Here is a 60,948-nt window from a genome sequence, read left to right as displayed (position 1 = left end):
GAGACAACCCCCCCTACTCCTTTTTACCTCTGCCTCTCTTTCCTCTCCCGCCAGGGCATTAGCTCCCAGACCCAGGCCCTTCCCGAAGACTTTCCCCTCTCCAGCCGAGGGGCCCCTTGGTCCGCTGACTCCCGCCCACCCATTTCCTGTGCTGCCCCAACTCCGCCCCCACCCTGGGTGGAAAATTTCTATCTTCAAGATGGGCGACGGTTTCTTCCTTCTCGGCCCGCTGGGAAAGCCCAAAGCTAGTTGGGAAGGGGGTTGGACTCCAAGGCCAACGGCCTGAGAGGGGAAGTGACTCGACCGCAGTCACCTAGCTGCGGAGCCAGGCTCGGCCAGCCTGGAACGCTCCCCAACCCCGCCCTAGGCAGGAAGATTTGCACCCCGAGCCGCTCTTCCACTTGGGGTTTCGGGTGCCATCTGCCGGCAGAGCGCGGTACCGCGCTTCCCCCAAACGCCGTTATACTCCCGCTCCAGAAGCCAGGCAGTCAGAACACACAACAACGCAGAGAGAGTATTTATTTATCTTTGCGTCCAGAAGGTTGGCCCCTAATTAAATATCCAGCATGGGGCCTTGACCCTCCTGGCGGTGGTTAAGTGCAAGGACGGGTCCTGGAACCCTTGTCCAGAGGGGAGTGGAACCCAGAGATCAGAGATGGGATGCCCCTGAGGCAGCAGCTGCCAAAAGCAAAAGGCGAGGAGATGGGAGCTAGGCACTCAACCCAATCCCAGAGACGCCAAGGGGAGAATGCTTTGGGGCCCGCCGCTGAAATGAGGGTTGGCCAAGCCAAGGGGCATACACATGTGGGAGAAGTGGAGGCCCAGTGCCATGGGCAGAGGCTGTAACGGAAGTACCCACCCCAGTGCCAGCTAACCCAAGGCAGGAGAGGGGAGTGGGCAGTTTTGCCTCTGAGGTGGCACACACCTTGCCCTCCTGTGAGGTGAGGTGGCATGGGGGAAAGAGCAGGCACTGCAGTCTGAGGACTTCCTGATGGATGAGTTTCTGAGCCTTTTGCATGAGTGCATGCCAGCCACCCTCTAGCCCTTCAGAGGCTGATGTGGAAGGCATCTTGCAGCCACTGGTCACGGGCATTGTGTGTCTGGGGCACTGTAAGGGGTGGTGGGTCGGGGGGCAAGCTGGCATCAGGAGGCTCCTCATCATCAGATAGGCCAGCATCAGGTGGGTAGGAGCTGTCCGAGTGCAGGGAGGATGACAGGTCCTGACATAAGCTCAAGTCTTGGCACAGGTGTTTGTAGTCCTGGATTGACTCGTATAAGCCCCACAGCTGGCACAGCAGGGACATGTCCAACTGCCGCAGCCCCACCTGCAGACAACTGAGAGTGGGCTGGAGTTGGGGTCCAGGCCACCCCCAGCCCCACCTCCTAGAATCCAAGGTCCCCAGCCCAAGCCACATCCTAGCTAGTCTTCTTGCACCTTCCTAAGTGAAAGTTTTTTAGCCGGGCTCAGTGGCTCACACCTGTAATCCTAGCACTCTGGGAGGCCAAGGCAGGTGGATTTCTTGAACTCATGGGGTTCGAGATCAGCCTGAGCAAAAGCAAGAGCCCCCCACCCCCAGTCTCTACTAAAAATAGAAAAATGAGGGAAGAGGTCGGATTGAGCCCAAGAGTTGGAGGTTGCTATGAGGTATGATAAACACTTTACCCAGGGCAAAAACTTTAGACTCTGTCTCTAAAAAAATAAATAAATATGAAACTAAGTGAAAGTTTTTTGTGGATATCAAACACCGCCTGCAAGCGGTGAAAATTTATTATTTTTTTTTTTCTGCAGTTTTTGGCCAGGGCTGCGTTTGAACCCACCACCTCCGGCATATGGGGCCAGCGCCCTACTCCTTTGAGCCACAGGCGTGCCTGAAACTTTAGGTAAGTCTCTGCCCCTCATCTGTAAAATAGAATAACATCCCCTAGCAGGATATGAAATGACATGAGTGAAACATTAATAAATATATGGTAGCTTATTGTTGTAAGGGGCAACTATTTTTTTTTTCCTTTGCCCTGATCCAATTATCTTGAAAATTTGCTTTTTGAGACGAGATCTCCTCATTGCCTGGGCTAGAGAGGTGTCATCACAGCTCACAGTAACCTCAAACTTCTGGGTTCAAGCAGTTCTCCTGCCTCAGCCTCCCAAGTAGCTGGGACTACAGCCACGTAGTATCACCCGGCTAATCTTTATATTTTCTGTAGAGACAAGAGTCTGTGTTGCTCAGGCTGGTCTCAAACTGTTGGCCTCAAGGGATTCTCCTGCCTCTGCCTCCCAAAGTGCTAAGATTACAGGCATGAGCCGCTCCCCTGGCCACTATTACTAATTATTGTTACCATAACGCCTGTGACCCAACGGGTTTCTAGAGATCCTCTGAGACCCAGGTTGCCTGTCCGGGTTTGATGCCTGTAAGCTCCGCCCCAAGACTCTCCTGCCCGGAGGCAGCCCCCAACCCACCTGGCACAACGCCCACCACTCACCATCTCCTTGCGCAGCGCAGCTAGCGCCGAGTCCAGGTTGACAGGACGACGCGGGCCGGCGGCGGGTCCCGTGCTGGCGGCGTGGCGGGTCCCGTCCGGGGCGCGGGCGGCGCGACTCAGCTCATCGTGGATGCGGCTGCGCTGGCTGTAGACTCGCTCCAGCTCCCGCCACGAGCCCCCACTAGCGTTAAGGAGGCCGCTGAGGCCGCGCGGCAGAGGCGGGAGCCCGGCCAGGGAGCAGCCCGTTCCGCCCGGAGCCTCGGCTGAGGGCAGACCATTCATGGCCGGGCCGGCGATGCCGCCCTCCTTCCCTCCGAGGCTCCGCCTGGGTAGCCCCCCGCAGACCCTTGAATCCCGGGAGTCCGGTCTGCCGAGCCCAGCCTCCACCCGCAGGCCGCGCTTTGTTCCTTCCCTTGCTCCGCAGACTCCGCCTCTTCCCCACCCCCTCCGCTGGGCCGGGCCTCTCTTAAAAAGGCAACGGCCGTGGGACCACCTTTCTCAAAGCGGAGAAAAGGTAATGAGACACGCATCGAAGGAAGACAGGGAAAAGAGGGCAGGCGTGATTCCTTCGCGGCTCTGTTTGCTACTTCCCCCCCCCCCACCCACACTTTATTCTGCCCAATTACCCTCTCAAGGAAAAGGATCTAAAAAATGGGGCAAGTCTATGCTTGGCTCCTAACTTGCAACCTGTCACTTAGGACACAACCTCCCGTCAATATCTTAGTACCCAGGGTGGGCATGAGATGGTAGAGGATGACAGAATCAGGATGCTCTGCGAAAGGAAAGGAAGCCACCCAAGGAGACTGGAACCCCAAAGGGTGCAGCCAAAGACAAGGCCAGTGGTCCACCCCTCCTACTCCTGGCTTTGAAAATGCCTAGTCCTTAGAAGAGGAGTATCATATAGCCCTCTACACATCCCCTTATCCTCTGACAGGGGAAATTGAGCAGAAACAAGCTCAACTCATCTCTTACAGCATCAAGGAAAGCAGACAGAAAAGGTAAAAGTAGGAAAAAGGTTAGTGGAGATAGGGCCAGCATGCACACTCACAACCAAGAAAAGAACAAACCACACACAGAGGAACAGCTGTTTTTCTAGAGGGTTTTTCTCAGGGGTATCTCTTAGTGCTGCAGCTGCTGCAGGCTGTGCAGGGCCTCTGCACATGCCCGGATGAGGCCACACAGCTGGATGCTAGTCTCCAGGGAGGTGCTAGAGCCCAGCTCGGCTGAGGCCCAGGTCAGCTTCTGCAAGAGGGCTGACTGTGTGCAGGCCACCACATCTGCATTTGGAGACACAGAAGGAGGGGGCGGACCCTGGGCTGCCTTGAGCCCTGCTGCAGCTCCCTCACAGTGCTCTGGTCGGGGAACCGGGGGCTGAGGGACAGGCCGAGAGGCTGAGGGGAGCTCTGCAGCATTGGCGAGCTGGTGCTCCCGAGCTTGGGATAGTGCAGCCTGGGCATTCAGAGCTAAAAGAGGAGAAAGTGGGTGGAATGGTCAGGATGTCTGGCCCACCTCAGCCATGAGTCACCTCGTTTCTCTCTACTGCTCTGCCCTTTCTGTAGTTGAGGTGTTTTCTCTGCCCTGCTATACAGTCCCTGTCACCTACTAGGCCTATTGTTCTCAAGCGGCTATCATCACTAAGATTCTTCTCCACTAAGCCCTCCCACCCCTGACCCTCACTCGGGATTATTTCTGCCCTCACCTGGATTATCTTTATCCACATCTGAGTCGAGCTCCTGACAAGCCACGCAGTAGATTTTCCGCTGTTTGTCTTGCAGGAGGATCGTCTAGGGATCAGAAAGCACACAGGGCAGGGGTGAGACAGCTGGGCGATAGAATCTCTAGGGGAGAGCTGAGGAAATGTCCTACGGCCTGACCCGCGGCCACATCCTGGGTCACTCGCCCGAGTGTCTCCTCACCCCGCAGTCCGCGCACGTCTCGCCCAGCATGCGGTAACCGCGCAGCAGATAGTCGCCCATGAGCCGGGAGATGCGATCCTGCCGCTCCCGCCGCGCCTGCAGCACCTTTGTCTCTGCCTCAGTTGGGGGCTCCCAGGAGAAATCGTCGACTTCTGGGGGAAGAGAAGCACAAGGAACCGAGGGTCTTGCCGGAGCTGATTGACGCCTGTACCCCGCAACCACAAGCCCCTGTAGCCCAAGCCCTCACCAACGCCGTTCAGGGCCATGTTGCCGTTGTCGCCGCTGGACTCACCGGAAGTGACGCACAAGCGAAGCGCCTTCGGCTGCGGCACCGCTCCTTCCGCATCAGGCCTAGTAGAGGATGTGACGCCTCGTAGTGGTCCTCAGACTTCTCTGTTCCCAGAGTTGGGTGTGTCTGCTGCGGGTTTGACTCAGTCCTGGAGGTGCATCTGGCAGCAGGAATCCAGTGGTCGGAAACTTTCTACTGGCCGGGCCTCATGAGGGGTGTCTCCGTGGTAACTGTGCTCCGATCGCAAGACCTGGAAGTGGCTTCGCAGGATCGCCCTTACGTCGCGGTTAGAAAGGACCACTTGGCTTGAGAAATCTCCCCTGGCCTCTGCCAACGCTGGGGTTTCCCTTTCTGCACTCACGGAGCTGGAGACAGGCGGGGTAGTGGCGTCATTACAATCACCACCACCGTAATCATTACAAACGGCCTTTTGCAGGCGCCAAGGGCCTTCTCAGACTTTAGTGCTTCTAACTTCGACTAGTTAGGCAGGCCAGCAGGAGTTATTCTGGTTTTTAGCCTATTTGAGGATGCCGGCTCTTTTGCAAGTTTGGTGTCCCCGCCTGTCTCTTCCCCCACCCTCAACCACCCCGCCTCCTGAGGCCTGGGACTGAAGCAAAGTCTGCCCCTAAGCAGAACATTTTTTAACGTCTAAGCTCTCTAAAAGCTTGCTGACTGGATAGCGCTGTGCTGGGTATGCACAGTCCCGTCCCAGGCGCAGCTGATGATGCACGCTGGAGAATGCGGATATGGGCTTATTACATATACAGTAGAACCTCCATAGTTGGACCTGCATTAACTACTCCTTAAAATAACCTAATTTTCATAGACCAGACATATACCACATGCTCATCAGTACAGTAGGCCTAGTTCCTTATGTTGACCACTCCATTTGTTGATCAGTTACAGTACCTTGGGTGATCACCTTCTATGTTTATGACCGTTAGGCTCTTCTTAGGTGAGCTGTAAGTTAAAATTACCAGTGCTCCCTGAACATTGACTTTGTTGAATTTTTTTTCTCTCTCTTCTTTTTCCATGTGCATCCTTTCCCTTATTACGTTCAGAGAAGCCAGATGTGGTAGGTAGGCTTCCCCAGACCCAGATGTGTGATCTGCTGGGCCTGGAGATTGTATACCAGGGCAGTGGGAAAGGAGGTAGGACTTAGACTTCCATGATCTCATCAGCAACATCCTTCTTTGGATAGTACATGTTCTTTCAATCTTACCTGAAGTACTCCCCTTCTGGTCCCATCTTCTATAGAACCCCTTGAACTGCCATTTCTGACTCTTGCTGCCTCCTGCTTATTTAAAGAGCCCTGTACCCCTCTTCACACTTTTTTTTTTGAGACAGTCTCACTTTGTCACCCTCTGTCACCCTCACTTTGTCACCCTCTGTAGAGTGCTATGGCGTCATAGCTCACAGCAACCTCCAATTCTTGGGCTCAAGTGATTCTCTTGTCTCAGCCTCCCAAGTAGCTGGGAGTACAAACGCCCACCACAATGCCTGGCTATTTTTAGAGATGGGGTCTGGCTCTTGCTCAGGCTGGTCTCGAACCTGTGAGCTCAGGACAATCTACCCACCTCGGCCTCCCAGAGTGCTAGGATTACAGGTGTCAGCCACCGAGCCCAGCCTCCTCTTCACACTCTTGATCTACCAGCAGGCTCTTGGTGGCAGTGTGCCTGACTCAGGGCCTGTACCCCAAGTCATTTCTTCTATGCTAACTAAAAGAATTGTCCCCGAACCTACTCTTATATCTTAAGAAACTAGAAGAAAGGAAACCAAACTCAAATCAAGCAAAAGGAAGGAGACAATAAAGAATAGAGTGAAAAAAAATGAAATAGGGAACAGAAAAAGTAATAGTGAAAATCAACCCACCCAAAAGTTTGTTATTAGACAAGATCAACAAAAATGACATACCATTAGCTAGACTGACCAACTGAAGAGTTTAAACCTTGCAGCCACAGTGAGAAGTTGTATGGCTGTGGTTGCTGAGTCAAGGAGTCCCCAAATATAAGATAATGTCAGTAATGATGACCTGCTGCCTAATATAGGGTGTTGAATGGCAAGGTTCTCAGCTAACTGTGGAAACAAATCACAGCTGATCCAAGTGTCTCGATCACTTATGTAGATGCCCATGCTGAGGTCCCTTCTCTGATGAGACTGGAATCAAGTGTTGATTGAGCCTGAACTTACCAGACTGTCTTCATTTCTGCCTGGATCCATCATCATAACAGACATGGTAACAATGTCCATCACAAAATGGGCACAAGGTAAAGGATTCTATGCTTCTGACACAGGCAGGGCCTACTACTCTATGCCAGACTTATTCTTGCCAGGTTTATCTGTTTGTCCCATGATGAGGGAGGCCACTCTTGAGAGACTGAACACTTTGGTCCCCCTTAGGGCTATCAGCGGTATCTCACATTTTTTCAGATTAGAGTGGTGCTGTTCCAGTCCAGTCAGCCAACTCTGGCAACTACCACTGTGGTTTTTGAGACTAATCTGTCCTATGTACAGTTTTCTGGAGCATTTGAAATCTAACAATGGTGCACCTTTTATGTCACAAGCCACTCAACAATGGAATGATAGTCAAGGTATTTGGTGGACTGTGCTCCCTACCCTCTACAGGCATGTGAAAGAGCCTTTTCAAAAATCAGGAAGGTTTCTGGCTCTCTCTACTGGTCCACATACCCCAGAGAGGCAAATCGATGACTAAATGTGACTGTTGCCAAAACGGGACCATCTCCTCTTGACTATATCTTCCTTAATGATCAGCATGAGATGGGTAGTGTGTAGAGCATTTTTGAAAATTCAGGGCGAGCGTAGAAATTCAGGGTGAGGTTCTACGCTCACCTCCTAGACATGATGCTGCTTTCTTACCTGTAATAGCAACCCCAGGCCAGCACTCCCAGGTAAACAGCCCAGTCAAAAGGAAAGGCCTAGGAAGATTCAAATTTAATTGTGGTTCAGCTGCCTGATGACATGATAGGGTCCTGTATCATGAGAATAACTGCAGTACTTGGTTGTGTACACCTCTCTTTTTGAGTCCCTCAACAGTAGCCCACATGCAGAGTGGGGACATAAAGGGCCCCTGTGAGTTTGATTAAAATGCCCTTGTCCTTCTTGTACCTGAGTCTTCTGGATGAAAAGTATGAGTAGGGATGACTGGGGAAAAAAGGTGTTCTAACTGCTGGACTAGAACATACTGATTTTGTGACAGAGGATGGGAAGCAACAATACTGGCCCCTGGGGAAGGAATACCTCAGACCCCGTAGGATATGGGAGAAAGAGAGATGTTAACAATCTTCAGCCTCCCACATAGATGGGACTACAGGTGCCTGCCTCAGTGCCTGGCTAATTTTTAGAGACGGGGTCTCACTCTTGCTCAGGTTGCTCTTGAACTTGTGAACTCAGACAATCCACCCACCTCGGCCTCTCAGAGTGGTAGGATTACAGGCGTGAGCCACCACACCTGGCCCTGAGAGCTGTAACATATCATTATGTTTCTACACTAAAAAGCACTGAAAGGGCATCAGTTTTTCTTTGTCTTGATTTTTCATGGCAATGTGAGTTAACCTGACATTTATGTGAAACAGGGAAGGGATGGATGATACACTGGTAAAAATAACTGTATTCTGGCAGCACCCATGGCTCAGTGGGTAGGGCGCCAGCCATATACACTGAGGCTGGTGGGTTCGAACCTGACCTGGGCCAGCTAAAGCAACAATGACAATTACAACAACAACAACAAAATAACCGGGCGTTGTGGCAGGCACCTGTAGTCCTAGATACTTGGGAGGCTGAGGCAAGAGAATCGCTTAAGCCCAAGAATTTGAAGTTGCTGTGAGCTGTGATACCACAGCACTCTACCCAGGGTGACAGTTTGAGACTCCATCTCAAAAAATAAAACTGCACTGTTTTGTGTGTGTTTTATTTCTTTCTTTTTTATTTTTTTTGTAGAGACAGAGTCTCACTTTATCGCCCTTGGTAGAGTGCCGTGGCATCACACAGTTCACAGCAACCTCCAACTCCTGGGCTTAGGCAATTCTCTTGCCTCAGCCTCCCGAGTAGCTGGGACTACAGGCGCCCACCATAACACGTGGCTATTTTTTTGTTGCAGTTTGGCCGGGCGGGGTTCAAACCCATCACCCTCAGTATATGGGTGCCCTACTCACTGAGCCACAGGCGCCACCCTGGTGTGTGTTTTCTATGGGCCAGGCACTGTGCTAAGAGATTTCTGTGAAGTATCTCATCTAATCCTTAGGACAGCACTGTCAATTAGGTCTTTTTTTTTTTTTTTTTTTTTTGTAGAGACAGAGTCTCACTTTATGGCCCTCGGTAGAGTGCCGTGGCCTCACACAGCTCACAGCAACCTCCAACTCCTGGGCTTAAGCGATTCTCTTGCCTCAGCCTCCCGAGTAGCTGGGATTACAGGCACCCGCCACAACGCCCGGCTATTTTTTTGGTTGCAGTTTGGCCAGGGGTCGGGTTTGAACCCGCCACCCTCGGTATATGGGGCCGGCGCCTTACCGACTGAGCCACAGGCGCCGCCCTCAATTAGGTCTTATCATCATTCCCAGCTCACAGATGTGGAAGCTGATGTCTGGAGCTGTCAAGAGATGTATCACAGGCCGGATGAGGTAGCTCACACCTATAATCCTAGCACTTTGGAGGGGGCAAAGGCAGGAGGATCCCGAGCTCAGGAGTTCAAGACCAGCCTGAGCAAGAGCCAGACCCCATCTCTACCAAAACCAGAAAAAATTAGCCAGGTGTGATGGTGTGTGCCTATAGTCCCAGCTACTTAGGAAGCTGAGGCAACAGGTTCAATTGAGCCCAGGATGTTGCTGTTGCTGTGAGCTTGGCTGAGGGAATGACACTGTAGTCCAAGCAATAAAGTAAGACTGTCTCGAATAAACAAAAAAGAGATGCAAACCTGGTCACACAGCTGGGACATGGCAGGGCTGGATTCTATTCTGACAGCCTATTCTATTCTGACGCTTCCAGAGCCTGAGCTCTCGCCTTCTCCTGTGTTTGAAAGGTGGGGAAGAGGGACGGGGCAGAAGAGCCTCTCTGATTTATCAAGCGTGAGATAGACTAATTTTATTTTCTACTCCCATCTCTCAGTGCTCATCATCTTGGCACTAAGTAGCACATCATAAGGACTCAATAACAGCCACTTTCAATAGTCTTTGCAGAGAGATGCTATAGGGCAGAATTGTCCCCTCCAGGCTTCCACAACCTCCATGCTTCATCTTTAGAACTGATGAGTGCCCCCTTCCCTTCTCCCCACCCACACCTCTTCAAGGGCTATTTCTTTCTTCAGAGTCTAGAAGTTTCCCAAAGACATTCAAAACTCAGGACAGCCAGGCACGGTGACTCACACCTGTAATCCTAGCACTCTGGGAGGTCAAGGCAGGTGGATTGCTTGAGCTTAGGAGTTTGAGACCAGCCAGAGCAAAAGCAAGCCCGTCTCTAGTAAAAATAGAAAAACTGAGGCAAGAGGATCGCTTGAGTCCAAGAGTTGGAGGTTACCGTGAGCTATGACACTACAGCACTCTACCCAGGGGGACAGCTTGAGACTGTCTCAAAAACAAAAAACTCACAGGGACAACACATGGAGACAGCACAGAGCCTGACACACAGTCACCCTCGTGGAATGGCAGTTCTCCCCACAAGCAACCCTCTTCCCACCACTCAGCCCATCTTGGCTCCTGGTCTAGAAGACAATGACAGATGCCTGTCAGACATACTCAGTACTGACAGGCATCTGCCAAAGGCTTCATAAATATCAGCTCACTGATTCTTTGTTTAAAATTGAGAAAAGCTGGCTCAGTGCCTGTGGCTCAAGCGGCTAAGGTGCCTGTCACATACACCAGAGCTGGTGGGTTCGAATCCAGCCCAGGCCTGCCAAACAACAATGACAACTGCAACCGAAAAATAGCCAGGCGTTGTGGCAGGGGCCTATGGTCCCAGCTTCTTGGGAGGCAAGAGAATCACTTAAGCCCAGGGGTTGAAGTTTTCTGTGAGCTGTGATGCCACAGAACTCTACCCAGGGCGACAGCTTGAGGCTCTATCTCAAAAAAACAAAATTTGAGAAAAGCTGGATGCACACCTGTAGCCCCAGCTGTTTGGGAGGTTGAGATGATAGGATCGCTTGAGCCCAGGAGTTTGAGGCCAGCCTGGACAACACAGTGAGAACCCATCTCTTAAAAAAAAAAAATAAGAAAACAGGAACAAATTGAAGAATTTCCCCAATTCACACAGCTGGTACATGATGCAGCTGGGATAATCTAATGCTGGAAAACAACCACTGTGCTATGCTGCCTCCTGAGCTATAAAGTCCATTATACAGGCTGCTGCTGCCCTCTCCAGCCAACCCCTTAACAAGGCATCAGGCAGTCTGACTTCGAGTCCTAGCTTGGTGCTGAGTGGCCGTGCAACCTTAACCAAGTCCCTTGCCTTTTCTGAGCCTCAAGAACATTTGGCCAAGCCAGGCACAGTGGCTCATAAATGTAATCCTAGCATTTTGGGAGGCTGAGGTGGGTAGATTCTTTCAGCTCAGGAATTTGAGACCAGACTGAGTAAGACCAAGACTGCATCTCAACTAATAATAGAAAAAACTAGCCAGGCATATCTTGGCAGGCAACTATATTCTCAGCTACTCAGGAGGCTGAAGCCGGAGGATCACTTGAACCCAGGAGTTTGAGGTTGCTGTGAATTATGATGACACCATGGAACTCTAGCCTGGGGTAATAGAGTGAGACTCTGTCTAAAAAAAAAAGACACATGGGCGGCGCCTGTGGCTCAGTCGGTAAGGCGCTGGCCCCATATACCGAGGGTGGTGGGTTCAAACCCGGCCCCGGCCAAACTGCAACCAAAAAATAGCCGGGCGTTGTGGCGGGCGCCTGTAGTCCCAGCTACTCAGGAGGCTGAGGCAAGAGAATCGCTTAAGCCCAGGAGCTGGAGGTTGCTGTGAGCTGTGTGAGGCCACGGCACTCTACCGAGGGCCATAAAGTGAGACTCTGTCTCTACAAAAAAAAGAAAAAAATAAAATAAAATAAAAAAAAAGACACAAACAAACACATTTGAGCAGTCTGAGAGTTCCCTGGGCCTGGGTCCCTGTGGCTGTTCTTTGTCCCATTCCAGCAAAGCGCCTCATTGCCCTTGGCATCTCACTCACCTATCTTCAGGACACTTGTGGGGCCCTTGTATTCCTCTTCACCTGAGTACTGTATAGATTTTGGATTAGGCAGGCTTGGATTCAGCCACCATATCTTAACTTATCAGGTGACTTGAGCCTAGTTGTTTCATCTTTCAGAGTTTCAGTTTTCCCTTTGCAAGGTGGTTGAGAGAATAACATGACATGACGGTATAAAGTATATGGTTAACAGTGGGTGCTCTCATGGCCTCTCCACTCAACCAACCAACAAATGCCAGCACCTTCTCTACACCAGGCCCTGTTCTAGGATCTGGAGACAAGGTTGTACCTTCTGGAGAGGGTAGTGAGACACCTTGTAGATGATAAGAAAGTCAACAAATCCACAAAGAAGACAGTTTCAGGCTTGACAAGGAGGAAACAAACAGGTGATGTGATCCAGATGACTTCAGGTGGCTATTTTGTATTTATTTAGTCTCAAACTATTGCCCTGTGTAGAGTGCAGTTATGTCATAGCTCATAGCAACCTCCAACTCTTGGGCTCAAGTGATCCTCTTGCCTTGGTTTTTTCTATTTTTAGTAGAGATGAGGTCTTGCTTTTGCTGGCCTTATTTTTTTTTTTAGACAGAGTCTCACTTTGTCACTCTTGGTAGAGTGCCATGACGTCATAGCTCACAGCAACCTCAAACTCTTGGGCTCAAGTGATTTTCTTGCCTCAGCCTCCCCAGTAGAGCTGGGACTACAGGTACCCACCACAACACCCAGCTATTTTTTTTTTTTTTTTTTTTAGGGACAGAGTCTAGCTCTGGCTCAGGCTATTCTCGAACCCATGAATTCAAGTAATCCACCTGCCTTGGCCTCCCAGAGTGCTAGGATTATAGGCATGAGCCACCACGCCCAACCCAGGTGGCTATTTTAGAGAAAGACATTCACAGGAACCCTGACATGAAGGATCATTAGAAGTTGGCAGCAGAAGAGCATCCCCAGGCACAGGAACAAGCTCAGCATCTTGGAAGCACAGAAGCTCTTAGAGTTTCAAGTGAGCAGAGGGAAGCCACTAGGAGTATCTTAAGAAGAGTAACATGGTGGAGTTAGGTTTTTTGTTTGTTTGAAACAGAGTCTTACTCTGTCATTCTAAGTAGAGTGCTGTGGCATCATAGCTCACAGCAACCTCAAATTCATGGATTCAATGAGATCCTCCTGCCTCAGCCTCCTGAGTAGCTGGGACTACAGCTACCTGCCACAACACCCAGTGTGGAATTACTTTTTTTTTTTTTTTTTTGTAGAGACAGAGTCTCACTTTATGGCCCTCGGTAGAGTGCCGTGGCCTCACACAGCTCACAGCAACCTCCAACTCCTGGGCTTAAGCGATTCTCCCGCCTCAGCCTCCCGAGCAGCTGGGACTACAGGCACCCGCCACAACGCCCGGCTATTTTTTGGCTGCAGTTTGGCCGGGGCCGGGTTTGAACCCGCCACCCTCGGTATATGGGGCCGGCGCCCCACCGACTGAGCCACAGGCGCCGCCCACTTTTTTTTTTTTTTTTTAAGCAGTTCATACAATTTTATTCACATTCGAACTTCACTGGAGTCAAAAATGAAGTGTCGGGCGGTGCCTGTGGCTCAGTGAGTAGGGCGCCGGTCCCATATGCCGGAGGTGGCGGGTTCAAACCCAGCCCCGGCCAAAAAAAAAAAAAAAAAAAAAATGAAGTGTCTTCTATTCCAAGAAAGAAGTCTTCAGGTAATGTCTCAGATGCCAACTGAGCCAACTGGTCATTGTAAGAATGGAGAGTCCAGGAGCGCGGCCATTTGGAATTCTTCTATGGCATAAGCTCCCGGCTGGAATTCTAAAGAATGAAAATGGGGCTCCAGAAGATGAAGAGAATTTTGAAGAAGCTATTAAAAATGTGAATACAGGGGCGGCGCCTGTGGCTCAGTTGGTAAGGTGCCGGCCCCATATACCGAGGGTGGCGGGTTCAAACCCGACCCCGGCTGAACTGCAAACCAAAAAATAGCCGGGCGTTGTGGCGGGCGTCTGTAGTCCCAGCTACTCAGGAGGCTGAGGCAAGAGAATCGCTTAAGCCCAGGAGTTGGAGGTTGCTGTGAGCTGTGTGATGCCATGGCACTCTACCGAGGGCCATAGAGTGAGACTCTGTCTCTACAAAAAAAAAAAAAAAAATGTGAATACAGCACTAAATACAACTCAGGTCCCAAGCAGTATTGAAGATATATTTAACGATGATCGCTGCATAAATATCACCAAACTCCATCATTTTGGATTTTTGCATGTGCCTTAAAGGAATTTGTCACCAAAGAAGGTCAAGGAATTTACCTGTTCGGCGCACATTCCTGATATGATTGCAGATTCAAGCAAATATATAAAACTTCAAAATGTTTACCGTGAAAAAGCAAAGAAAGATGCTGCTGCTGTGGGTAATCATGTAGCCAAATTGCTGCAGTCCATTGGCACCAGAGTCCATTTCAGAGAAAGAATTAAAATTACTCTGCAGCAATTCTGCATTTCTTCAAGTGGTAAGATGTCGCTCCTTAGCTGAAGAATGTGGTTTGGACACAGTTAACAAGGATGAAATCATTTCCAGCATGGACAGTCCAGATAATGAAATAGTGTTGTGTTTAATGTTATGGGCTGTTGATAGATTTCATAAACAACATGGTAGGTATCCAGGGATATCTAACTATCAAGTTGAAGAAGCTATAGGAAAATTAAAGTCTTGTCTCACTGGCTTCCTTCAAGAATATGGTTTATCTGTAATGGTGAAAGATGATTATATTCATGAATTTTGCTGATATGGAGCTGCTGAGCCACATACCATTGCTGCTGCTCAAGAGGTTATCAAAATAATCACCAATTTGTAATTTTTTTTTTTTTGTAGAGAGAGAGTCTCACTTTATGGCCTTGGGTAGAGTGCTGTGGCCTCACACAGCTCACAGCAACCTCCAACTCCTGGGCTTACGCGATTCTCTTGCCTCAGCCTCCCGAGTAGCTGGGACTACAGGCACCTGCCACAACGCCCGGCTATTTTTTGGTTGCAGTTTGGCCGGGGCCGGGTTTGAACCCGTCACCCTCGGTATATGGGGCCAGCGCCTTACCGACTGAGCCACAGGCGCCGCCCTGTAATTTTTAATAATACTTAATTTATAGTGGCATGTCACAAACTTCTGCAACTTTCCAATTGTAGAGTAAGCACCCTATGTAGCTTATTGATTGAAAATGTACTTCTTGTCTTAGTGTGTATAAAATTCTGCTAAAGGAGAGCTGCAAATTGTTTCCTGAATAAACATTTTTCTAATTTGTAAAAAAAAAAAATGAAGAGTCCATAATTTCTCTAATTCATATATTTCTCTGGTTTCTGGAAACAACAAATGAAGCACCATGCTGCCAAAATCCACACAAAGCCAGTCATCAGTGTCTTTCCCTTTGATTTTAACAGGAGGCTCAATCTTAGATTTCAGATATTTGTACATTTTTACAATGTAGTACAACATTGCATGAAGCATCAGGGGAAGTTCTACTACTAATCAGAGTAATCTGTATATTTCATTTTTGGAGGAACCCTGATCACACAAATATCTTTTGCGTTCTCTTACCTCAGTAGTGAAACCATCATATTGATGTCAAACTTGGGACCAATATAATCTGCTGTGCTAGACTCTGGGCATCCATCTGCAGGTGTGCCCTCTGCCTGCTCCTCCAGCTGGGCCGGATGCCTTTTCAGACAGGACCCTACACCACAAGAGGGCCAGAGCCACCAGGCCACATAGCCATCCAGCCCCATTGCCATTGCCTCACATTGGCATTGGCCTGGAGTTAGGTTTTAAAAGGAGACTCTGGTACCAAGGGAAGGACCAGAGGAAGCAGAGTAGCAGTTGAAGGAACTGTTACTGGCAGGAACAATCTGGAATGATCATAAAGGTCTTGGTCTCCTTGGACTTATAGGAGTACATATATCTCAGAGGCAGAAAAGTTTGCTGGCAGATTCTAGGAAAATGAGGTGCCACATGTGGTAATGTGGCTAGAAGAGGGGTGCAGGCCAAGGACACCTTGCATAGTGGACTGCCTCAGCTTGCCTTGCAGACCACTCTGTATTCTCCACCTCCCTGCTGCATGCCAGGAGGCTAACCAACAAGCCTCAGCCCCTGGGAGGGTCTGCTGGAGATTTCTGGCCAAGAGGAGACTAGGGTATTTTTTGTTTCCCCAGTTCCCTCTCTGCAGGTTGCGGGGATGTGGGGAGGTGGGGATGTGGGGCAGGACAGGTAATGAAAGTCTCTGCTGAAGGCCACAGCCTGTGAGGCAGCCCTCCCTGGTTATGCTCAGGGCTTCCCTCTGTTTTTAGCCCAGATGGTTTCAACTATTCCCTGCTGAGGTCCTGAGAGCTTCAAGAATTTGGTGAGAGTAACAGGCAACACTTGCTGAGCATTGTTACTGGGTTAGGCACCTTCATTGTTCCCCGTTACTGAGTCCCATCAGCAGCCCCTGAGGCTACCCTCAGCAGCCTCAGACATTGTTAGACATTATTGGCCACATCCTCCTCCTAAAACACATTTTTTTGTTTGTTTTTGAGACAGAGTCTCACTTTGTCACCCTCAGTAGAGTGCAAGAGTGTTATGGTGTCATAGCTCACAGCAACCTCAAACTTTTGGGCTTAAGTGATCCTCTTGCCTCAGCCTCCTAAGTAGCTGAGACTACAGGTGCCCACCACAGCTCCCAGTTATTTTTAGAGACCGGGTCTTGCTTTTGCTCAGGCTCCTCTCCTGAGCTCAGGCAATCCACCAGCCTTGGCCTCCCAGAGTGCTCGGATTATAGGCATGAGCCATGGCCCGGCCCTAAAACACTTCTTTTGGCTCTTACTGCACCATGTTTCTGGTTTTCCTTTCTGCTCCCTCCAGCTGCTCTTTCTGGGTCTTTTGCCGGACTGCCTCCTCTCCCTGACCTGGGAAAGGTGGCCTTCCTTCTTTTCCCTGGGCCCATTTATCTTCCCTGTGAGTCCACCTTTTCCCACCATCCTAAATGCCTCCTGTATGCTGAGGACCCTGAGCCTATGTCTCCAGTCCAGATGTCCTGTCCCAGCCCCAGACCCTTGGGTTCAGGCATCTTCACTTTGATGACTCACAAGTATCTCAAATTCAGCAAGTCCCAAACAGAGCTATAGGCACTTACTCCCCTGTGTTTCCCTCTCTTCTTCCTCACTTGCTCAGAGCTGAGGCCAGAAACCTATGGACCATGCATGTCACCTGCCTCTCAAGTATCCTACACTTCACCTGTCCCTAGATTCTGCCTCCCAAATACATCTCCACCAGGTCCAAGTGTCCCTTTTTGGGCACTCTGTCTTGCCATTACAATGAAAATAAAAGCCAAATTCCTCTCCATGGCCTACCCTCTCCCCAACTTGGCTGTTCTCCCCCAAATCCCTCACCAGCTCCCTGGCCTTCTCTGAGTTCCTGGAAGAGCAGACTCTCCCCCCACCCCCACTTCAAGCCCTTTGTAAAAACAGTCTCTTTTTTGAAGCCTCCTCTGGCAGGCATTCCTCAGGTCAGATGCCTGCTGCTAACTCCTGCTCATCCTTCAGGAGGAAAAGTCTCTTTGCCCCCCAGGTCCCACCCCTGCTCCTGCTCCCTAAGTACCCGGCCCTTCTCTGTTACACCAATGTCTACTGTAGCCACTGTTATGTGTGAATTGATTTGTCACACGTCTATTTCCCCCCAGCACAGACGCTTGGAGGGAAAGATTGAGTCTATTTCTGGGCAAGAACTTAGCATGTGGTAAGCTCTCAGTTTGTTGAATGAGTAGATCCCCGTTTCACAGGCAAGAAAACTAAGGAAGATTAGGACTCCAACCCTGGAGCGTGCTGTGTTTGGAAGGTGAGCCATGATTGGCTCTAAGTAGGCGAGTGTCAGGTTCAGATGAGCACCTGGTAGGTGTTAAGCACTGGGTATTAGTCCCTGCCTCAGGGTAGATAATGAGTGAGCCCTGAGTGAGAGTGGGGCTGCCCCTGACACCTTGTCCTGGATTCCAGCAGCAGGGATCCCCTTGGACACAGGGATTGATCCCTGCCCCCAGCCTTGTGGCAAGCTGGAATGATAGGTTCTGATTAGGCACACTGAGCAAACCACACAGAGGCTCCCTACAGAGTCTCCTGCAGTCCCCCCAAGGCCACCAAAATAGATTCACCCTCAAAGTAAAAATTTTGAGTTCCTTAGACAGGTGTGCCTGAAGGTGAGACCCTGAACCCAATTCCAACTCCACCCTCTGACCCCCTGCCAAATCAGACTGCCACCCCTGGTGCCCTCCAGGAGGGTTTGGTGCCGCCCTAACTTGGCAGCATTCTACTACAGATGTACCCTTGTCACCCCACCCCTCTGCTAGGTTCTGTGAGTCAGATACTGAATCCTGGGGTCTCCTGGCAGGCCCCAAGGTATAGCCTGGGTCCCAGACACCACAGCCTCCCTTCCAGTCTGGTGGACAGTCTGGCTCCTCTTCAGGCTTCACCAAACTCCAGACCCCTTCCTAGCCCCTGCCAACTCCTGCCTTGGGGCCCTGCTATGCCCCTCCCTAGCCCCTGGGCCCTCAAGCAGCGCCCCCCTCTTCCGGCTGTTAGCCTGGGAAGGGGGCCAGGCCCTGAGCTCAGACCTTGGCAATTCCAGAGTGTCTGAGGCCCAGAGCCAGCCAGGCCAGCCAGGCCAGACAAGGGGAGAGGGGGGAGGTGGCAGAGTGGGCACCAGGAAGCCATTTGGAAAGGTTGGTAGGGAGGCTGGGTTTCTAGCTTTGTTCTTTCTGCTCCTCTTCTGGACCCCACAAGCTTTTTCCTGGACCCTCCCTGAGCCCCTGGTCAAAGGGTGCCTCCTCCTCTGGGTCCTTTTCTCAGAGGGTAGTGTGGATCAGTACATACCACAAGTGACCTGGGGGCCGAGAGACCCCCCCGTGTGCAGGGGAGACTGGGGAAGAGGTGGCAGGCCTGCCATCGCCCTCTCTGCTCAGCGTGACCCTGGGCAAGGCCCACTGTCTTCCTTCAAGCCTCGGTTTCCCGCGTTGATGGGGCAAGGCAGGAGGTCTAAGCAGGCCTCCCTGCCCCGCCCGGAGGAATCTGGCAGGCCGGCCCGACGGTCCCAGGTGAGGGCCCTCTGGAGAGAGCCCAGCGCAGCGCCGGGTTCCGGCTGGGGGCGGGCATCTGGGGTGGGGCACGCCCCCCCCGCCCCCCAGCCTCCGCCCGCCCGTACACTCTAGCTCCTCCGGGAGCCTGCGACGACGCTTTAAACGAAAAAAACTGTCTCCCTGGCCCGGGGCCAGCGTCCCAGCCCCCCTCGCCGCCGGCGCGCTGCAGCCAGGGAAAACAACTGCTCACTTCTCCCTGCGTCCTCCCCGCACTCCCGGCTGCCCCGCGGCCGCGGGAGAGGAGCCCGGCCAGGGGGAGGCGCGGAGCGGGCCGGCCGCCCGGCCTTCCTCTCCCCTCGCTCCTCCTCTCCGCCTCAACTTGCTCCGGCCTCCTCGCTCCTGCCCAAGTTCGGAACCTTGGCAGGCTTCTTCTTGGGGCTGAGAAGTTTCTGGGCTCCTCGCGGTCCAGCCTCCATCTCTTCGCTCCCCTCGACCCCCGCCCGCGCCTGCTGTCCCTTCCCAGCCGCCTCCTCCGCTCCACGCCCTCGCTGCCCACTCCTGCACTCTCCCGGGACTCCCGGCTTTCTACCCCCTCGGGCGCCGGGCCCCTAGCCCCCCGGCCCGGGCGCTCCCCTCGGGGTCCTGCGGCCCCGGATGCCCGGGCCCCGAGGGGCTGCTGGCGGCCTAGCCCCTGCGATGCGCTGGGTGGGGACGGCGGGGCTGCTGGCGCTGCTTCTGCTGCTGCTGGGCCCGGGCGGCGGGGCCGAGGGGGGACCGGCCGGCGAGCGGGGCACCGGCGGGGGCGGGGCGCTGGCCCGCGAGCGCTTCAAGGTGGTCTTTGCGCCAGTGATCTGCAAGCGGACCTGCCTTAAGGGCCAGTGTCGGGACAGTTGTCAGCAGGGCTCCAACATGACGCTCATCGGAGAGAACGGCCACAGCACCGACACTCTCACGGGCTCCGGCTTCCGCGTGGGTGAGGGATAGGGGGTACAGCTGGGGGTAGCGGGGAAGGACAGGCTCCAGGACCATGAGGGACACATAGTGGAGTCCCGAGCATAGGAGACTGGGGGTTGGGGGTACAGAGAGCAAAGATCTGGGGTTGGGGGACGCAGGGCCTTGGCAGGGGTTCAGAAGGCCAGAGTCCTGGGGGCTAGAGTTGGAGGGCTGCATGGGGACTGGACTTTGAGGTTGTGGCTTAGGATTGGGGGCTAAGGTATGAGGCTATGCTGGGGTCCTGGATGACACAGGCTTCCAGAAGGTGCTGTGCTCTGAGAGAAGACACACAGGGGCAGGATGCAAGCTGAGGGCAGGATGCCTCAAAGAAGGGAAAAATATTCCCCCAAGAAACAGACATGCTAAAAAACAAAACAAAACAAAACAGGAAAAGTCTCTTAAATGTCTAAAATAGGGCCTGCCAGGGGTAGACACCTGCATTCCCTGGGAGGTAGAGCTGAGCTCAGAGCTGGAAGAGAGAGGGGTTATTTATTGCAAGGTCTGAAAGGGAAGGGTGTTGAGGCCTAACAAGTGGGGTACAGGCTTGAAAGTGGGGCTGGCTCAGGTCCTCAGTCCCTCCTCCTCCTGTGCCACCTCCTAAGCTCCTACCATCTCTGCCTCAAAAAATTTCAGAGTCCCTCCAACCCCCACCCCAAGCCCTGTGACCTTCCAGGTCAGATTGGACCCTACCCCAGCATCTCTCATCAAAGGGCCAGGCCTGGGGCTCGGCCTCCTCCCACAGGGGCCTGGCTAAGGGAGGTGTCCCGGCAGTAATTACCCTCCTATATGGGATAATTAGGCCTGGGCCAGGATGGCACTAGCAAAACAGCCACTCTCACTCATTTCTATATTCACCATTAGACCTAAGGAACCCCACTCACTAGGGTCATATTCCTCGTGAGATGGGGGTTGAGGTGGGGGTGTGTGCATGCGCACACCACGCAGTGTGTCTGGGGGCATGTGTAGGCTTTGGAGTGGCCCAGAGTGACTAAGTACCTGTCTGTTCATTGTCTTGGGTGTGTGTCTCCCAAGGGAGACACTGTTAGGGAGTGTATGTGAGTGTTTATGTCAACCTATGTTGGTGTCAGAATGAGTCTGTGAGTGACAAGATGACTGTGGATGTGAGTGCATGTGTGTCTAGGCTCCCAGATTCCCAGGCCATCCTGCCAGGCTTCTGTCTCCATCTGTGCTGCCCACATCCCCCAGGCTTGGTGCCCAGGCCACAGTGGGCGGGTGTCACAGGGAGGTCACCCTCACCGCTTTGAGTGACTCACTGGGAGACAGGAAGAAGAGAATCTTGCCTCCACTGGCAAAGGACACACCCCATCTGCCTTGTGAGGCCTGGCCCCAAGAGGCCAGGCAGGATGGGCTGGACTGGGATGCCCTTAGTCCCACCCTGATGGCCATGGATGTATGTAGGCTGCCCCTGAGAGGCCCTTTGGGTGTCCAGGAGCTCAGCACAACCCCTGCCACTGCCCCAGGCAGCAGAAGGAAAGTGGCTGGTACATGGGCTCAGGTTCCCAAGACTAGCAGGCATTGAAGGTGAGTATGTGGCAGAAAAGACAGAGGTCCCATCCTTTCACCCAATCACTCCTTCATTTGTTCTCCCTGCACTTCCTCTGGGACACAGAGCTGAGGCTGGCCTGGCCCTGCCCTCCAAATTACTCTTTATAGTGAATATAACCAGACATGAATAAAACCAAGCCAGGTGCTAGACAGAGCTGATGGGAGTGGGTGGGATATGAAGAAAGGAGGAGAATCTGAGACAGGAAGGGCAAGATTAGAATGTGTAGAAATGGGGACAGTGCTCTGCGGTGGAGAGGATGACATGAACAAAGCCATAAGGCAGAGACTGGCACACTTGGAGGTGGCGTGCACATGGAAAGAGCAGAAGGAGGTGGGCTAAAAGAAGGTTCTGGGGCTCGGTGCCTGTAGCACAGTGGTTACAGCGCCAGCCACATACACCGAGGCTGGCAAGTTCAAACCCAGCCCTGGCCAGCTAAGTAACAATGACAACTGCAACAGAAAAATAGCCAGGCGTTGTGGCAGGTGCCTGTAGTCTCAGCTACTTGGGAGGCTGAGGTAAGACAATTGCTTAAGCCCAAGAGTTTGAGGTTGCTGTGAGCTGTGACACCATGGCACTCTACCTAGGGTGACGTAGTGAGACTCTGTCTCAAATAAAAAAAATAAATAAATAAGGTTCTGGGCCACAGAGAGTTTTGAGTGTCCAGGCCAGGAGGCAAATAGTGAGCAGGATTCTGACATGCCAGACCTGTGCCTAAATTAGGGTTTCCCAGGGATGCTGAGATTGTGAACAGGCAGGAGAGAGGCTGGAAGGTGGCCAGGAGTCTGGGCAGCAAGGCCAGAGCCAGGGGTGGGGGGTAGGAGGTGGGCTCAGGGGACATTGCAGAGCTATAACTGTGGGGATGGGAGCCAGAGGCATGGAACCTGAGGTCATGGATAACTAGGCAGGCAGGGATTCCCCAGCGGGGATCTCAAGTTAGGAGGAGGTGGGAAGGCAGGATGCTGACATCTGAGAGTGGCCTCTGGGTAGAAGTGCCAAGAGAGGTCCTGGAGAGGGTGTGTCTATGGCTATCTCTAGAGATGTGGACATGATTGGCCATGGTAAGGTGTGGGTCCTGGGACAGCAAGGCAGAGAGGGGAGGTCCCAGGCCTGAATGAGGGGGAGAGTTTAGGGGAGAAGAGGAAGAGGCCCCAGGGAGAGAGGGATACCCAAGAGAGGCCTATGGGAAAGACAGATTGTCATCATCATCATTTGCTATCACTTATTAAGCATCCTCTGTGTGCTGGTCCCCATGTTATCCATTTGAACTGGCATCACATTTAATAGACACAACATCTCTACAGATGGGGAAGGTAAGTAAGGTGCTTAGGGTCACACAGCTGGCACATGGCCTAGGTGGGATTTAAGTATGAGACTAAAGATTCCAGAACCCAATATGGGCATAAGGATGTTGAGGGATCTAGAGAAAGAGGTTTCCACATGTGTGATGTACTAGAAAACCCGGCTTCCCAAGGAGGACAGAGCTAGTGGTGGCAAGGAAGTAGGGAAGAGGGGGAAGAGACAGGATGTGGGTGAGTGGTTCGCCCTGGGGGCTGGAGGCAGGGTAGCCTTGGCTCTGATGCACCTCCTCTCCCCAGTGGTGTGCCCTCTGCCCTGCATGAATGGTGGCCAGTGCTCCTCAAGAAACCAGTGCCTGTGTCCTCCAGACTTCACGGGGCGCTTCTGCCAGGTGCCTGCCGGAGGAGCTGGTGGGGGCGCTGGCAGCTCAGGACCTGGGCTGGTCCGGGCTGGAGCCCTGTCCACAGGTGCACTGCCACCTCTGGCTCCTGAGGGTGACTCTATGGCTAGCAAGCATGCCATCTACGCTGTCCAGGTGATCGCCGACCCTCCCGGGCCTGGGGAGGGTCCCCCTGCCCAGCATGCAGCCTTTCTGGTGCCCCTGGGGCCAGGACAGATCTCAGCAGAAGGTACCAGGCAAGGGAAATAACAGGGGAGGCCGAGATGGGTGGGCACTAAGGTGGTGGGGCCAGGTGGGGAGGCCAGCCCTGAAGGAGCTCAACCCCTGAAGGTGACCCTGGGTGCCAGCCCTGAGGCCACTGTGCCCCGCCCCCAGTGCAGGCCCCACCCCCAGTGGTGAATGTGCGTGTCCACCACCCGCCTGAGGCCTCTGTCCAGGTGCACCGCATTGAGGGTCCGAACGCTGAGGGCCCAGCCCCTTTGCAGCACCTGCTGCCACACCCCAAACCCCCACACCCTCGGCCACCCACCCAGAAGCCCCTGGGCCGCTGCTTCCAGGACACGCTGCCTAAGCAACCTGTGAGTGCATCCTCAGTCCAGACGGGTCAGCCCTTCTCAGGATTGTCCTGCCCTAACCCTGACTGTGTAAAACCAGAGGGCCAGGGCAGAGGAAAGGGGCTAGCGGTGAGGGAGTTGGGTGCTTGTGACCCCTCCCATACTTCTCCTCCTAGTGTGGCAGCAACCCTCTCCCAGGCCTCACCAAGCAGGAAGACTGCTGTGGGAGCATCGGCACTGCCTGGGGTCAGAGCAAGTGTCACAAGTGCCCCCAGCTGCAGTGTGAGTACCTGAGCTCAGTGGGCATCCCCCATCAGGTGGACCCTCTCCAGACTTCACCCACCAAATTCTTCTCTACATCCCACTCTGCCCCTCCCCAGTGTCTTCTTTGTCATCCCCTGCCATACTGTCCTCTCTCTGCAGACACAGGGGTACAGAAGCCAGGGCCTGTACGTGGGGAGGTGGGCACTGACTGCCCCCAGGGATACAAGAGGCTCAACAGCACCCACTGCCAGGGTACGGGCCAGCCAGGAGATTCTATGGGCTGCAGGAACAGGCCGGTGGGGGTTCCTGGAGTGGGCAAGGGAGGAGGTGGGGCTGGAGCAGTATCCTGAAGTTCTTGGAGCAGCTTGCTGTGGCAATAGGACCCCAGACAGCAGGGACCAAATTTCCACTTACCACAGACATCAACGAGTGTGCAATGCCAGGCATGTGTCGCCATGGTGACTGCCTCAACAACCCTGGTTCCTATCGCTGTGTCTGTCCACCTGGCCATAGCTTGGGCCCCTCTCGCACACAGTGCATTGGTGAGACTAAGGGGTTCTGGGAGGTCACAAGGCATGGCTGGGAAGGGAAAGGTTCTAAGTAGCAAGCATCAGAGGGCACAAGAGACCAGAGTGGGGTCAAGGGTTGACTACAGGAGGAATAAGACCCAGAGCAGATAGGATCAGGGATCAGTGGGGTCAGGGGTCACATGGGGTCAGGACTATATGGAGTCTGGGTCCTATATCATAGGCTTAATGTACAGAAGGGGTGAAGTCTAGAGCAGATAGAATCAGGAGTCAATGGAGTTGGTGGTCACACAAGTTTCAGGTGTCGTATGAACTTTCAGGGTCATTTGGGGCTACACAGGGATCAAGGGTAGTCTTTGGCCAGAGAGGCATAGTCTAGGGCAGCTAGGCAGAGGGATGTGGCAGTGCTCAGGCCTAAATGCTCCTTGCAGCGGACAAGCCAGAGGAGAAGAGCCTGTGTTTCCGCCTAGTGAGCCCTGAGCACCAATGCCAGCACCCACTGACCACGCGCCTCACCCGCCAGCTCTGCTGCTGCAGTGTGGGCAAGGCCTGGGGTGCTCGCTGTCAGCGCTGCCCCGCAGATGGCACTGGTGAGCAAGAGGCATGTGGGGCAAGGGGGGGGGTGGGTGTCTGTCCACGTACCTGTCTGGCAAATACTCACTTCTGTGTCTGCTGTCTTGACCCTAGCTGCCTTCAAGGAGATCTGCCCAGCTGGGAAAGGGTACCACATCCTTACCTCCCACCAGACACTCACCATTCAGGGTGAAAGTGACTTTTCCCTTTTCCTGCACCCTGACGGTCCACCCAAGCCCCAGCAGCACCCTGAGAGCCCCAGCCAGGCGCCACCATCTGAGGACACAGAAGAGGAGAGAGGTCTGGCCTGACTCCTTCTGTTCCTGGACATAACCACTGACCCCCAGACTTGACCCTCTGACCCATGACCCAAAGATGTGACCTGAGCTATAACTTCCCAAGCCTTCCTTGAACTATAACCCAAGGATCTTGCTCAACCATTGCTCCCCCAGACCTGAGCCGCTGACCACTATGCAAGGCTCTAACCCCTGACCTTTGACCCAGAGACATGATTTCTGAATTCTTAGATATTGTAACCACAAATACCCAGTTGCTGAACACAGGCCTGACTCCTTTCTCCCACCCCAACACTTACTGGCCCTATCTTTTCTTCTCTTCTAGGGGTGACCACGGACTCAGTGAGTATGAGAGCCTAGGTGGGAGGGGTGGGGCAGGTGAGGGAGACAGAGGTCTCATGCTGCTATCACCCACAGCCAGTGAGTGAGGAGCGGTCAGTGCAGCAGAGCCACCCAACTGCCACCACATATCCTGCCCGGCCCTACCCGGGTGAGCTGAGTACTGCAGGGATGAATCCTCAGGGGCTAAGTTACTGGGTGGGAAGAATTCACAGCCTAAGTACTCGAGGGCAGTGAAGCTGGGGTGTGACATGGCCAGATGAAGGCCTGAAAGAAGGGAAGCTCTGTGTCCCTCACTTTTTGACATGTGCACTGCTGCTGGCAGAACTGATCTCCCGCCCCTCACCACCCACAATGCGTTGGTTCCTGCCGGACTTGCCCCCTTCCCGCAGCGCTGTGGAGATTGCTCCTACTCAGGTCACAGGTAAGGCCATGCAGCAAGGCCATGCCCTGGATAGGCCATGCCCCCAGCTTAGTTTTTCTGCTCCCCTCTAGGGAGCAGTTATTCCCTAGAGCCAACATCCAGGGCTCAGCACTAGAGAAGCCCCAGAAAATAGCAAAGATCCCACCCTGCCCTCAAATGACCCAGATAGCATGGTGATCAACCCAGTCTGAGATTATTCATTTATTTATTCAACAAATATTTATTGAACACCAACTATGTGCCAGGCACTGTTTAGGTATTGGAGAAGCTACGGTGAACAAAAATGACAAAAATTTCCTGTCCTTGAAGAGCAGACAGGCAACTAAAAGACCAACACATAGAAATTTCGTATGTTTTGGCTCAGCACCTGTAGCTTAGCAGCTAGGGCGCCAGCTACATACATCAGAGCTGACAGGTTCAAAACCAGCCAGGCCTCCCAAACAACAATGACAACTACAACCAAAAAATAGACGGGCATTGTGGCGGGAGCCTGTAGTCCCAGCTACTTGGAAGGCTGAGGTAAGAGAGTCACTTAAGCCCAAGAGTTTGAGGTTGCTGTGAGCTGTGACACTACAGCACTCTACTCAGGGTGACAGATTGAGACTCTGTCTCAAAATAAAAAGAAAATCTCCACCTCATTAATCATCAGGGAAATGCAAATCAAATCCACATTGAGACATCATCTCACCCCTGTTAGAAAAACAAAAAGACAAAAAAAATTTAGTGTGTTTCACAAATATTATGAAAAAATAAATCAGAGCAGAAGGAGGTCTGGGTGTTGTGATAATATGCAGGGCAGCAATGAGAGAAGGCTTTCTGAGTAGTTTTAAAGACTGATAGAAATTCAAGAGCCAAAGTGGTGAAAGAATGGGCATGCAAGTTGAGGAAAAGAACATCCTAAGATAAGTTAAGTTTGGGCAAAAGCATGGGAGCATGATACACTGGGGGAGTGAGAAACCACACCTGCACCAGGGAAAATCCAGTACGTGGAGCCTTGCTGAGGGTTTGGGTTTGATGCCAAAAGCTATGGGAAATGTCTATAGGTTTTGAGCATCAAAATTTCCAGCTCAGATTGAGTAACCACTCTGTACCAGGCACTGTGTGAAGAGTTCTATGTACTGAATACCATTTAACCTTCTCATACTCTGTGAAGTGTATGAGGCATTGTTAGGCTCATTTTCCAGATGAGAAAGTAGAGCCTCAGAGAGGTCCAATAACTTGCCCCAGGTCACACAGCTGAGCCAGATTCAAGCCCTTGTGTGTGTATGCAAAGCCACAAGGGGAGCTGGCAGTCTGAGCCTACGTGAAATCCTGGGGTGAGAGTCTAGGTAGAGGTGGCTGTTCTGGGGGCTTTAGAGGATGTAGAGGACAAGATGCCTGGGCAAGTTTTGGGGGTAGAGTTAAGGAACCCTAAAGGGAGGTACTCCAGGCAAAAATGGCCTGAAAAGCCCACTGGTGAAAGCAGAGTTCAGGTATTGTGGCTGAGGCTGCTGGATGGGCTGCAAGGGTATGATGGGGTGGGGGGTGAGAGCAGTGAGGGAATAGGGTGCTGGAGAGAAGACTGGTGGGCAGTGAGGATCAAAGAAGGGAGAGGTAGGAGGCAGGGAGTCCTGGGCTTGGTAACAAAGAGGGTGAGGGGCTTCCTGCATCTGACTGCCTGTGCACTGATGTGGCACAAGTTAGGAGTCCCAGGAAACCAGCTCCTGCTTGACTTGGGAGGGGGATTGGCAGGGGTGCTCCAGAGGATAATGGTGTGACCGAGGCCATAGGATCTAGATATTGAGAGAACTGAGAAGGAGGTTTCTGAGCCCTTTGGGCAGGGGTATTGGGACTGAGGGGCCCTGAGGGGATTCAGTTTGGTTCAAGGTGACTGGGGTCAAGGACGTGGAGTGAGTGGGGAATGGAAATATCAGATGAGGTGATAGGATGTCAGGGACCTGGAGTCCTGGCTGGAGCTATCTGGGGTCTTGATATTAGGGTTGTCAGGGATGGAGGTATAGGAAATCTTCAGGTTGGAGTATGGCTTAGCAAGAACCTGAGGTCACGGTATGACTGGGCTCAGGTATCTGAGTTAGTAGGACTGGGGTATCCTGGTTTGTCCTGGGGACATGGCAGAGGTGAATGCTCCCTGACTAGTCCCTGCCCTCAGAGACAGATGAGTGCCGACTGAACCAGAATATCTGTGGCCACGGAGAGTGTGTCCCTGGCCCCCCAGACTACTCCTGCCATTGCAACCCCGGCTACCGGTCGCATCCGCAGCACCGCTATTGTGTGGGTGAGCATGGGGCAGGCATGCGGGCGAGTAGCCCGGGAATAACCCTTCCTTGCGACATCCCTTTGACTTTTCTGGGCCCGCTGCGTCCTTCTCAGACGTGAACGAGTGTGAGGCTGAGCCGTGCGGCCCTGGGAGGGGCATCTGCATGAACACTGGGGGCTCCTACAACTGCCACTGCAACCGCGGCTACCGCCTGCACGTGGGCGCCGGGGGGCGCTCGTGCGTGGGTGAGCGCCACCAGGGCGGGGCGGCAGTGGGTAGGGCGGGTTCTCCTCCGGGCTGCTGTGTAATTCCTTCCACTACCCCCTACACCCTCCTCGTGCCTCCTTCCTCCGACTCAGACCTGAATGAGTGCGCCAAACCTCACCTGTGTGGCGAAGGCGGCTTTTGCATCAACTTTCCGGGTCACTACAAGTGCAACTGCTACTCCGGCTACCGGCTCAAAGCCTCTCGACTGCCTGTGTGCGAAGGTGAGGGACCCCCATCCAGACCAACGCGGGGGCCTCCGCCGTCTCATGTGGCGGCGGGGGACCTGCACTCCAGTCTCTGCTTTACTCTCTCTCAGAGTTTAGGGCCTGGGGGCCAGTGCGCGGGGTTCGCCTCGATCTGTGACGGAGGGAGGCATTGCCGAGGAACCAGAGCGCTGGGTTAGCCACGCTGTCCCCAGATGAGTCCTCCTCGTCCTTTTTCCTCCTGTGCAGACATTGACGAATGCCGGGACCCGAGCACCTGTCCTGATGGCAAATGCGAGAACAAACCCGGGAGCTACAAATGCATCGCCTGTCAGCCCGGCTACCGCAGCCAGGGGGGCGGGGCCTGTCGCGGTGAGGGCGGGGTCTGGGTCCCATATAGGGTAGAAGGCGGGGCCGAGAAAACTAATGAGGGACCTTCCGGGTATAGCCGGTAGAGTTCACCAGCAGTAGCCCCGGCCCGGGGGCAGGGCCTTTCGATAATACAGGGGGAGTTCCTCCCAACCCCAGGCGCAGGAGAGCCACACCTTGCCGCGGGACCCCGGCCTGTCAGACCCTGTGGGGCAGCGACTGAGATGCGCTCTCTTTGCCGCAGACGTGAACGAGTGCGCTGAAGGCAGCCCCTGCTCTCCTGGCTGGTGTGAGAACCTCCCAGGCTCCTTCCGCTGCACGTGTGCCCAGGGCTATGCGCCCGCGCCCGACGGCCGCAGCTGCGTGGGTGAGATCCAGCGTCCCAACCCAGGCAGCTCGCTGCCGCTTGCGCGTTGAAGCGGGAAGTGGGTCTCTCTGTAACGCGGGTGGCGGGAGGTGGCTAATTCATCTCCTGGTTCTTTGATCCAGTTGCTCATTTCCTCAGAGAATCTCGACAAGGAAGGCACTGACAAAATTTTCATGTAGGAGGAGTCTTAGGGGGCAGGGCTTGAAGCTGCGTTTGCAAAACATGTTACTTAAATTTATCAAAAAAAAATCTCAAAAGTTGAAGGGAGGCATTAGTACCCCCTCCCTACACTCGTGTTTATTATGCACCAAGAGGCAGGCTGGGATTCAGAGAAACTGGAGAATGTAAGACAGACTGTAGGGTGCAGGACTGGGCCTGGATGGAGCTTGGGTGCTCTTTGGAAACACCAGCCAAACCGGAGGGCGAAGGCCTGAGTTATCTTAAAGAATCAATAATAATTAACCAAGTAAGAAGGATGAGATGGAACAGTATGCCGGGCATGGCTACTGTGGTGAAAAACAGCATGGCATGTGCAGGAAACTGTAAGGAATGACCAGGCACTGGGGGCTGAGGCTGGCTGGGGAGGAGCAAGTCTCCACGCTGTGGAGGTCCCCCTGAGCCCTGTCCAGGAGGTTGAGCATTATCTTGAAGGTGTAAGGGAACACCGGAAGCATTTTGAGGGGAAGAGTGACAAGATTTGCCATTTGTTTTAGAAGGTTGCCTGCAGCTGGGTGTGGAAGTTGGCTGGAGGTCTATTGGAGAGACTCAAGACAGTGGTGGTGGTGGTGGTGGATGGGATAAGGGTTGTGGCCTCAGGATGGCCATCCAGTGATGTAATATTGGAACAAATTACCAGGGCTTGTTGACTGGATGTCAAGCTGAAGGAGAGAGGGGAGGTGACTCAGGTGGTGGTGCCCACTGGGATAGGGGTTCCGGGGGTGGGCATGTTAGGGAAGGAAGATGCTGAGCTCCTTGGTGGACAAGTTGAGTTGCTGGTCCCAGGGGGTCTTTCAGTTGAAAATGGCAGCAGAGGGTAGGCTTGGGTTAGACATAACCGGCCTGGAGCCAAACTGTAGGCTGTCAGGGCAGTGGAGTCTTGGGGTGCACCTGCTCTGCCAAGGAGGGTGGGTAGGATAAGAGGGGGCATCTGGCAGAGTCTTGGGAACACTGACACACTAGGGGCAGGTGGTGGAAGAGGAGCTGAGAAGAGGGGATGATGGAGGACTGCAGGCCACCATGTGAGAAGCTGGGGAGGAGGGATGTCCAGGGAAGGAGAATGAGCTAAGTGCAATAGAGAGGTTCTTGTAAAATATGAACAGGTGAGACAAGAAGGTCCCTGGTGGCCTTGGGAAATAGCCTCTGTGGTGTGATGGGGATGGAGGGCAGGATATTGGCAGCAAGTGAGGAAAAGTGAGACCTGGAGTCACAGGAGTGGGACTTTGAAGTATAAGCTGAGGAAAAGATGCCAGGAAAGTGGGTGAGGGGGTGACAGGGGCCACAGGGTTAGGAGAGGAGGGGAGAAGGGTCAGCAGGTGGCTAGCCATGGACAAGAGAACAGGAGCAGCAAGAAAGGAGTGGAGGTAGATGATAATTTTCAGGTGTTTGAAGGTGATTACCCTTAATTGTCTCAGTAAATAGTGAAAGGCCTGAGTTAACTAGGAGACCTGAGGATAAATGGTGGTTTGGGGGCAGCGCCTGTGGCTCAAGGAGTAGGGTGCTGGCCCCATATACCGGAGGTGGTGGGTTCAAACCCAGCCCTGGCCAAAAACTGCTTAAAAAAAAAAGTGGTGGTTTGGAAGTGGGGACTGCCCTGGGGCTTTACAGAAGTCCAGGCTCAAAAGGAGCTAGAGAGGGAGGCACTGAACAGGCTAAAGATTTGGCCCGACCTTGGAGGCTGGAGCATGTGGCCATGGCCCAGTGTGCTCAGCTTGGAGGCTGGGCTTTGCCAGACCAGTGAGGAGGAAGAAGCATTAGTGGGCTCAGGGATGGGAGCTCACAGACAAGCCCTGACCCTGATCAGGGCTGGGAACTTTCAGAGTCAGGGGTATAGGTCAAGATCAGGGAACTAAGGAGGCAGGAGTTGAGGACTTGCGGACAGCAATGGCAGTGGGAAGGAAGCCCCGTCTAAGGGCTGCAGGGTGGGGCAGATCTGAGAGATAAAAGCTCGGAGGGGCCCTGAGAGAGACTGGCTAGCCTGAGGTGAAGCTCACAGAAGTCATGTATGTGAGGTTAGAGACCTTAGTCATCCAAAAGCTGTTGGGAACTCCTAGGATGGAGAGGGAAACTGAAGGAGAGGAGCTAGGAAGGTGGTTCCAACAGCCATAGAGGGGTGGAGGCTGGTGCAGGCCTGATCCACACCCCAGAGGAAGAGCCTAGGCTTGGAGGGGCCTGAGGTGTTAGCAACAACCAGCCCATCAGAAAGGACTGCAGGTAATCATGTCCTCAGAGGAGAGTTGGGTTTCTTTACTGCATGGGCAAAGGAAACTATTTTGAGCAAAGGAGGAGGATTTAGGGGAGCTTATCTACAGGGAAGAAGGAAGCTACGGCAGGTGAGAGAAGGGTGAAAGCAGCAGTGAAGGCCAGACACGGTGCACTCTGAGAGGCCAAGGTGGGTGGATTGCCTGAGCTCACGGATTCGAGACCAACCTGAGCCAGAGTGAGACCCTGTCTCTAGGAAAAAAAAAAAAGGATGAACATTGTGGTGGGCACCTGTACTCCCAGCTACTTGGGAGGCTGAGGCAAGAGAATCGCTTAAGCCCAAGACTTTGAGATTACTGTGAACTATGAGGCCATGGCACTCTACTGGGGCAACAAAGTGAGACTGTCTCAAAAAAGAAAAAAAGAAAGCAGCAGTGAAAGCAGCTGTGGCTAAGATGCCCAGAGGAGGGTGGGGAAGGGAGCGTCTTGTTTAGTGAGGGCAGGGAGGCTGTTTACCATCAGGCATGGCCCAGGGGGCCAGCAATACCTGGCCTGCTTGCCAGGGAAGTAAGTGTGTGACACCTAGGAACAGGGTGAGTGCCCCACACTTCTGAGTGCCACTGGCCTCAGCTCTGGCACTCCAGAGCTCTTTAATATCTGTAACAAGCCTAACAGAGTGACTAGCACATAGTGATTACCACAGAGCACAAGAGAGAGTAGAGGAGGTCCCCACTTTGGCCCTGTGACACCTCCTGTGTCCTGCAGATGTGGATGAGTGTGAGGCTGGGGACGTGTGTGACAATGGCATCTGCACCAACACTCTAGGATCCTTCCAGTGCCAGTGCCTGTCTGGCTACCATCTGTCAAGGGACCGAAGCCACTGTGAGGGTGAGAAGTCCTAGAGCCAGGGTGCTGACCTGTCCCTCTATACTTCAGGATCCCTACTGCCCAAGTCCAGTCCCAATCCAGATCCCAGATGGGGCATAGGGGCATGACACCAAGCCAGGGACCTGGGGGAAAGCTTTGGCAGCCTCGGGTTGTACGTAGAGGTTCAGCCCCTGAGACTCTTTACTCCCTTGATCCCCTACAGACCTTGATGAGTGTGACTTCCCTGCAGCCTGCATTGGGGGTGATTGCATCAATACCAATGGCTCCTACAGATGTCTTTGCCCCCAGGGGCATCGGCTGGTGGGTGGCAGGAAGTGCCAAGGTATGGGAGATTGACTGAGGGCTCTTGAGGGTGTGGCAGGGGAAAGTACTCCCTTGGACACACTGTGACCATTCTGTTTTTCCATCCACCCATCAGCCTTCCACTCTTTTGCCCAAAATAACAATAAGCATAGTAATAATGGCAGTTATGACTGAATGGCAGTAAGCACTTCTATTGTGCTTACTATGTGCTAGTCATTCTGTTAGGCTCTTTACAGATATTAATGTGTCAGTCTTCTCCACCAACTCATCCATATGTGCACATTCATCCTACAAGACTTTACTGAGCACCTTCTTTTTGCCAAGTTCAAGGCTATGTACTATTTAGCAATGACCCAAGGCTCCCAGCTAGGGGAAGCCAACATTTAAACTGATTCTCACAGGTCAGGGTGCTGGGTTCCAGGAGAATTCTGGACTAGTGATTAATTGCAGTGGGGAGGTCACTGTCTAGGACTTAAAGCATAAGTAAGAGTTCCCTAGGCAGAGAAAGGCACAGAATGGTATTCTAGGCCCGAAGAACAGTATTTGCAAAACTCAGAGCTCTGGGAAGGAGCTAATTTTGTTTTTAGAGGAGGGTAGACAGCTATGCCCTGAGAGGTGGGGGTGGAGGTTAAAGTAAAGGATGATAAGACTTTTACAGGTATTGGGACCCCAAACTGAAAGTCCTTAAATGCTAAGCTGAGAGTTAGGATTTTATTCTGTTGTCATGGGGGGGGGTGTCCCTGAAAGGTTTTTGAATGACAGCAGTGACTGTGCACACTCCCACCCACATGCTCAGACTGATGCGAAATTTCCACTGAAATCAAAGTGGAAATTCAAGTTCTGAACTTGTGTGAGGCCCTCAGGGCACAGCCCTAGGGAAGAAGGGGTTGGGTTTCCTCTGAGCCACTTCTGCCCCCCAGACATAGATGAGTGCAGTCAGGACCCCAGCCTGTGCCTTCCTCATGGGGCCTGTGAGAATCTGCAGGGCTCTTACATGTGTGTCTGCGATGAGGGCTTCACTCCCACCCAGGACCAGCATGGTTGTGAGGGTGAGTGTCCTCCCAGCTCTCTTCCAGGCTAGATAACCCCTGAACTATAGCTATGGTTCAGAGATGTGTTCTGATCTCACCCTCCTGAATTTGGGGAACAGGAAGAAATTGCTTCTGCCTGGGGGGGTGGGGCCAGACCTTGAAGAGCCCTAAACCCCATGTTGATGCTGGCTGTCACATAGTGGCTAAGAAAAGCCAGGGAAGGTGGGAGACAGAGACTTGTGGTGGGTAGAATGGATAGACCAGGCAAAAGCAGTGTGTCTGCAAGACCCTGAGCTGCCCTCCCCCCACTCAGAGGTGGAGCAGCCCCACCACAAGAGGGAGTGCTATCTAAACTTCGATGACACGGTGTTCTGCGACAGTGTCTTGGCCACCAACGTCACCCAACAGGAGTGCTGCTGCTCCCTGGGAGCTGGCTGGGGAGACCACTGTGAAATCTATCCCTGCCCAGTCTACAGCTCAGGTCAGGAAGCCACAGGCCCCTTCCCAGAACCTTAGTTTCTTTATCTGGAAACCAAATGGGAGAAATGGCTCTCTGTCCCCTGCCCTACCCCTTCAAGTTGGGAAATGAGGCAGAGAACCAACTGCCAGCATATGGGCTGGACGTGCTCAGTCCCATTCTGCCCCACCCCCCACCCCACCCCCTGCAGCTGAGTTCCACAGCCTGTGCCCTGACGGAAAGGGCTACACCCAGGACAACAACATTGTCAACTATGGCATCCCAGCCCACCGTGGTAAGTCCCAGGAGCCCGGTCCTCCGGTTCTGCACTGGGTAGGCCCCACCTGCACCTTCCCAACCTGCAGACTGTCCCCCCTCCCCCGCGAGAGCTTTGTTCTTGCGGTCAGCCCTGCCCACCATCCAGGGCAGGAGCGCCACAGTTTGTCACCCCGCAGACATCGATGAGTGCATGTTGTTTGGGTCCGAGATCTGCAAGGAGGGCAAGTGCGTGAACACGCAGCCCGGCTACGAGTGCTACTGCAAGCAGGGCTTCTACTACGATGGGAACCTGCTGGAGTGTGTGGGTGAGCACAGCCAGCCCAGAGGCCCTGGGGAAGCGGCGAGGAGACAAGCACAGCCACCCGGACCTGCTCCTGTTACCTATGATTTTCCTCCCCCGCAGATGTGGACGAGTGTCTGGACGAGTCCAACTGCCTGAATGGAGTGTGCGAGAATACCCGCGGCGGCTACCGCTGCGCCTGCACGCCCCCAGCCGAGTACAGCCCAGCACAGCGCCAGTGTCTGAACCCGGAGGAGATGGGTGAGGCCTGGGCTGGTAAGCCGGGGTGGCAGAGGGATTGGGGGCCCAGGCCATACAGTGACCGCACCCCCACCCGTCCCCTCACTGCTATAGACGTGGATGAGTGCCAGGACCCGGCAGCCTGCCGTCCTGGGCGTTGCGTCAACTTACCCGGGTCCTACCGTTGCGAGTGTCGCCCGCCTTGGGTGCCCGGGCCCTCGGGCCGCGACTGCCAACTCCCGGAGAGCCCGGCTGGTGCAGGCGAGGGTCAGCCTGGGGCTTATGTGGGGGCCTTGTGTGTCGTGTGGAGCACCGAGGCCATACATTGGGTGGAGCGGAGGCGGGCGGTCCCTGTCTCGGACTCCTCCCTGACGTAGGTCCCATCAGCAGAGCGCGCCCCGGAGCGGCGCGACGTGTGCTGGGGCCAGCGTGGAGAGGATGGTATGTGCGCGGGCCCCTACGCTGGGCCAGCTCTCACTTTTGATGACTGCTGCTGCCGCCAGGGCCGAGGCTGGGGTGCCCAGTGTCGTCCGTGCCCGCCGCGCGGCACCGGTGAGCTGGTCCGGGAGCGGTGGTGGGGAGGGAGCACGAGTGCAGCCGAGGTACACTGACATCGATGGCTGCCCCTCTCAGGGACCCAGTGCCCAACATCGCAGAGTGAAAGCAATTCCTTCTGGGACACGAGCCCCCTGCTGCTGGGGAAGCCCCCGAGAGGTGAATGCAGCAGGAGCGCAGCGGAGGGGGCGGTGGCCATAGGCTGGGGACGGTATTGACTCCCTATTCTCCTGCCCTCCTCGCAGAGGAGGACAGTTCGGAGGAAGACTCAGATGAGTGCCGCTGCGTTAGCGGCCGCTGCGTGCCACGGCCAGGTGGTGCAGTGTGTGAGTGTCCCGGGGGCTTCCAGCTGGACACCTCTCGTGCTCGCTGCGTAGGTGAGCTGGGCTGCAGGGCAGGGCACGAGACCTAGCAGCTCTGGGCCGGCCAGAAGCTAACTGCAAATGGCACCTGTCACCTGAACTTGCAGACATCGACGAGTGCCGTGAGCTGAACCAGCGCGGGCTGCTGTGCAAGAGTGAGCGCTGCGTGAACACGAGCGGCTCGTTCCGCTGCGTCTGCAAAGCCGGCTTCGCTCGCAGCCGCCCGCACGGTACCTGTGTGCCCCAGCGTCGCCGCTGATGCCACCCTCGGCCTGGACCTTGGTGATCACCGAGGGATTTTTGTCAGCTTGGCCTCTCAATCTTGCCTCGACTTAGGGCTCGGATGCAGGGACCCTGAGAACCCGCAGGCCCTTTCCTGTGCTCTGAGACCCGAGGGCGCCCATACCAGCAGTGCCTGGATCACAGGCTGAGGTTGGGTCTGGGACACTGTCTGCCTTTCCCCTAGAAGGTGTTTCCTAGAAACTGATAAAAATCAGATCGTGCCTCTTTACTCTGGCTTTAGAAGCAAACTGATGTTCCCATCTACTGTGAGCACAGACAGCGCAGGGCGGCGCCAGACTCCGGCTGCCTCGGAGAGGCTACTGAGCTGGGACAGGGAGTACGAAATAGAATTTATTGTGGCTCTGATTATGTACACGTGAGACGTGCCTGGCCAGGTGGCCGGGCTCACATGGTTTGTACAATAAATACACCTGCGGGCTCTCCGCGGCCGAGAGGCACCCACATGGCTGGTCAGTCCAGCTTCCGGGCTCCCAGTTTCATAGGGCCCTTGGCTGTTTTCCTTTCTGCACGTTTGGCCTCCATCTCCCGCCGCCGCTCTTCACGTTTTTTCCGGGCCAGCTCGGCCTTGGCCTGTCCTGTGGTCAGGAAAGGGAGGTCGGTTTCAGGTCCCCAGCTCCAGAGTGGGGGAGCCCCATCTGTCAGCCCGCTTGGGGAAGCACTTACGGCTCTCAGTCTCCAGGCCCTCCCAGCTGTCCTCGCCCCACAAGTCCGGCTTCAGCTAAAAAAGGAAGGGCGGGCTGCCATGGGGACGCTTCTGGCTGAGGTGTGCCCAGCCTCCACCCTTTTGCCATACCTGCCCTGGGTACCTGGGTGCTGGGACGCGCAGACAGGGTGGCAAAAGGGTCGCCCTTGTCATTAGGCTCAGATCCGCCCCAGTTATACTCGCTGGCCAGCCGCATGCCCTCGGGGGGCGGCTCGGGGGACCTCGGCTTCCGCCAGCTCTGTTCCCAGGAGCCCTCTGCTTCCCAGCTGCTCCAGTCAGACTCGGGGGATTTATGGTCCCCGCTGATAACCTGCAAGGCATGGGAGGTAGCACTGGGCCAGGAAGGAGACTTGATCCCCCTCCCCGGCACTCATCATCCTGCCCTGACCCACTCACCTGCCCAGCACTGCTGGCTTGGCCCTCCGGACTCCAGTCTTCTTGCTGGGCCAAGGTAGACTCCGCCTCCTGCTGCAGAGGGAGGGGGGAAGAGGCTGGTGACCACTGACCCCACCCTAGAGGCCAAGCAAGACGCTCCACCCCCTTCCCAGCCATGGGCTCCAGTCTCTATTTTTTTGTGTGTAGTGTTTGTTTTGTTTTGAGAGCGTCACTGTTGCTCAGGGTAGAGTGTCATGGCATCAACCTAGCTCACAGCAACTACAAACTCTTAGGTTTAAGCAATCCTCCTGCCTCAGCTTCTGAAGTAGCTGGGACTTTGGCACCCATCACAGTGCCCACTAATTTTTCTATTTTTAGTAGACACAGGGTCTCCCTCTTGCTCAAGCTGGTCTCCAACTCCTGAGTTCAAAGGATCTGCTGACCACAGGACTGGGTGGGCACTGGAACAGGAAAAACAGGATGCAGAGGAAAGTGAGAAAGTCCAGGGGGTTGCCCAACCACCAGCTGCCCTGCCTGACATTTCCAGCCTTGTAGCCAGAGCCTCTAGAGTTCAGTGGAGCTCAGCTGCTGGCTCTGGCCTATAGTAACCACTCTAGGAGGCCTACTTGCCAGGGATACTGTGCAGATTAGGACAGGCCAGCCCCAAGCTCCTTGAATGGCAGCCTGTGACTTTGAGCTGGGGTCCCCTACAAAGGCCCCTTCAGCTTCACACACCTCCAAGCTACCCCAGTCTTCGTCATCCCATCTGTCAGCAGTGCTGCTGTCCTCTGCTGTGTCCTTGTCCTCCTGTGTCTCCCACTGGTCTGAGGTTATAGGGGTGGCAGGGACAGGGGTGGAGGCCAGGGCAGGAAGTCCTGGAGAACAGAGGCTCATTGAGCTTTCAGGGAGGTCTCAGGATGACAGAGGTTGCTGGGGGGAGGGGGTACAGGCAGGGGAAGGGGAACTGAGGAAGCCCACAAGGGGCCTAGCCCCTACCCCTCCTTTCTATTCCCATCCACCCCAGGGGGAGGCAAGCATCAGCTCCTGGGTACCAGCACCTCCCAGCCCTTTCAGCCACTGCTACAGCCTGTCTGGGATACTTACCCTCAGGTGTAGGTCTCTGGGGGACATTGGTCTCAGCCAGGGCAGCCATAGGGTGTACACGGATCAGCTTGGAGGTGAGTGAGGAGACTCCAGTCACGGCCCAGCCTGCCCAGCTGGATGCGGCTCCTCCCATCCCAGGGCTAGAGGCTGCATGGACATCCTTCTCTGGCAGTGGCATGAGAGAGATGTGGGTATGGGCACTCAGGCTCAAAAGGGAAGAGTGGTAAGAGGCAAGAAGTAAAACAAGGTGACCTATGGGGCCCCATCCCTTCTCCAGGCCTAGGTTTTCCCATCTATGAAATTGAAGGTGTCTGTCAAGTATGCTCACTAGGGTCTTTTCAGTTCTTTGTAACTCCAGTAGATAACAGACAACAGTCAAGGATACAGCTGGGGAAAAGAGAATACAAATGTAGGCCACTTACCCACTTCTGCCAGCTGGGTGGGGTCCTCTGACACAGACTCCAGTTTAGAGAGGAAGCTTCGAATGGCCTTGAAGGCCTGTGGGCAGCAAGGGGCAGAGCTGGGAGCTCTGGGGTTCCCAAGAGCCTGCTCAGGCCAGCTAGGGCCTGGGTATCCCCCAGAGCTCTAGCTCCAGGGCCCAGCCCCAGCTGTGTCTCACCTGGTCCCGCACGGATTTTTCAGGATCCACAGTGAGGCCGCAGAGCACAGGCAGAATCTTGTGGGCACAGTCATTCATCGAGTAGAGGTTGTGAGTGGCAGCAAAGCCCAGGACACCGGCAACCCGGGAGGGTGCAAATGGGTCCTTAGTGGCCCGACTGAAGGCAGAGGTAAGGACCCTGTGTCTGGTCTGGGATGAGCCAAGGAAGAGGGCTCCTGAGTACAAGGTCAATATTAAGGCCCAGAATCACCAGCCCTTACTTCCCAGAACAGAGACCATCCATGGGGCCCCAGACTGTAAAAAATGTGAATTAAATACTAACTTAAATGGAGAGAATTTACCTAAAAGTCTGGATCTGGGCTTCTTTTCACAGATCACTGGGCTCCATGCTGCTTCAGGGCCACAGAGACCCAAGTAGCAGCTGCCCATGAGGCTGGGGAGTTTGCCTACCCTTCTACCTGCCCTGCTGACCAGATTCATTCATTCCTGTTAACCATCTAGGCACAGGCGGCATCAGAGTTTACAAACTCTGGCTAAGGGGATGTCCACAGGCCATAGGGCCCTAGTGGCTATGTGACCTGGTACAACTGACTCTGCCTCTGGAAGCCTGGACAGAGGGGCTAAGAGCACCTGGGGGCTAGGTCTCTAGGAGGAAGAAAGCCCCTGCACACAGGATTTCTGGCCCTGGAGGAGGCTGGGGTCCTGTGATAGGGATGGGCTCCCAAGTAGCCATGCAGGACACTCACACTGGCACTGAGGTAGGAGCCGATTTTGCCCAGGCAGACCGTAGTGTTGCAGCGGATGGGGCCTTGATCATCCTTAGCCTGTAGCCGTGCGAAGTGCTTCATCAGCTCCACATTGAGGTTGGCTTCATTCAGCTTTGGGGCTAGAAGCAGCATGGACTATGGGCAGAGGGAACAGTGGAGACAGTGGGTGGGGACAGGCAGAGGGCCTCATGCAGAATGGCTTCCTGGTAGCACTTAGCACAGAACAAACCCACCAAAGCCTCCAAACCCACCTCCAGCCTGGGTCTGCCCTGACCCAGCATGTTGAAGAAAAGGACCCCCATTTCTCTGTCATCCTTTACAGCAAAACCTCAACAGTTTGCCTGCACTGCTATCTCCCATTTATGCTTTCTGCTCTCTTATGGGCACTACCCATACTTTCACACATGTATCCCCCATTCTACTAGATGGGTCAGCCTGAGGTCACTGATGACTTACATGTGGCTAAATTCAATGGCCAACTTTCTATCCTCACACCCAAACTTGACCCTCAGCAGTTCTGACACCCCTGAGATCTCCCTCCTCCTTGACAATATTGAATCTGGTCCTCCAGGACACCAGCCCCTCTTGCTTCTCCTCTGACCTCGCTATTCCTCTTGCTGAGATCTTAATGTTCAGACAACCAGAGCTAATCTTTAGGACTCTTGTCAAACTCTTGCCCTTGGTGACCTCGCCTATTTCATGGCTTTAAATGGCTTCCCATAAGCTCTGGTCTCCATCTGGCTAACAGACACAGCCAAGAGGGGCCTGGCCTGCTCCCACAAACCTTCCCCCCCCCACCCAGCTTTCTCAGTAAGTGCCAGTAACCTTCAGTTGCTAAGGCCAGAAGCATCAGAGCCATTTTTGACCCCATATTCGCCCATCAGCAAACACTGCTGGATCTACCTTTAGCATGTGCTCCCTTCTGGCCACCTGCTACTAGCTCTCCCCATCTGGGCCACTGCAACAGGCAGTAGCAGTGTCTCCACTTCTACCCTTCCCCTGATGATCAGTTCTCCACACAGCAACAGGGACATACCTTTTTTTTTTTTTTTTGAGACACTGTCTCACTATGTCACCCTCAGTAGAGTGCCGTTGCATCACAGCTCACAGCAACCTCAAACTCCTGGGCTCAAGTGATTCTCTTGCCTCAGCCTCTCAAATAGCTAGGCCTACAGGTGCCCACCACAACACCTGGCTATTTTTTGTTGCAGTTGTCATCGTTGTTTTAGCTGACCCAGGACGGGTTTGAACCCACCACCCTCAGTATATGTGGCTGGCACCATAACCACCATGCTACAGGCGCCGAGCCACACCCTCTCCCCCTTTTTTTTGAGACAGAGTCTCACTTTGTCACCCTGGGTGACATCACAGCTCACAGCAACCTCAAACTCTTGGGCTTGAGCAATCCCCTTGTCTCAGCCTCCCAAGTAGCTGGGACTACAGGCACCCACCACAATGCCCAGCTAGCTATTTGTTTACAGATGGTGTCTCCCTCTTGCTCAGGCTGGTCTCAAACTCCCGAGGTCAAGCAATCCACCCGCCTTGGCTTCCCAGAGTGCTGGGATTACATGCATGAGCCACAAAGAGACCCTTTAAAAACAAGTCAGACCTGGTCATTGCTCCATTCAACCCCCAGTGGCTCTTGTCTCACCTCCCGAGAGTGCAGCAGGTGTTTGCCACGCCCTACGAGGCCCCAGCCCCCAACCACACCATTACCCTTCACTCCACCTCCCACACCTCTTCAGCCTTTTTCTAAAACACTCCACGAACATCCCTCCTCTCGGCCTGCATACATGCTGTTCCTTCTGCAAGGAATACCTTTCTCTACATTGGCTCACAGCGCAATCCTTCTCTTCCTTTCCTTAGCTGACATCTCCTCAGTGAGGTCTTCTCTGACCATTGTTTTAAAACTGCAAACTCTTCACACTTTTTTCAACTTATATAATATAGCATATATTTTCTAATTCTGTTTATCATCTGCCAAGCCCTTGAAAGGAAGCTTTTGAGGGCAGGGCACTGGGCTGGCCCATGCACACGGCATCCCAGCACAGGGGCTCAGGGACAGGCATGGAGAGGCACTTGGTGAGCATCTACCAAATAGAAGACTGTAGCTGAATCCACCCTACACTCCCCAGCTGCTGAACTGCACCCACAGCCTGGATACATGCACACCATACACACTTGTACTGCATATACACACCCGGCACACACTTGTACAGTACACATGCACACCATACACACACGTACAGCATGCAGGATGGTGCCTGCTCAGACCCACCAGCTAAAACCAAGGTCTCTGTGTTTGAGGTGAGGCCTCTCTAAGCCTTAGAAAACCAAGAGTGGCCACTCTGGCCTTGGCCACACTCACCTTGACCGTCTGCTCACGGATGGCAGGGTTGGTGTCCAGGAAGCCATGCACAACGTGGGGAAAGATCTGTGTGTTGACCGTTGGCTCATCAAGGTATTGGATGAACTGCTCCATCTGTGGCCCAGGTTGGGATATGAGAACACAGCCAGCCCCTTTCACACCCACTGCTCGCTGTTATGGAGCCACTTTTGGCTTGGTTTTTCCAACCAGCAGGACTAGCTGGCCAGGTCAGCCACTGAGCCCCCTGCCCACATATTTGGTTTCAGGCCCATGGACAGGGATGAGGGGAGGCCAAAAGGGTGCTGGGAAAAGCCAGTGATTGGAAGTTGGAAGGCCTGGCTCCTGGTCCTACACAGCTGACCGCCCATGTCATGTCCCCTCTTACAGCTTCCACTGCCTCTTCTCTAAAAGGGGGTATAATACCTATCCTCCTTTGCCCTGTCTGTCCACAGTGCCATGAGAAGGGCTAGTGCCTTTGGCAGCAGGAGAGGGAGAAGTACTCGGGAGCTGCCAGTACCCCCTAGTTCACAAGGTGCCCCACTAATCCTGTCTAATGTACCCAGCTACCCTGGACTTGGCAGGAGACTGTACACCTGCTATAGAGGGCTAGAGTTACCAGACTAGATGGGGGAAGGTTTGAGCCCTGAAGCCTAAAGTTAGCATTGAGTCCCTTGTTTAGCTCGACCTCTTAAAAGCCTGGCCTCACTGGGTCCCTCACCAGTATGTTCAGGGGTGCAGTTTCTGTGATCCCTGTGCAGCCCGAGTGTAAGGGCTCTAGCCACCTGCCTGGGGCTGGAGGTGAGACAGCTGCCTCCCCAGCAGCAAGGGTAGGATCTAGGTGGGACAGGCCTTGACAGGGACTGGCTGAAGCCCCCACCTGCTGTAGGAGGCGGATGCGCATGGCCCGGTCGGTGGATGAGAACATCTTGACCACCACAGGGATGATCTTCTGTTGATATTCCTCGGTGTTGAGAAACTTGCCCACCTGTGGTAAGAAGCAGGAAGAGTCTCAGCCACATCCACCACAGTGGGTGACTTCACTCATTCAACATCCTCGGGCTCCCTGCTAATTCCACCAGGTGGGAATGGGGTGATGCCAGAGTAGAGTGGGGGGCAGGCATCTCCCCAGCAGCGCTCTTCCCACACTCCTACGTACCCTGCCCTTAACCTTTCAAGGTCAAGTCCTCTTTTGGGAGCCAAACAAAAGGTGCCACACGGACACAGAATTTCTGCTGTTTCTGGGGGCTCCCAGCTACCTAGGATTTGTTTGCTGTCTTCTCCTCTTATAGCATGCCCTTCAGAGGAAAGGATTCTTCCCAGGGTAGGCACAGCAGGGAACAGCAGTGCCTGCAGAAGGCAAGCTGAGATCTAAGGAAGTGGGAAGGATCCAGCTCCCAGAAGTTAGGTGAGCTGAATGCCTAGGGAGTTGGGGGGAGAATGGAAGGTGGGGTGGGGTGGGGTATAAATAATCTCTGGGCTCTGGGAACCAGGGCACACAGGTCAGACCAGTGAGGCTAGTTGGGAAAACAGAAAAAGGACTGAGGGCACTAAGACAAGGAGTCTGTGGAGAAAGGCATTTGCAGGCATGGGGCCTCTAGGGTCCCTCCTCCCCAAGGGGTAACTGGTTGGGTGACCCTGGCCTCCGAACCACAGAGATGCTGGCAAGAAGCTCCTCCTCATGTGGACCTGGGTCTCCCCTAATCAGGCTGGCCCAGCCTAGGATGGCTGTACAGCGCTGCCCTCTACCTGATGGCTTTCTCTTTGGCAGTTCATATGCACCCAGGTGGCTCTCTGAGCCCCACAGCTCCTGAGGCTTCAGGCCTTCCAGGTCTCTCATCAAGGAGGCACCCACTCACCTTGAAGAGAGGTGTGAGGACAACGGCCCCCGCATTGCCAAACTCAAAGGCGGTCAGCAGCTGGGGCAGCACCTTGTGCCGACAGAAATCCTCGGGGAATGAGTCCAGGCTCTTGCTCAGCTCTTGGAAGAACTTCTGCTTCTCAGCTGGCTCTTTGATCTGGGGGAGTCAGGATGGGACCCGGGGAGATCAGCCGGGTCATGGGCACCTCCCAGACACAGGCAGGCACAAGGGCCACCACCAGCATGATGAAGAAGTGGGTTCAAAGCACAACTCTCACAGTTACCTGCTGAGTGACCTTGGGCAAATTCCCCTATCAGTGAAATGAGGTAAGAACTCTACTACCTCGCAGGGTTGTTCTGTGGATTCAACCAGAAAATGCACATAAGAGCTGCCAGCACAGTGCCTGACACACAGCAGATATTCAGTCAGTTCTCATTGCTGCCACCTGACAGGTTACTAGAAGAGCAGCCACTAGGAGATCTCACCCTTCAACAGTGCTGTCTCTATCACTTGTAACTATTCAAGGTGTGAGTACCACTAAACTAACCCTACTCCACAGATGATGAAACAGGCTTGAAGAAGTAAAGGGGCTTACTTGGTTCCCCTGGCCTGGCTGGGCTGGGTGTGCAGTTCTGACAGGCTGTGGGAAGGCAGGGATTAAAGGTAGTTTACCCCCACGCTAGGTCCTCCTATGGAGCCATAATGGACCAGGCTGTAAGCCCATGGTCTCCTTCAGTCCTGACCTCCCTCTAAGCTCATAATGCCCCAATTCACATTTTCTGAGCACAGATTATCTTGAGTAACCCTCCCCACAACTTTATGAAGTAGATGGTAACATAACCTACATTTTACCAATAACGGAGTGGAGGCACAGAGAGGGCAAGGAGCTTGTCCAAAGCCACACATCAGGGAATGTTTGGCACCTTTGCAGTGCTGCACCTTTCAAAGAGATGCTGTCACTCCCCCTTTGCAAAGTCAGCAATCAAGAGTGGCCAAGCAGGGTTACAACTCAGGCCCGCACTCTGCTCTCCCCCAACACCACAGCCACTGCTCAGCCTAGAAGAGGTAACTTCTGGCACCCACAGCTGCAGTGGACAAGGAGGACCTGTGTGGCCCTTGAACACTGCAGGGGACAAGGAGGACCTGTGTGGCCCTTGAACAGTTCAGTGCAGTGTGGGAGGCAGGTTTGGCTCTGATCACAGGGTTTGGGGGGCCAGGACCCACAGAGAGGTCAAAGTACATCCAAGGTCACGATGGACAGTGGCAGCTGAGCTCTCTCCACCTGATGATGGGAAAGGGGCCTCTGGACACTGCCATCCCTCGTTTTCCTGGGGTCGGTCTGGTTCCCTATAGGGCACATTTTAAGGCAGTCTGGTGGAGCCAACCATGTGAGGAGAACTCTGTGTAACAAAATTCCAGCTCCCCCTACAATGCCCAGGAGGCAATAGGGCTTCAGCCTTTCTAGCAGCTTCTCCTTCAAATGCAGTTGAGGTTCCTCATGGAACCAGAGACCCTCCTGTCCTCATCCAAGCCAAGATTCCACAGACTCTACTCCATCTGGGTCGGTGGAAGTGTCTATCCCTCTTATTCTCAGCCACTTCTGTTCCCCACACTGGGCTGGGTCAGAGCAGTGTGCAGAGCACAGCCTCCCTTCTTCCTTCCCTATAACCACCCCATTGGAACCATGGAGCCAACAGACATCCATGGTTCTCCCTTTGTACAAACATGGAAACCAAAGTTTGGAGGTAAAGTGGAGGGCTCCCTCCTTACCCTCTCTTCATGTGCCATTTCCTCTGCCTGAACACTCCTCCTATCAACCTTCCCCATGGCTCCCACTTTCATGTCCCTCAGGCCACAGCTCAAAAGTCACCCTTCAGAAGGCCCAGCCCAGCACACCCAATCTATGATTTTCTTTTTTTTTGGGACAGAGTCTCAAGCTGTTGCCCTGGGTAGAGTGCCATGGCATCACAGCTCACAGCAACCTCAAACTCTTGGGCTTGAGCAATCCCCTTATCTCAGCCTCCCAAGTAGCTGGGACTACTGGAGCCAACCATAACGCTTAGCTATTTTTTTTTTTTTGGCCGGGGCCGGGTTTGAACCCGCCACCTTCGGCATATGGGCCCGGCACCCTACTCCTTGAGCCACAGGTGCCGTCCTGGCTATTTTTTTGTTGTTGCAATTGTTGTTGTTTTTTAGCTGGCCCAGGCCAGGTTCAAACCCACCAGCCTTGGTGTATATGGCTGGTGCCTTAGCCATGAGCTACAGGCACAACCCACCAATCTATGATTTTCCTTCGTGCACTTACTCAGGTGGACAGGCTTTCTCATTTATGTTTTCTGTTTATATTTTGTCTCTTTCCCCCAGTGAGCATCCCCAAGGATGGGGACCTAGTCTCTTTACTCCTGCTAAGTCCTTGTAGGCAGGGACCTAGGTCTGTCTTACCTTCCTCCTCACCCTGCTGCCCACCTAGCCCTACCCCAGCACAAGGTGTTGCACACATAAGAAGCCTAAGCCGAGGGCGGCGCCTGTGGCTCAGTCGGTAAGGCGCCGGCCCCATATACCGAGGGTGGCGGGTTCAAACCCAGCCCTGGCCAAACTGCAACCAAAAAATAGCTGGGCGTTGTGGCGGGCGCCTGTAATCCCAGCTACTCGGGAGGCTGAGGCAAGAGAATCGCCTAAGCCCAGGAGTTGGAGGTTGCTGTGAGCTGTGTGAGGCCACGGCACTCTACCGAGGGCCATAAAGTGAGACTCTGTCTCTACAAAAAAAAAAGAAGCCTGAGCCGAAATGTATATGGGGAGTTACTGGAGCCACAGGAGCTGTCACAAAGCACCTGCTATGTGATGAACACTGTACTATGCTCTTTAAATGCATTGACTTGGCCTGGCAGGGTGGCTCATGTCTGTAATCCAAGCACTCTGGGAGGCCAAGGCAGATGGATTGCTTGAACTCAGGAGTTTGAGACCAGCCTAAGCAAGAGGGAGATCCTGTCTCTAAAAATACAGCTGGCATTGTGATGGGCACCTGTAGTCCCAGATACATGGAGGCTGGGGCAAGGGGATCGCTTAATCCAAGAGTTAAAGGTTGCTGTGAGCTATGACGCCATAAGCACTCTACTGAGGGCATCAAAGTAAGACTCTGTCTTCAAAAAAAGAAAAAAATGCATTGATTCCTCACCATGCTCCTTGGTAAACACAGGCTGAGACTTTCTTATCCAAAATATTTGGGACTAGAAGTGTTTCGAATTTCAGATGTTTTCAGATATCTGCATTATACCAATTCAACATTGCTAATCTGAAAATCCAAAATTCTCCAAGGAATATTTCCTTTGAGCATAATGTTGGCACACAAGAAGTTTCAATAGTTTGGATTTTTGGATTAGGGATACTTACTCTGTACTATTATTAGTACTGAGCTTTAGCCAAGAGCAGTCACAGAGTGAGTAAAGCATTGAAGCCAGGTTTGCCTAGTACATTGGGTCCAATTATGAGAAAACTCGAAAAGTAGAGTAGGGGGCAGAAGTGAAGAATATAGGGTCCAAGAGCGAATAGGGGCTCACCTGAATCTCTTCTAGAAAGAGATTGGTCTCCACAAAGCGGTTGCTCATGAAGCCACCAGTTGCCCGGCAGTTCTGCAGGAAGCGGGCTGGGTTGGGACGCACCTTGGGGTTGGCTCCCACCAGTTCACAGTAATGGGGCACCAGCGATTTGGGGATCTGTTCGGGAGGGGGGTCAGTATCAGGGTAGGGGTCGGTAGCAGGCAGGGTGGAGCTAAGATGGTAGACACAGCCAAGGGCAGTATACTCACCTTCCCAGGGTTGCGTAGGGCTGCCGCTCGAGGTAGGGACCCGTTGAAAACTTCCCAGATGAGACAGCCTAAGCGCCACATGTCAGCTGACCTGTGACAGTAACCCAGAGCTGCTTAGGGCCCAATCAACCACCAATGTAGGCCGCCAACATGCCTTAGGCACCAGCTACCCACTGCATGGCAGAACCTGCCATGTGTCTCTCAGTTGACCCATCAACCCTGAGAAGCAGGTTCTGTTTTCCTTATTTAACAAATTAATAAAAAACAAAATAAAACAAAATGTGAGGCTGAGAAGCAAGGACATCTGTCCAGGTCACACAGCTTTCAAATTCAGAACTACCCAACCCCAAAGCCTGCGTCCATCCTGCCTTACTGCCTTGAGGACCCTGGAAGCAGAGGAATGCTCCTCACTTCTAAGACCCTGTTTCTCTCCCCAGCCAGGCAGCAGAGAACAGGGAATGCCAATTAGTCTAGGGGTCCTGAGGCTACAGAACCCTCCAGGACAGGGCAGACTGGGGCATGCTGCCCCCAGTCACTCACCACTTTTCTTTAACCACCCTGCCACTGCTGTCAGCCATCTCTGGGGGGTCATACTGCTCCAGCTCAGGGATGCCCTTGCGAGGCAGTCCCCCACCATTGCCCTGAGATGAGTACATGTAATCCAGGCCTCCAAGCTTCCACTCGCCAGCTCGGTCCACGAACACAGCAGCCATGCAGACATTGTTGTGGATGAGGCTGCAGTCATTGACCAGGAAGCTGAGGGCTTTCTGGGGGCAAAAGGAGCCATTACATCCAGTATCTGCAGCACATGCCCCCTAAAATCCTTGCTGTCATCATCACTGCCCCCCATCTCACCACGATCTGGTGTAGCCCCCAGGAAATCTCCAACTCTTTCAGGCCACCAGCCTCCACTCGTGCCTTGAGGTACATTCCCAATGGGGTCACAGCCTCTGTCACTACATGGAGGCATTTTTCTGTCTGGGGAAATATGATACCAGGAAATCAGGATGTGATTGGAGAAGTGGAAATGGAGATAAGGGACATGATGGGGAGAGAGGTGGAGAAGAGAAATCCTAATCTGGAGGTGCTGAGGCACAAAGGTGGAAACTGAGAATCAGGAAGACAGCACAAGAGTGGAAGATCAGAAGAAAGCAAGGAGGGGCAGAGATGGCCAGACAGAGCAGTAGGTACCTCCAGCCCATCAATGTAAGCCAGGATGTTGGGGTGCCGGAGCGTTTTGAGGCGCTTAAAGGCAGCTTTTGCCACCTGGGTCTGCTCTTCTGCGCCAGGCTTCACATCATACACGAAGATGGACACAGGACTGCCTGTGGCCTGGGAGAAAATAGAAGGACTTGAGGGGTGGGAGCTAGGCTGACCCCACCTCTGGCCCTGGATCTCACTAGCTCTGAGGTGGTGCCCAGAGCTGTTTTATAGGCCAAAGACAAGGAACGCAGGCCAGTCTCTTCCCAGGTCAGCCCTTAGGGATTTAGCCGGGCCCACGTGACCCAGGTCCGGTCGCTTGTCGGTCCCTCGGTCCTTCCGCCCGCCACGTCGGCATTGCCGGTCCTCCTCCCCAGCTCGTTGCCCCGGAGGCTCCGCCGCCACGTCAGGCCGGGCGCGACACAGCTGGGCCGGCAGTACGAGCCAGGAGAGGCCCAGGTCGGCCGCGGCCTGCGCAGCAGGGCCGCACTCACCTTCTTACGACCGCGGTGCAGAGCCCAGGGCCCGGGCGGGCTGCCCTCGAAGGGCTCCGGGATGAGCTCAAACGGAAAATCCCGCACCGGGTCCCGGGCAAAGAACCACATCGTCCCCGCTGCCGCCGCCGCGGGCTCCGGCGCTCCGGCTGCCGGAGCCGGGGCTGGGCGGGCCGAGCTGGAGGCGGAGCTGCGGGGGGCGGGCCCTGCGCCGGTGGGCGGGGCCTCAGGGCGGAGGCAGCACCGATACCGAACCTTAGCTGCTGGGTATCGCGAGCTGCTAGCCAGATCCAGCCCATTACAAGCTGCGTGGCCCTGGCTGGGTGCTCAAAGTCTGAGAGCCTCTGTGTCCTTATATCTACAGAGGGAATTGTAATATGGTAATAGACCCTACCTCCCAGCATTATTGTAAGGATGAAAGCTTATGAAGGAACCGACGGATGGGGAATTCGAGGCAAAAAGGCGAGGAGATAAGGAGACTGATAGGAAAGGAAGTCCCCCGACAGAAGGACATGAGGGGTGCGGTGAAGAGTGAGCTAGAGACTTAGGGAGGGAGATTACTCCCACGCCTGACGCTCTCTCCCACCACGTAGCGGGCGCCTCCACAGTCCAGGAGGAATCAGTGTTGATGGAATGGGAAGTGGGAGGAAAGAGGCACTAGGAGGCCGAGCCCTTGGGAAGGAGCGTGGGGACAGGCACAGAGTGAAGCAAAAGTCCACGGGAGGTCCAGGAAACCTGGGGCCAGAGAAAGGAGGAAAGAATAGACTGAAGAAGAAGTGGAGGTGACTCTAGGAAACGAGAAGGTGGGCAAGGAGCAGCTCAGCAAGTCCAGAGAAGGCCAAAGGACTGGGAGGGCCCTTGCTCCCTTCCTCCCTTGGCTCTAGTCCACGGGACCAGCGTCTCCTCCAGGCCCTTCAGCACCTTTGCTGTCAACAGTGGAGTGGTGTTAATTCATTCTGCCCCTCTTGTGAGGACCCAGCCCTGTGTTCAGGAGGGGCTGGACAGGATATGGTTCTTCTGCAGGTTGGGTCTCAGGACCCAGGCTTGGGGATATTCCCTCAGCCACACTCCATGGAGCATAGGTGAGATTCTAGAACTGATTATGAAACATCTAGTCGGAATGCCTTTGGGAGCAGATTCAAGGACAAGGGTGCCACAGTCAGGTAGAGTTGTGTTGGAATCCTGCCTCAGCTCTTCACTGGCTGTGAGCATTCACACAGTTCCCTTCCTCTCTGGGATCTTTCGGTTCTCCCATTTATAAACTGGGGTGAATGGTGTCCGGCTCCACGCCTGACACAGCCATGCAATAAACACTCATTCTGTCCCTTTCCTGTATGGGACAGTCATACACAGATGGGATCAGCCACAGTGTTGGCTGCTCTGGACAGACTAGAAATCACAGCTAGATATCTTCCTGTGTGGTTTCAAAAGGAGGAAGACAATGACAACATTGTGAACATGGAATAGGCAGTGTTGAGGTGGAGCAAACTGACATGGTGTTTTGTTGTTGTTTTTTTTTTTTTTTAGACAGATTCTCACTTTGTGGCTGGGCTTGGTGGCTCACCCCTGTAATCCTAGCACTCTGGGAGGCTGAGACGGGTGAATTGCTTGAGCTCACGAGTTTGAGACCAGCCTGAGCAAGAGTGAGACCCCATCTTTACTAAAAATAGAAAAACTGAGCTTGGCTCCTATAGCTCAGCAGCTAGGGCGCCAGCCACATGCACTGGAGCTGGCGGGTTCGAATCCAGTCTGGGCCTGCCAAACAACAAATGACAACTATAACCAAAAAATAGCCAGGAGGCTGAGGCAAGAGAATCACTTGATCCCAAGCGTTGGAGCTGTGAGAGCTGTGACCCCACGGCATTCTAAAGAGGGTGACATAATGAGACTCTGTCTCAAAAAAAAAAATAAATAAATAAATAAAATAGAAAAACCAAGGCAAGAGGATTGCTTGAGCCCGAGTTTGCTGTGACTTATGAACACGCCACTCCACCCAGGGCAACAGCTTGAGACTCTGTCTTTAAAAAAAAACAAAAACAGCAGAGCCTCACTTTGTCACCCTTGGTAGAGTGCTGTGGCATCATAGCTCATAGCAACCTTAAACTCCTGGGCTCAAGTGAGCCTCCCAAGTAGCTGAAACTACAGGCACCCACAATGCCCAGCTAGTTTTTGTGTTTTGTGGGGTTTCTTTTTGTTTGTTTGTTTTTGAGACAGAGCCTCAAGCTGTAGACCTGGAGCCATGGCATCACAGCTCACAGCAACCTTCAACTCCTGGGCTCAAGTGAGTCTCCTGCCTCCACCTCCCAAGTAGCTGGGACTACAGGCGCCCACCACAATGCCCAACTATTTTGGGTTTTTTTTTTTGTTTGTTTGTTTTTGTAGAGACAGAGTCTCACTTTATGGCCCTCGGTACAGTGCCGTGGCCTCACACAGCTCACAGCAACCTCCAACTCCTGGGCTTAAGCGATTCTCTTGCCTCAGCCTCCCGAGTAGCTGGGACTACAGGCGCCCGCCACAACGCCCGGCTATTTTTTGTTTTGGTTGCAGTTTGGCTGGGGCCAGGTTTGAACCTGCCACCCTCGGTATGTGAGGCCGGCGCCCTACTGACTGAGCCACAGGCGCCGCCCATTTTGGGGGGTTTTTTTGGTTGTAGCCGTCATTGTTGTTTGGTGGCCTGGGCTGGATTCGAACCCACCAACTCAGGTGTATGTGGCTGGTACCTTAGCCACTTGAGCCACAGGCGCTGAGCCTAGTTTTTCTATTTTTAGTTGAGATGGGGTCTTGATTTTTGCTCAGGCTGGTGTGGAACTCCTGAGCTTAAGTAATCCACCTACCTTGGCCTCCCAGAGTGCTAGGATTACAGGCATGAGCCACCGTGCCCAGCCTCAAGCAGAGGTCTTGAATGCCAGGTTATGGAGTCTAGAACACTCCCTAAAGAAGAGGTGATCCACAGCCTGAGCTGTGTATCTGTGAATGTGGAATGATGGAGAGAGCAATACTGGGGGGAAGATGATACTATGCGCTGGTGATCATGGTTGGAGGGTAGAGGTCAAAGAACACAGGGTTCCTGTGGTGACGTTTAGTCAGGGGCACATTCCCTTAGCACCTACCAGATGTCAGGCCCATGCAGGGCAAAAAGGGTAGGGCCACTGTGCTGGGATGTGAGGCAACTGAAGTCCTTAGGGAACAGAGGAACAGTGGGGACAAAGGGCCAAGCCTGGTACCTGGGAAGAGGGCACTAGGAGACAGGGAGCTAGCAAAGAGAGCTGCCCCCAGATTCTCTGTTAATGAACATTGCTTCTGCAGTGGAACTTGGCACAGGAAGGCTGCCATCTTAAAATGGGGGACAACATCCCTTTCCCAAATTCTCACCTCGTACTTGTCTTACTCACATTATGAGCATCCATTTCATCCCCTATAGAAAGGTAATACCAGCCCCTCATGGATAACTTCTGAGGCTGAGCCAGTGTTGCTTCCATCTTACAGGTAAGGACACTGAAGCTGTGAAAGCTCAGAGTAGGAAGGGGCAGGACATGAGTGTTGTACTGTTGGGCTACGTGCTGCCTCCCTCAACAGTAGGGTGAGTTCATGGTGCCCTGTAAGCCCCACCATCACCTGCAATGTCTGGGGCAGGCAAGCATGACTTCTCCAAAGACACCAGAAGGCTAACTCCTCCAGAGAAGATTTAGGATGATGTCCAGTGGGCAGAATCTGGAGATAAGACACCTCAATTTGCATTTCATTTCAGTTGGATCTTGGGCCAGTCACTTTGCTCCTCCTTTCTCATCTGTAAAAGTAAAGAACAAAAGTAACTATGTAAGTAACTATGTAACCTGTGGCTCAGTGAGTAGGGTGACGGCCCCATATACCGAGGGTGGTGGATTCAAACCCAGCCCCGGCCAAACTGCAACAAAAAATTGCCAGGTGTTGTGGCAGTCGCCTATAGTCCCTGCTACTTGGGAGGCTGAGGCAAGAGAATCACCTAGGCCCAGCAGCTGGAGGTTGCTGTGAGCTGTGATGCCACCTTAGTCTACTGAGGGTGGCAAAGTGAAACTCTGTCTCTAAAAAAAAAAGTAACTATGTAAGTGTTCATTGTTATGGTTAGCAGATGAATTTGTCCCCATATAAACAGCATGCTAGAGCTGGGTGTGGTCATCCCAGCTACTCCAGAAGCTAGAACAGGAGGACCACTTAAGCCCAAGAGCTTAAGTCCAGTCTAGGCAACATGGCAAGATCCTGCCTCAAAAATAAAGCAAAATAAAAATAAATAAGTGGCACCCTAGGAGGGGAAATGGAGGGCCTTGAGAAGGAAGGGTTTTTTTTATTTTGGGTTTTGTTTTTTTTTGACACAGAGTCTCACTATGTCACCCTGGACAGAGTGCAATGGTGTCACAGTTCACAGCAACCTCAAACTCTTGGGCTTAAGCGATTCTCTTGCCTCAGCCTCCCAAGTAGCTGGGACTACAGGTGCCCACTACAATGCCTGGCTATGTTTGGGTTGTAGTTGTCATTGTTGTTAGGCAGGCCCGGGCTGGATTCGAACCACCAGTTCCAGTGCATGTGGCTGGCCCCCTAGCCACTGAGCTACAAGCGCTGAGCCTGAAAAGGAAGTTGTAAAAGAAAACAAAACTTGTGGCATTGGGCAGCGCCTGTGGCTCAGTGAGTAGAGCACTGGCCCCATATACTGAGGGTGGCGGGTTCAAACCCAGCCCCGGCCAAACTGCAACAAAAAATAGCCAGGCGGGCGGCGCCTGTGGCTCAAGGAGTAGGGCGCCGGTCCCATATGCCAGAGGTGGCGGGTTCAAACCCAGCCCTGGCCAAAAACCACAAAAAAAAAAAAAAAAAAAAAATAGCCAGGCGTTGTGTTGGGCTCCTGTAGTCCCAGCTACTCGGGAGGATGAGACAAGAGAATCACCTAAGCCCAAGAGCTGGAGGTTGCTGTGAGCTGTGATGTCACGGCACTCAACCAAGGGCGACAAAGTGAGACTGTCTCTAAAAAAACAAACAACAACAACAAAAAAATCCTGTGACATGGATACAGAATAAAGGGGGTATGATTGGAAAGACTTGGAGATGGAACTGATTTAACTAGAAATCTTCAGAAGGCACAGGAGATGAAAGTGATCCATTGGCCCCCACTGGCGGCTCTGAAAAGCCATCTTTGCATTGTTCCTGGGTCCGGCTTCCTCCTCGTCGCAACCACCTCCGCCGCGCTCCTCCTCCGCCGCTGCGGACTCCGGCAGCTTTATCGCCAGGGTCCCCGAACTCTCGCTTTCTTTTCCATCCCCCGCATCGGATCACCGACGTGCCCCACCATGTCAGACACAGCGGTGGACACCAGCTCCGAGATCACCACCAAGGACTTAAAGGAGAAGAAGGAAGTTGTGCACGAGGCAGAGAACGGAAGAGACGCCCCTGCTAATGGGAACGCTAATGAGGAAAATGGGGAGCAGGAGGCTGACAATGAGGTAGATGAAGAAGAGGAAGAAGGTGGGGACGAAGAGGAAGAGGAGGAGGAAGGTGATGGTGAAGAGGAGGATGGAGATGAAGACGAGGAAGCTGAGGCCACCACGGGCAAAAGGGCAGCTGAAGATGATGAGGATGAGGATGTTGATACCAAGAAGCAGAAGACTGAGGAGGATGACTAGACAGCAAAAAAGGAAAAGTTAAATTTAAAAAAAACAACAAAAGGCCACCGTGACCTATTCACCCTCCACTTCCCGTCTCAGAATCTAAACGTGGTCACCTTCGGGTAGAGAGGCCCGCCGGCCCACCGCAGGCAGCGCCACCCGCAGATGACATGCGCTCTTCACTACCCAACCAAAACCACGAGAATTTGCAACAGGCGAGGAAAAAAGAACCAAAACTTCCAAGGCCCTGCTTTTTTTCTTAAAAGTACTTTAAAAAGGAAATTTGTTTGTATTTTTTATTTACATTTTATATTTTTGTACATATTGTTAGGGGTCAGCCATTTTTAATGATCTCAGATGACCAAACCAGCCTTCAGAGTGGTCTCTGTCCTACTTCTGACTCTGACTTTACTTGTGGTGTGACCATGTTCATTATAATCTCAAAGGAGAAAAAAAACCTTGTAAAAAAAGCAAAAACAAGGGCGGCGCCTGTGGCTCAGTGAGTAGGGCGCCAGCCCCATATGCCAAGGGTGGTGGGTTCAAACCCAGCCCCGGCCAAACTGCAACAAAAAAAAATAGCCGGGCGTTGTGGCGGGCGCCTGTAGTCCCAGCTGCTCGGGAGGCTGAGGCAAGAGAATCACATAAGCCCAAGAGCTGGAGGTTGCTGTGAGCTGTGTGACGCCACGGCACTCTACCGAGGGCCATAAAGTGAGACTCTGTCTCACAAAAAAAAAAAAAAATCCAAAAAAAAAAAGCAAAAACAACAACAAAAAACAATCTTATTCCGAGCATTCCAGTAACTTTTTTTGTGTATGTACTTAGCTGTACTATAAGTAGTTGGTTTGTATGAGAGGGTTAAAAAGGCCAAAGATAAAAGGTTTCTTTTTTTTCCTTTTTTTTTTTTTTTGTCTATGAAGTTGCTGTTTATTTATTTATTTTTTTTTTGTAGAGACAGAGTTTCACTTTATTGCCCTCAGTAGAGTGCCGTGGCCTCACACAGCTCACAGCAACCTCCAACTCCTGGGCTAAGGCGATTCTCTTGCCTCAGCCTCCCGAGTAGCTGGGACTACAGGCGCCCGCCACAACGCCCGGCTATTTTTTTTTTGTTGCAGTTTGGCTGGGGCTGGGTTCGAACCCGCCACCCTCGGTATATGGGGCCGGCGCCCTGCTCACTGAGCCACAGGCGCCGCCCGTTGCTGTTTATTTTATTATTTTTTTTTTTGGCCTGTTTGATGTATGTGTGAAACAATGTTATCCAACAATAAACCGGAATTTTATTTAAAAAAAAAAAAAAAAAGAAAGTGATCCATTGAGGCAGAAAAGTAAAAACCTCAACATTGGGGCAGCGCCTGTGGCTCAGTGGGTAGGGCACCAGCCCCATATACCGAGGGTGGCGGGTTCGAACCCAGCCCCAGCCAAACTGCAACAAAAAAAAATAGCCGGGTGTTGTGGCGGGTGCCTGTAGTCCCAGCTACTTGGGAGGCTGAGGCAAGAGAATCGCCTAAGCCCAGGAGTTGGAGGTTGCTGTGAGCTGTGACACTACGGCACTCTACCAAGGGCGATAAAATGAAACTCTGTCTCTAAAAAAAAAAAAACCTGAACATTGTGCCTCTGACAAAGTTCAAGTCTCAGTGAGGAAAATAAAGCTATATTCATGGTCACCACTAGGATGACATTCTCAGTCTTGCAGTACATTAAGCTAACCACATGTTTTTATTTTTTCCAGGATCCGGATAGTTCTTTATTGCCACTGCAATTTTAGGTTTATTTACTTTTATGAAAGAGAAACATTCTTCACCTATTACACTGTTAAGAAGTTTTAGGTTGGGGGCAGCACCTGTGGCTCAAGGAGTAGGCCGCCGGTCCCATATGCCGGAGGTGGCGGGTTCAAACCTAGCCCGGGCCAAAAATCACAAAAAAAAAAAGAAGAAGAAGTTTTAGGCTGAGGCAAGAGACGTGTTTAAGCCCAAGAGCTGGCAGTTGCTGTGAGCTGTGATGCCACAGTACTCTACTGAGGGTGACATAGTAAGACTCCTTCTCAAAAAAAAGAAGCTGTAAAAGTCCTTTAGCTTTTTGCATTCAAGTAACATTCTACCCTTGAAGCATCATAGGGTGAGGAGAGATCCAGTATCCTGGCCGTGCTTGTAAGAATTAATTGGCACAACCTCAGTAGAGGACAAGTTGGAAATACCTGTTAGACACTTTTAAGTGCTTCTCCTTTACCCATAATTTCATTTGTAGAAATTTATCCTACATAAACCCTTGTTCAAGAATGCAAAGATTCCCCAATCACCCTGATTTGATTAATTCACATTTTATGCCTGTATCAAGACATCACATGTACGCTATGAAGATATACAAGTGTTATGTACCAATAATAATTACAAATGTCTTTAAATGTTGATCTATTACCACCTAGTCCTAGAATAATGTGAGTGGTGGCTTCAGATAGATCAAAAATGTTAGGGTCTTACCATCAGAGAGGTCTATTTCTCACGAGTTATCCCAGGACACATGTTCTGGGTCAGCAACTTTCCCTCCTCCTCCACTTCCTGTGCCTAGGCATCGTCTGCATCAGTGGAAACAGAAAGAGCTATGAAAACATACTGGCACCTTAAAATCTTTGCCCTCCCTGGAAGTAGCAAATGCATCCATTGAATGGAAAGTTGTTTGGATACTAATGCTTTTTCAGAATTTCACTGCACAGCTTAGTTAATAATTGCAGTGCTTTACAACGGCGAGCTCCAGCAGACTCCATCTGAACCATGTGATCCAACTTGACATTACCAATCACAGGAGCAGCGGCATGTGTGTTTCCTGAAAGGAGGCGGAAAGAAGCGGTATCACCTCTGTAACACTCTTGCCAAAATATCTAACCTGAATCTAATCATAAAGGGAAAAATCAGGCAAAGCTTGTTTTGGGGACATTCTATAAAAGTGTTTTGGACCTCAAAACTATCAGTGTCCTGGAAGACAGAAATTGGTACAGGGGACTATGTTAGATTAAGAGAGATAAGAGTGGCATGGCAACCAAATGCAGTGCGGGGTCCATGACTGAACACTGGATTTTCAGAAACAAAAGGCATTGGGGATAATTGAGAAAATTTAAGTGTGCACTATATATTAGATAATATTATTGTATAAATGTTAATTTATATTAATATTATTGCATAAATGTCTTAGTTATGAAAATAATATGTTTATGTAGAAAAGTGTTAAGAAAAATGTACTGAAGTATTCAAAGGTAGATTGTCATGATGTCTACAATTTATTTTTAAATGATTACCAAAATGTATGTATGTATATAGGTATGTATGTGTATATGTATGTATGTATGTTAGTATCTAACTAGCTAGTTAAGTAACTGTCTACAACAAAACATAAAACAAAAAACAAAAAAAAGAATGCAAAGATTTATACTAGGTTGTATAGTTTCTTGGAGCCTGGATTCTAAAGCCAGATTGCCTGGATTTGTATCCCAGCTCTGCTATTATACTTATGAGCTGTACAAAAGAAAATAAAAATCTCAGGACCCCTCCCATCTCCTTATGTAAAAGGGAAGGTCAAGTCTAGAGGCCAGTCTTGCAACACCCCTTCCAAAGGAAAATTTGTTACTAATATAATGAGTCAGAGCCCCAAGGAAAGGTAAATGGCCTCCAGTATCTACAAGGACTGTCCCACAAGTCACATTCATAAGAAATTCCTTGAGGCTAGGTGCTGTGGCTCACACCTGTAATCCTAGCACTCTGGGAGGCCAAGGAAGATAGATTGCTCAGAAGTTGGGGAGACCAGTGTGAGCAACAGCGAGACCCGCATGGGTTCAAACCCAGCCCCGGCTGAACTGCAACCAAAAAATAGCCAGACGTTGTGGCGGGCGCCTGTAGTCCCAGCTGCTTGCGAGGCTGAGGCAGGAGAATCGTGGAAGCGCAAGAGCTACAGGTTGCTGTGAGTCCTGTGACATCATGGCACTCTACCGAAGGCAGTAAAGTGAGACTCTGTCTCTACAAAAAAAAAGGGCAGCACCTGTGGCTCAGTGAGTAGGGCGCCAGCCCCACATGCCGAGGGTGGTGGGTTCAAACCCAGCCCCGGCCAAACTGCAACAAAAAAATAGCCGAGCATTGTGGCAGGCGCCTGTAGTCCCAGCTACTCGGGAGGCTGAGGCAAGAGAATCACATAAGTCCAAGGGCTGGAAGTTGCTGTGAGCCGTGTGAGGCCACGGCACTCTACTGAGGGCAGTAAAGTGAGACTCTGTCTCTACAAAAAAAAAAAAAAAAATAGAAAACTAGCCTCGTATAGTAGCACATGCCTGTAGGCCCAGCTACTCAGGACCTTGAGGCAAAAGGATCACTTGAATCCAGGTGTTTGAAGTTGCTGTGAGCTATGATGATGCCACAACACTCTAGCCCAGGCAACACAGTGAGACACTGCTTCCAAAAAACTAAAAAACAGAAGAAAACCCAGAGACTTTACAGATGTGATTAAGAAGATAGGGAGACTGGGCAGTGGCTCAAAGGGGTAGGGCGCCAGCCCCATATGCCAGAGGTGGTGGGTTCAAACCCAGCCCCGGCCAAAACTGCAAAAAAAAAAAAAAAAAAAAAAGGAGATAGGGAGATGATCTTGGATTATTCTAGTAGACCTAATATAGTTACAAGGGTCCTTATGAGAGGAAGGCAGGACAATACAGTAGTAAGAAATGGGATGATGACAGCAAGTGGTTGGAGTAATGTGAGGGCATCAGGAGCCAGGGAATGCAGGAGCCTCTGAAGTTAGAAGAGACAAGGAGATGGGCGGCGCCTGTGGCTCAAGGAGTAGGGCGCCAGCCCCATATACTGGAGGCGGTGGGTTCAAACCTGGCCCCAGCCAAAAAACTGCAAAAAAAAAAGAAGAGACAAGGAGACAATTTCCCCCTGCCCTGCAGCCTCAGAAGGAATGCAACCCGTCCACCACCTTCATTTTAGACTTCTGACCTCCAGAACTGTAAGATAATAAACATGTACCATTTTAAGCCACTAGATGTGTGGTGATTTGTTACAGCAGTGATAGGAAACTAATGCAATAGGCATATTTTGAAAATCATGAGCTAATGTGTAATTGAGTAATTGCCTTGAATAGTGCACATAGTAAGTGTTCAGTAAATGCTGGCTCTTACATAAATCATAGGATGGTCTATAACATGGAAAACTGGAATAATCCAAATGTCCAACAGGAGTGGAGTGATTTTTTTTTTTTTTGAGACAGAGTCTCACTATGTTGCCCTCAGTAGAGTGC

General features: G+C 52.7%; 5 protein-coding genes and 1 pseudogene across 15 annotated transcripts; 3 read left to right on the top strand and 3 right to left on the bottom strand.

The window, feature by feature from the left end:
- Positions 1–509: 509 nt before the first annotated feature.
- FAM89B (family with sequence similarity 89 member B) lies at positions 510–3,547 on the bottom strand. The gene is made up of 2 exons (XM_053561705.1): positions 2,479–3,547; positions 510–1,325 (listed from the first exon to the last, which is right to left on the bottom strand). Exons 1-2 carry the CDS (start codon positions 2,758–2,760, stop codon positions 1,047–1,049), a joined length of 561 nt encoding a protein of 186 aa, XP_053417680.1. The 5' UTR covers positions 2,761–3,547; the 3' UTR covers positions 510–1,046.
- A 16-nt stretch (positions 3,548–3,563) lies between these two features.
- On the bottom strand, positions 3,564–4,878 carry ZNRD2 (zinc ribbon domain containing 2). 2 transcript variants are annotated; one of them, XM_053561704.1, is made up of 4 exons: positions 4,687–4,878; positions 4,395–4,546; positions 4,178–4,262; positions 3,564–3,941 (listed from the first exon to the last, which is right to left on the bottom strand). In XM_053561704.1, exons 2-4 carry the CDS (start codon positions 4,452–4,454, stop codon positions 3,598–3,600), a joined length of 489 nt encoding a protein of 162 aa, XP_053417679.1. In that variant the 5' UTR covers positions 4,455–4,546; positions 4,687–4,878; the 3' UTR covers positions 3,564–3,597. The 2 variants fall into 2 exon arrangements, with proteins under 2 accessions (XP_053417679.1, XP_053417678.1); XM_053561703.1 differs by having other exon boundaries at positions 4,642–4,751.
- Positions 4,879–14,010: 9,132 nt separating this feature from the next.
- LOC128564274 (NEDD8-activating enzyme E1 regulatory subunit-like) lies at positions 14,011–14,837 on the top strand (annotated as a pseudogene).
- A 4,354-nt stretch (positions 14,838–19,191) lies between these two features.
- Positions 19,192–37,264, top strand: LTBP3 (latent transforming growth factor beta binding protein 3). 8 transcript variants are annotated; one of them, XM_053561698.1, is made up of 29 exons: positions 19,813–19,917; positions 22,732–22,814; positions 23,100–23,429; positions 23,576–23,778; positions 23,931–24,036; positions 24,178–24,270; positions 24,438–24,560; positions 24,977–25,135; positions 25,233–25,418; positions 25,740–25,756; positions 25,832–25,904; positions 26,079–26,177; positions 28,327–28,452; positions 28,548–28,679; positions 28,794–28,922; positions 29,154–29,276; positions 29,518–29,640; positions 32,824–32,946; positions 33,149–33,268; positions 34,170–34,298; positions 34,594–34,761; positions 34,949–35,032; positions 35,145–35,321; positions 35,420–35,557; positions 35,651–35,803; positions 35,927–36,088; positions 36,170–36,250; positions 36,337–36,468; positions 36,561–36,964. In XM_053561698.1, the coding sequence occupies exons 3-29, from the start codon at positions 23,120–23,122 to the stop codon at positions 36,710–36,712; spliced, it is 3,621 nt and encodes a 1,206-aa protein (XP_053417673.1). In that variant the 5' UTR covers positions 19,813–19,917; positions 22,732–22,814; positions 23,100–23,119; the 3' UTR covers positions 36,713–36,964. The 8 variants fall into 8 exon arrangements, with proteins under 8 accessions (XP_053417669.1, XP_053417668.1, XP_053417667.1 ...); XM_053561694.1 differs by lacking the exon at positions 22,732–22,814 and having other exon boundaries at positions 19,192–19,917; positions 35,193–35,321; positions 35,651–35,791; positions 36,561–37,264; XM_053561693.1 differs by lacking the exon at positions 22,732–22,814 and having other exon boundaries at positions 19,221–19,917; positions 35,193–35,321.
- Positions 37,074–50,238, bottom strand: SCYL1 (SCY1 like pseudokinase 1). Of its 3 annotated transcripts, none has more exons than XM_053561699.1 (18): positions 50,051–50,236; positions 49,548–49,688; positions 49,212–49,334; positions 48,897–49,123; positions 48,357–48,447; positions 48,109–48,264; positions 44,549–44,707; positions 43,570–43,677; positions 42,693–42,806; positions 40,304–40,459; positions 39,558–39,746; positions 39,361–39,436; positions 38,939–39,103; positions 38,570–38,709; positions 37,856–37,927; positions 37,563–37,769; positions 37,420–37,474; positions 37,074–37,331 (listed from the first exon to the last, which is right to left on the bottom strand). In XM_053561699.1, the coding sequence occupies exons 1-18, from the start codon at positions 50,159–50,161 to the stop codon at positions 37,207–37,209; spliced, it is 2,415 nt and encodes an 804-aa protein (XP_053417674.1). In that variant the 5' UTR covers positions 50,162–50,236; the 3' UTR covers positions 37,074–37,206. The 3 variants fall into 3 exon arrangements, with proteins under 3 accessions (XP_053417674.1, XP_053417676.1, XP_053417677.1); XM_053561701.1 differs by having other exon boundaries at positions 37,856–37,924; XM_053561702.1 differs by lacking the exons at positions 37,074–37,331; positions 37,420–37,474; positions 37,563–37,769; positions 37,856–37,927 and adding an exon at positions 37,935–38,295 and having other exon boundaries at positions 50,051–50,238.
- Positions 50,239–55,186: 4,948 nt separating this feature from the next.
- On the top strand, positions 55,187–56,122 carry LOC128564686 (prothymosin alpha-like). The gene has a single exon (XM_053560287.1). It carries the CDS (start codon positions 55,366–55,368, stop codon positions 55,696–55,698), a length of 333 nt encoding a protein of 110 aa, XP_053416262.1. The 5' UTR covers positions 55,187–55,365; the 3' UTR covers positions 55,699–56,122.
- The last annotated feature ends 4,826 nt before the right edge of the window (positions 56,123–60,948 follow it).

The sequence above is a fragment of the Nycticebus coucang genome, chromosome 14 (genome assembly GCF_027406575.1).
Source record: "Nycticebus coucang isolate mNycCou1 chromosome 14, mNycCou1.pri, whole genome shotgun sequence".
In the NCBI taxonomy this organism is placed as follows: Eukaryota; Metazoa; Chordata; class Mammalia; order Primates; family Lorisidae; genus Nycticebus; species Nycticebus coucang.
The sequence above is the reverse complement of the archived record's forward strand: the minus strand, read 5'-3'. Positions and strand labels throughout refer to the sequence as shown.

What these genes read in the sequence shown, in the direction of transcription:
- FAM89B (XM_053561705.1), bottom strand. Translation starts at nt 2,760, where the DNA reads ATGAATGGTCTGCCCTCAGCCGAGGCTCCGGGCGGAACGGGCTGCTCC. An exon ending in CTGCGCTGCGCAAGGAGATG is followed by an intron (nt 1,326 to 2,478) that starts GTGAGTGGTGGG and finishes AGTTGTCTGCAG; the next exon opens with GTGGGGCTGCGGCAGTTGGA.
- ZNRD2 (XM_053561703.1), bottom strand. An exon ending in AGACGTGCGCGGACTGCGGG is followed by an intron (nt 4,263 to 4,394) that starts GTGAGGAGACAC and finishes TCTGATCCCTAG; the next exon opens with ACGATCCTCCTGCAAGACAA. An exon ending in TGTGGATAAAGATAATCCAG is followed by an intron (nt 3,942 to 4,177) that starts GTGAGGGCAGAA and finishes CTCCTCTTTTAG; the next exon opens with CTCTGAATGCCCAGGCTGCA.
- LTBP3 (XM_053561691.1), top strand. Translation starts at nt 19,599, where the DNA reads ATGCCCGGGCCCCGAGGGGCTGCTGGCGGCCTAGCCCCTGCGATGCGC. An exon ending in CGGGGGGCGCTCGTGCGTGG is followed by an intron (nt 28,680 to 28,793) that starts GTGAGCGCCACC and finishes CCTCCGACTCAG; the next exon opens with ACCTGAATGAGTGCGCCAAA. An exon ending in GGGTGGCAGGAAGTGCCAAG is followed by an intron (nt 33,269 to 34,169) that starts GTATGGGAGATT and finishes TCTGCCCCCCAG; the next exon opens with ACATAGATGAGTGCAGTCAG.
- SCYL1 (XM_053561699.1), bottom strand. Translation starts at nt 50,161, where the DNA reads ATGTGGTTCTTTGCCCGGGACCCGGTGCGGGATTTTCCGTTTGAGCTC. An exon ending in TCCTCACACCTCTCTTCAAG is followed by an intron (nt 43,678 to 44,548) that starts GTGAGTGGGTGC and finishes TTCTTACCACAG; the next exon opens with GTGGGCAAGTTTCTCAACAC. An exon ending in CTGCGCGTCCCAGCACCCAG is followed by an intron (nt 37,475 to 37,562) that starts GTACCCAGGGCA and finishes TTCCTTTTTTAG; the next exon opens with CTGAAGCCGGACTTGTGGGG.
- LOC128564686 (XM_053560287.1), top strand. Translation starts at nt 55,366, where the DNA reads ATGTCAGACACAGCGGTGGACACCAGCTCCGAGATCACCACCAAGGAC.